Here is a 64340-nt window from a genome sequence, read left to right on the forward strand (position 1 = left end):
CGTTTAAAATTCGAGAAATAGTTCATTTGGGTCGGCTATTGAATTATAAAAATTATAAACTTTGAAAAGCAAATTTCGTTTTTGTCGATAAACAAATGAAAATACGTACATATCAGTATGCCTCCGCTCTAGTTAGGATACAGGGCCTGTCTTTATCGTTTACAAGGGTTATATATCCTTGCTATATCTTTCGACCAATTAGTATCTCGTTATTCCTTTTAAAGGTTTTAGAGAGACTCGTAGATCGGTTCATATATGATGGAGTGTTTAGGAGCAATCCTTTGCATGCACGTCATAATGCCTACCAAGCTGGGTAGTCTTGTGAGACGGTCCTGCATCATCTTTTTACAGGGTGGAGCCGATGCTAGAACGGAAGAAACACAGCCTAGGTATCTTTATGGATATTGAGGGATTTAGTTGTGCTAATTTTAATTCCATGTGTGATACTGAGAAGAGGCATGGGTTGGCTGTAGCTGACGTGGATCCGAGTCCTGCTTTCTCAGAGACAGATAGCTGCGTACTAAAACGGTTGTTGCGTTCGGGTGTCGGCATTTTGTGGTTTTCCTCAGGGTGGAGTTTTGTCCTCCTTGCTGTGGTGCCTGGTAATTGAAAGCCTTCTTTAGGTACTGTGCAAACAAGGTATACACACACCTACGCTGATATAGTTATACTGGTTGAGAAGCTCTTTCTAGGAACGGTGCACGAGGTCGCTCAGGTGAGCCTCGAGCTCGCTGAGGAATGGTGCCGTAAGCAAGCATTCGCGGTTAATCCTAAGAAAACTGCTGTGATTTTGTGTACTCGGAGAAGGGCCATCGGACCTTCAAGAGACTTACCTTCAATGATAAAACTGTATGGTTTCCAAGTCAGTGAAGTACCTAGGAGTGATCCTGGATTCTAAACTTTCATGGAAGGAACATCTGGACACCAAGGTGAAGAAGGTCACTTCAGCTTTCTAAGCGTGTAGAAGAGCTTTAGTAGTCAAATGGGGTCTGCAGACAAAAATGTTATATTGTTGGTATCAATCCATGACAAGGCCTATCCTGACGTATGCGGCCATTGTGTGGTGGCCCGGACTAGACTGGTTTTAGTTAAGGCCCAGCTTACTCGCCTTCAGCGGTTGGCATGCGTTGGCATCTCAGGAGCTATGAGGATAACGTCCACAGCGGCTCTTCAGGCTTTGCTGGATTTACCTTCTCTACATCTCAATGTAGTTCTCTACATCGCATAGTAGCCTATCGTCTTAACTGCTTTGGATACTGGTTGGGAATTAATGGGCGGATGGGCCATTGTGATGTCGAGAGACAGGTCCTTGATTATTGTCCTGTGCTTTTTATGCTACAGAACAGCATGGCCCCCCAATTTGAGTTCTTATCCTGCTTTTTGGTTCAATTGGTATGAGTACCAGGACGCCCAGGCATAAAAAAAGAACGGGCTGACTCCCTAGCACGACAGGGCTCATTTACTCTGACGGTGGGACCCGAACCTGTGACTGGAGTGCCCTTTAGTACTGGTCAGCTCAAAGAGCTTTTTCTGTGGAGGTTCCAGGACTCCTGGGTCAGTTGCGAAAATATAAGACAGGCTAGGTTCCACATAGTAGGTGCTCTCTGGTGGTCAGTATGCTTACTGGCCACTGTAGACTCAGGCGACACCTTCATCTGCTTGGATTGGCGGATAGCCCATGATGCCATCTTTGTAATGACGAGGAGGAAGCCTCCTCACATGTCCTCTGGAAGTGCCAACCAAGCCAAATAGGGAAGTTATCTTTAAAGAGACTTGTGGCCTTCTGTGGGGTCACAAGGTTACTAAAGGATTAGACGTTCAGAATAGCAGGAAGAGCCAAGACTTAGAATCCCTGCTGATTACTGCTGATATTGGAGTCCGGAACAACCCAGGCTCCAGAAATGCCGAAGACTTGATTTTCATGGGCCTATACCGTATGATAGTGGTGATACAATGGACCCGTCTTAGGAGGTCTAAGTGTCTGAAGGGCTCATAAATATGTCCTGCTCCGATCTACCGTAGCCATAACATAACTATACATATCAGTACAATTCCATCTTCATATCACATTGGATGTATAGATTATAACTGTACTGATATGTAAGTATTTTCATTTATTTATCTTATTTTACATTACTTTATTTTATTAAAAATAACTTAAACAGTTAACATCAGTGAAGCTGGTCTATGGAATCTTAATGTCTAATATAAATTTAAAGCACACATACATATTTCTATTCTATTTGATTGATTGACTGACTATTGATCAAGTCCTCTGTACTACTCAAGTAATTGTTTGTTGGGTATTTTAATACACACTTGTTTATATACATAATGTATTCTACTTGAGGGCCGAATATTGTGAGTGAAAGATTTATTTCCCTAACATTTATTAATAGGTGCTCACGCCAGCAACCTTTTCATCATTTGAAATCCATTACAATGTTCTGCATGGAAAACGATGTATCTAAAAAATAGTTTAAATTTCTAAATAAAACATATTATCTAAAAAATAATTTAAATCACCAAAATATAATATAAATATTATGCAATTAGTTGCCTTTGCTGTTATTGAAGGTAATGGTAAATGTTACAAACAATCTTCTTATGTAGTGCGGCAGTATAATATTGATGAGTTTGATATTTTGTGTTTGGTTTTTGATTATAATTTAAAAAAATGATGGTGAAACTAAGCATAACTTCCCAAAACCAGTTCAGGTTTATTTTAAAGCAAATTGTTAAATGTTTTTATTTCTTTAAAATTTAAACGTTGCAACAAAAAATAGTTGAGTTTAAATGTATTTTTTAAACACATGTTTACCTTGCACCACCGACTTTAGCTCTCTTACTACTTTTGTCACTCAAATCTTGCTAAGAACGACTAATAGTACCATCTTGAAAAATCCATGTCTCGTCTAAGAAAACAAAATGTGTATAGACCTTTTTTTTAGTTTCACATACTGCTGCAAAAGTATATGCCTTTTGAAAACAATTTTGGGTAACTCTAATAAACCACATAGTGGATTACCTTTTTATAACGAAAACCAATATAGCGTACAATTATCCATAGAAAAGTAAGACTACCATTAAAAATATCACTTTCTGCTCATTTTGCTTGTAGTATTTGTAATTTAGCTTGTTGCTCCAAGCTGATTATCTATTTAAAGATTTTTGATATGTGAAATTGGCCAAAAACTTACTTTTTTGTAAATATCGTATATAACATTTCGAATGGTCATTTGGTTAAATTTGTCTACATCAACAACTGGTTTTGCACGTTGTCTTTTTGGCATCTTTTTGCTTCGGTATTCTTAATGGTTCACCACTGTTGGATTTTGCTGCTGAAGGTTATTTACAGTGTCATGATTAATTTTCAAACAAGTTAAATCCAAATATTAAATGAAATTTACTTCGATGTGTAGATAATTTATCATTGATACGAACCACTTACTGTCAATGTAATAATAACTAAATGGCTATTATTTTGGTGGATGTACTTTATAAAGTTAAATTTAATAAATATATTATTTATTATACTGTTTGTGTATTTGGGTTTAGTATTTGTCGGGAACAGAATTAATAAAAATATGATGAAAAGATGATTAAAAAGTAATCTTAATACTATTTGTACAATCTGCCAAAAAAATTAATTTTGTATTAATTGAAGACATGAGATGATAAAGGTGCCATGTCCACTTTTTCAGATATTGAGTAATTGAAGGAAACGCGTTTTCACTTATATATTTTTTTTAATAAATTTCATAAAAATTACCAATATCTTATTAGATTAGAATCGTTTTGTACTTTTTTATATAATATTTTTTGTTTTTCTAGAATTTAAACTTTTTTAGTAATTTTAATTTTAATGGACATAGCACCTTAATCAACCAACATTTTATGCAGATGTTGGTATAAACTTGAGTAGAGAAAAGTGTTATGTCACCTATGTTGTATTTAAATTTAAAAAAAATAATAAAAAAAACTATTAAATAATCTGGAAATTAAATTTTATTTGCAGATTAACAAAAGCAAAGTAAGATACATTAAAAATTTATAAACAAAGACACAGAAACATTTAAATTTAACATGAATTACGTTTTTTCTTAGGGTTTTTCAAACATTCTTCTAAAACAATATCATAATACCATTTATACTCTGCTGGAATAAACGTAAGTTGATCTTGTAGATTTGAAATTTTTTCAGAAGTCAAACCACCGCATTTAGGTAACTTTTGTAAAACAACTTGATTACTTTGTACTATCAGTTCTCTTTTTTTTTGTAAGTCAACTTCCATAAATGGAGTAAACGGATCTAAACTAGTTTTGTAAAAGTATTTTCCGAAACAACTTACTCTTAGCCACTTCACTTTATCTCGAAAATTTATTTTTTGGTCCAGACTATTAGTGAGTCTTTTGTTTAAATGAAGTTTTGCAGGTAGAGTTTCAAAGCAATAAAAAAAATGTTCCATGTTAAGGCATACACTTTGTTTGGTACTCGCAGATCTAATAATTTCCCGATATTGGTCTGGTATATAAATATTCTGATGTTTTCTAAGAACCTTTTCTATTCTTCCAAAGTCTCTGTCAGAGTCAAGGTAACTGTGACCAACTTCGGGAAATTTATGGTGAATGATCTTAAATATTTTATTTAATATTAGGTATTGAAAAAGGTTAATAATGAAGAAGTTTTTGTATTGTCCCCCACATTGATCTGACCAAATTATTAAATGATCAATTTGGGGATTTTCTTCTTTAAGAAGCAGACAAACAGTGGACAGTTGTATAGCCACATTTGTCTTAAGTAAAAAGATTTTGGAAGACCAGCCAAGTCTTGGATACAAGGTGTTATGGAAACCATGAAAGACAGAGCCATTGATGAAGACACCTGGAGAGATAGAAAAAGATGGCGATCGAAATGCGGGAAGCGGCAGAAGCTGTAGGATCCCCGCTTATATATATATATATATATATATATATATATATATATATATATATATATATAAAGATTTTGACGTTGATAGCTTTGGCAAAGGCATCGTTTGTTGAAGATCCATTGTTATGTAACATTTTTCTTTGGAAATTTTTACTGCTTCGCGGTCAACTTTCTGCTGCGCAAAAGCAAGTTGAAAATTATTCGAGTGCTCTAAAGAGTTCTCTCCAGCATCGCATAAACTGCAAGTATCACTTTTTGGTACACCAAAAGATAAGTTAAACCTTGTTTCAAATATATGTCTGTAAAAAGAGGCCTTTACGAAATATTTAGTTTCGAGCTTTTTTGTTTGACAATCCTCTATATACAGTTGATGAAGTCGGTTAATATTTAGTAAAGGGGAAAGGTATTTTTTATGTGGGTTTTTAGTCCTAGAATAATGTGATTCTTCTGAAGGAAACTGCTTGATATGATTTTCAATGCACTTTATTACTTCATCGGATATTTTTTTTGGATTTTTGTGATGCCCTTGCTTATGTGGTGAGGGCATTACCTGGCCAGATTTTAAGTCATTTTGAGCTTTAAAGACTTTTTTTCGTCCAATTCGGTATAAAGAGCAGAAAGCATCTTTATACACTAGTGTATTTTCTTTATCACACGTTATAAAATATTTATAGCTGTAAGCTTTCGTTTTTATATTTTTACGAGGGCGGTGACGATTAACTTCCTGCATCTTAATACTTTTAAAAATTAAAATATTTTTGGAATTTGTATCTAGCTTATAAAATTTTCTTAGAATTTCTTCTCTGCTTGCAATACTAAACTTCCCAGTACAGTTTAATCTACATTTTTCTTTACACAGTAAATCTCTTTTAATTGTTTTTTCTTCCATCACTTTACCAGTCTTTTGAGAAATATATTCTTTACCTTGTTGTCTTAACCTTGCAGCTTTATTTCGTTTCCAATTATCAGGTTTCCGGACTCTTTTTTTGGTTATTTTTAAAACTGGTTTAACAATTTCTCTTCTACTTATTTCATCGGCAGTAACATAGAATTGCTGGTTATGGTCTTCTATACGTATTTCCCGAGGTATTTCCTCCTGCACTTCGTCAATCCTATCCGCGGTTTTCCTGCTGTTTATCGGAACCTTAAAAATATCTTAGTTATTTATTAAATTTATACTTATTTCTAATTTCTATTTTTATTTCTCAATCTTAACTTTTTTTAGCTTTACCTTTTTAATTTCTTGGTTATCAGAAAACATTTTACGTTTGACTCTATCAACATCCGGATATTTGTTTATGAGACTCGTCGAATAAGAAATATTTGAGTTATCAGAATCCTCTTCTGAATCTTCTTCACTGGAAGGGGAATATTCGCTGCCTGATGTAACACTTTCATCAGTACAATTATCCATATAGTCTAAAAATTTAATTTATGTACATAGGTAAGTATGTATGTAATAATAACTCAAGTAATGTATATTATATCTATATTTTTTTAAATAAAAAATTGAATTGCAGAGGTGGTAAATTGTTATTAAAAAGAGATGATTAATTAATAAAGGTAGTAAAAAATTTTTTAATATGCTTACCTGCTTTAGAGTTGACCTTCTTTTGAAGTCCACTAGTGCTTGGCTGCTCCAAAATCACCGCATTGGTATTGACCTCTAGAGAAGTACAAAATACAGTTTCTATCTACAAAAAAATTCTCTATTCGGACTTACCTTTATTTGAAACACATATTTTCTTGTTTTTTACTAATTCTAACATTCTTTTACTTCTCGAACCCATGTTGAAAGATGTGATAAACAACAAACATAACCTTAAAATGTCACATGGCACCTACCATGTAAATAAAACTTTCCCACTATCTAGTGGATAAAGGTGCCATGTCTTTAAATATGGACATAGCACCTTTATCTAATAAAAAAGGGTACTTAGTCATAGGACATAGTACCTTTATCAATTAAAATAATCCTTATTATTAACAATTTAAGAATCTTGAGTTATTCAGGGGTTGTATTACGACTTTAGGTAACCAAATATACAAATAAGTCATTTTTTGAAAAAAATGGACATAGCACCTTTATCAACTCATATCTTCAATTTTCTTCTATTGTCACATATAGCAGCAGAGTCGAACGCGGTTATGAGTTGGATGAGTGACCGCTACGGAATCACGTATCTGTGGAACACTTCGTGTTGTTTCCTTACTTTTTTTTGAATTCTTGGTATTATTTTAAGAACTTTTTCGGAAAAAAATAAGTAATACAATTAGTTTAATATTTAAAAAAAATACAAATAAACTGTTTAAAACATATTTATTTCGTTGAAATCATATAATAGAAGTATAACTTCTTACGTGCGTACTAAGTATATACTCTTTTTTTATTGAAGTGTTTATACTTTTTCACTATTGAGGAGATTAATGGTCTTAACATTAAACAGCTTAAACCTCTTTCCGACTATTACCAGTGTAAACATAAATATAGAACGGCAATAAATAAATTTAAAGAAAGTCACAACAACAAAGTTAATATTGTTAAGATTTAATATTACCTAATGTTGAGAAATATAAAACTATCGAATGAATTACATAAAAAACAATTAATATTTTTAATATATCGCACCTTTAGGAAAACAGTGACACAAGTGCAAATTTTTCACAAATTGAGTTATTAACACTACAATCTTACCAATACTATCATACTACAATCTTCTTAATACTTTGTCTAGGGACCCAAAAGTCAGAATTTCAACTCTTCCTTTTGTCACTCATGTGACTTTAATCCATTTATGGACCAAATTGAAGGAAAAAGATCTGTTTAGTGGTTATTGTATGTCACTCAATATTGTACTGAAAGACATTGGTTTTAAATGGCTAAAAGACGAGGACTGATGGAACAATCTCATATTGCTGTGAAGAGAGCAGAATCTTTGACATTATATAAAAAATATAAACATAAAGAACTGTACAAGTTTGTTTTTATAGATGAAACTTGATCTATATCTCGCTTATAGCAAGATGAGAATAAAATATGTGTAAAATCTATTAAAAACTGATGAAAAACCGTAACAAATTTATATTCACCATAATAATATAACATAATAATATACAGTGATAGTTCAGGAATGCGAAATTTATATTGCAATATTATGTGTTACAATGTGGGCCAAGGAAAACAGTCCACTTCGATATTTGGCAGTATTTATTATATTTTAAGGAAATAACGAAGCCCCACCGTTCCACTTCCCTCTCCTCTTAGTTTTAAATAGGGAATAGGGGTTGTCTGCATTTGCTTTTGTACACTTTTTCATTGTCGCTTTTAATGCTCTATTAAACCGTTATAAAAATTTTATATTCGACCTTTCCTCTTTTTGAACCCATCATCAACTTTATTGTTAGACAACGTTTCGACTTCATAAAACCATCTTCAGTGAAATTAAATGGAAAAATAATACACAGGGTGAGTCTGTTTTTTTGAAGTATGATTTTACACTAGACCTCATTTAGTGAAAAAAATTTCATATAAACAAAGGTCGTATAATGCTTTGTTTCTGAGATACGGGGTGATAACATATAAATCATTTTTTAGTTTTTCGCAAATATCTCAAAAATAGTATTTACAATTGACTTCTAATTTTACAGTTATTAAAGGGCCATTCAAACTTATCGAAAACATAAATAAACTCATAACATTATCAATCAGTGACGTGCACTGAGGTTAATAGTTGCACTATTTTAAATAGAACTCCTAGGCCACTGCATATTTGGCAACATTTCTATAAATCTCCATGAAAAGTTCCTGTTGTTTAAATATCGTATCTTTTTAGTTTTTGAGAAAAACAGCAGTTAATCATTCTTTGCAGTGTTTTTTTTAATGCTAAAATTTATTTAAAAGGTTCCAAAAAGACGAAACGTCGGATATAAAAATTTTTATAACGGTTTAATAGAGCATTAGAAGCGACAATGAAAAAGTGTTTTGTTCTTAGTCTGTTAATAACTCCAAAAATAAATAAAAACCGAATTGCAAAATTTTGGTTTTTTGCGAATTTTTTCAAAACGGCTTAAGATATCCTTGATTTTTTAGTGTCAAATTATTGCGCTTTTGATTACGCAACTTTGCCCCAGTTTACCCTTCTCCCTATGTTTTACCGTTTACGAGATCCCCATACTTTGCATCTAATTTGACTCACCCTGTACAATACAATTAACTTTTTGCATAAATATTTTAAAGTTTCTGAAATGCTTAATGTTTATTATTTATCAAAAACATTTTCTGTTTTTACCATTTTTTTAGGTAATGAGATCAAAAGAAAAAAGATTATGTAATAAAAAAGACTATTGATTTTTTTGCGATACAGAAGTTCTTAAATTTTCTCGACATATTACCAGACATCATGAAGCCGAGATTGAAGTTCAAGAAATTTTGTCATGTTCAGTTGGTAATAAAAAAAGAAAAATACTTTTTAATAAACTCAGAAGCAAGGGAAATTTTCTAAAAAGTTGTACCAATGATCGTGTTGTCCCTGTGCGAAAACCTTTATTGGGAGAACTAGAACCAGCAACAATATCATCCTTTTTACCTTGCAAATTTTGTAAAGGTTTCTATAAAAGAAAATTTCAGGTGACAGGCATAACTTTGATTTTCTAAATAGGAAAGTACATCATGTGACACCTTATTTAAAAGCTTTTGAAATACTGATTACAAGAATGTATATTATTTTAAGCCTTTCTGAGAACACAGTCGCAAAATTTCGCTCGAAATGTTTTTAAATGCGTTCATTTTTTTCGAATCCTGAGGAAACTATTAAGTATTTTTGAAAAATTTAAACGCAGAATGAAATATTACTGTATTATCTATGATCGAAAGTCCCTGAGAACTTCTATAATATTTATTTTAATAAGTCACAGAGGTGAAAAAAATTTTAGTCTGATTTTTTATTTTAAATATATCATTCAAAAGAAACTTTTTGTTTATTATAAGGGACTTTCTGCCCTCGGCAATACTGTAGTCTTTTATTCTGAGTTTAAATTTTTTTAAAATATCTACTTATTAGTTTTCTCACGATTCGAAAAAAATAAATGCGGTTAAAAATAATTCGACCGAAATTTTGCGCCTACGCTCTCAAAAAGGATTAAAGTATTATACATTTTTGTACTATTTGAATTGATTCGACGGTCCACTGTTTTAAAATAGGTTGAACAGATGTTGCCAGTTGTATGGTCCTCACTATGTGTATCGTATGTTATTCAACAGGGCATAGAATATACATGGTTAGAAAATATACGCCAAAGTCAGCGCCTCTATGCGGAAAATCTCTGAACTAAAAATTGATGTGGACCATACAAAATGAGGTCCCACTTTTTTTTGTAAAAAAACAGTTTTTGCCATCAGTACATGTCTACGAAAAAGTCTTACATTGATTGACCAAGTGAGGTCCATATACTGGACCTCACTTTGTACAGGACCTCACTTCAACCGCAGTTTCTTTTGATATGTGGCTCACTTCATACGCTGGGAGAAAATATATATATATATATATATATATATATATATATATATATATATATATATATATATATATATATATGTATATATATATATACATATATATATATATATATATATATATATATATATATATAATATAAAATAAAGTTTATAAATAAATAAATATATAATTATGCACAGATATCAAAGTGAGGTCCTGACAATACACGCACTTAGTGAGGACCGGTAGAAAACGTAGACATAATCGATTCAACTCTTCATAGTGACCTTGACAAGTAAATAGCAATTAAAAAATGAGCAATATACACAAAAAAAATTACGTGTATGTGTCCCGTATTGTTCAAGTATATTGCCACCCAAGTGAGGCCATTATATGCAGCTGTTAAAGTGAGACTGTATATATTTTTTAGTTATGCACACAAAGAGAGGACAACTTTACGTGTATATTTCCTTACAGCTCATCAAGTGAGGACCCTACAGTGTTGTCGATAAATATGAGATAAGTGGTTTCTACCGCCTTTTTCTGTATAACACAGTAAGAATTATTGTTTAGATGTTTCAGTATAACTTGTAGTTATAAGGAGGATTTCGCTTTGTTCTTGCTCGTACTGTTTGTTAATTTTATATTTTAGTACCTAAGCATCAAATCACGGTAGACTTGTCGGAGACTAGCTCAAAGAAATAGTTTTATATTTTTCAATAATTTACATTAAAGATGGATAGGAAATCAAGAATTTTGAAAATGGCATTAGTTGAGAAAAATAATAATCAAAATGGAGGATACAGTGATAGTTCAGGAATGCGAAATTTATATTGCAATATTATGTGTTACAATGTGGGCCAAGGAAAACAGTCCACTTCGATATTTGGCAGTATTTATTATATTTTAAGGAAATAACGAAACCCCACCGTTCCACTTCCCTCTCCTCTTATTTTTAAATAGGGAATAGGGGTTGTCTGCATTTGCTTTTGTACACTTTTTCATTGTCGCTTTTAATGCTCTATTAAACCGTTATAAAAAATTTTATATTCGACCTTTCGTCTTTTTGAACCCATCATCAACTTTATTGTTAGACAACGTTTCGACTTCATAAAACCATCTTCAGTGAAATTAAATGGAAAAATAATACACAGGGTGAGTCTGTTTTTTTGAAGTATGATTTTACACTAGACCTCATTTAGTGAAAAAAATTTCATATAAACAAAGGTCGTATAATGCTTTGTTTCTGAGATACGGGGTGATAACATATAAATCATTTTTTAGTTGTTCGCAAATATCTCAAAAATAGTATTTACAATTGACTTCTAATTTTACAGTTATTAAAGGGCCATTCAAACTTATCGAAAACATAAATAAACTCATAACATTATCAATCAGTGACGTGCACTGAGGTTAATAGTTGCACTATTTTAAATAGAACTCCTAGGCCACTGCATATTTGGCAACATTTCTATAAATCTCCATGAAAAGTTCCTGTTGTTTAAATATCGTATCTTTTTAGTTTTTGAGAAAAACAGCAGTTAATCATTCTTTGCAGTGTTTTTTTTAATGCTAAAATTTATCGTTTTTAATATTGGCTGTTCATAGAAGTTAATAGTAAAAATCATAATATTCTTATTGATGAATAATAACATTTTGTACAAAATTTAATATTTTTAATATTATTTTTACTATGAACTTTTACCAACAGCAAATATTAAAAAAGATAAATTTTTACATTTAAAAAAATATCTGCAAAGAACGATTAACTGCTGTTTTTCTCAAAAACTAAAAGAGATACGATATTTTTACAACAGGCATTTTTTATGAAAATTGATTGAGAATTTAATAAAATTTAGAAATGTTGCCAAATATGCAGTGGCGTAGAAGTTCTATTTAAAATTGTGCAACTAGTAACCCCAATGTACACCACTGATTGATAATAAGATGAGTTTATTTGTATTTTAGACAAGTTTGGATGCCGCTTTAATAATTGTAAAATTTACTTTGATCAGATAAAAGGCATATATCGAGCACAGTTTAATTAAATCTTGCCCAAGTACTTTCGATCCCTAGATCATCTTCAGGGGCATTTCGTCAATTGTGGCCTATCCGGCAAAAACAGGATGTCATAAACATAATATGTTTATGACATCCTGTTTTTGCCGGATAGGCCACAATTGACGAAATGCCCCTGAAGATGATCTAGGGATCGAAAGTACTTGGGCAAGATTTAATTAAACTGTGCTCGATATATGCCTTTTATCTGATCAAAGTTCATTTATTCGAGCATTCAACCTTATATTTATTAATTGTAAAATTGGTCAATTGTAGATACCATTTTTGAGATATATGCAAAAAACTAAAAAAATATTTATACTTTATGACCCTGTATCTCAGAAAAAAAGCATTATACAACCTATGTTTATATAAACTTTTTTTCACTAAATAAGGTCTACTATAAAGTCCTTATAGCCATAAAGTGTTATGGCATCGAAACGTTTTCTATCAATAAAGTTTTATATATCGTTGAATTTCTAATAAAAAGATAATATCAAATCTGCAGAAAACTGAATTTAGTACTAAGGGAAAAAATGAAGTTGATGATGGTTCCAAAAAGACGAAACGTCGAATATAAAATTTTTTATAACGGTTTAATAGAGCATTAGAAGCGACAATGAAAAAGTGTTTTGTTCTTAGTCTGTTAATAACTCCAAAAATAAATAAAAACCGAATTGCAAAATTTTGGTTTTTTGCGAATTTTTTCAAAACGGCTTAAGATATCCTTGATTTTTTAGTGTCAAATTATTGCGCTTTTGATTACGCAACTTTGCCCCAGTTTACCCTTCTCCCTATGTTTTACCGTTTACGAGATCCCCATACTTTGCATCTAATTTGACTCACCCTGTACAATACAATTAACTTTTTGCATAAATATTTTAAAGTTTCTGAAATGCTTAATGTTTATTATTTATCAAAAACATTTTCTGTTTTTACCATTTTTTTAGGTAATGAGATCAAAAGAAAAAAGATTATGTAATAAAAAAGACTATTGATTTTTTTGCGATACAGAAGTTCTTAAATTTTCTCGACATATTACCAGACATCATGAAGCCGAGATTGAAGTTCAAGAAATTTTGTCATGTTCAGTTCGTAATAAAAAAAGAAAAATACTTTTTAATAAACTCAGAAGCAAGGGAAATTTTCTAAAAAGTTGTACCAATGATCGTGTTGTCCCTGTGCGAAAACCTTTATTGGGAGAACTAGAACCAGCAACAATATCATCCTATTTACCTTGCAAATTTTGTAAAGGTTTCTATAAAAGAAAATTTCAGGTGACAGCCATAACTTTGATTTTCTAAATAGGAAAGTACATCATGTGACACCTTATTTAAAAGCTTTTGAAATACTGATTACAAGAATGTATATTATTTTAAGCCTTTCTGAGAACACAGGCGCAAAATTTCGCTCGAAATGTTTTTAAATGCGTTCATTTTTTTCGAATCCTGAGGAAACTATTAAATATTTTTGAAAAATTTAAACGCAGAATGAAATATTACTGTATTATCTATGATCGAAAGTCCCTGAGAACTTCTATAATATTTATTTTAATAAGTCACAGAGGTGAAAAAAATTTTAGTCTGATTTTTTATTTTAAATATATCATTCAAAAGAAACTTTTTGTTTATTATAAGGGACTTTCTGCCCTCGGCAATACGCTAGTCTTTTATTCTGAGTTTAAATTTTTTTAAAATATCTACTTATTAGTTTTCTCACGATTCGAAAAAAATAAATGCGGTTAAAAATAATTCGACCGAAATTTTGCGCCTACGCTCTCAAAAAGGATTAAAGTATTATACATTTTTGTACTATTTGAATTTATTCGACGGTCCACTGTTTTAAAATAGGTTGAACAGATGTTGCCAGCTGTATGGTCCTCACTATGTGTATCGTATGTTATTCAACAGGGCATAGAATATACATGGTTAGAAAATATACGCCAAAGTCAGCGCCTCTATGCGGAAAATCTCTGAACTAAAAATTGATGTGGACCATACAAAATGAGGTCCCACTTTTTTTTGTAAAAAAACAGTTTTTGCCATCAGTACATGTCTACGAAAAAGTCTTACATTGATTGACCAAGTGAGGTCCATATACTGGACCTCACTTTGTACAGGACCTCACTTCAACCGCAGTTTCTTTTGATATGTGGCTCACTTCATACGCTGGGAGAAAATATATATATATATATATATATATATATATATATATATATATATATATATATAATATAGTAGACGAAATTATACATAGCTTTGGGCATCGTGTGTTAAGACTAACCGCCCTATTATTGCCAATTCAATCCAATTAAATATATTTGGGGGATATGTAAAACATATTAAGATAATTATATTGGATACAAGGGTTACAGTGACGAGGCAGTCGTGGAAACGTGGCAACAAGCATTGGATATTGCCACTCTTGAAATTTGGGAAAAAAATGTAAAATAAGACTTAATTGAAAAATGGTGGATCCGTGAAGGTCGTATCGAAGCAGTTAATCTTGTTATAATTTACCATCCGAATAAGGATAGCGACGACAGTGATTATGGCTGTGAATTTGATGGTTGATGATAGTTTTAGGAGATTAGGAAAATAAGGCAATAAGTAAGTTTTTTTGTTTTTTTCTTAATACTAATTAAATATTCGACTAAATAAATTACACTATTTAATCACTTAAGTATTTTTACAATTTGTTTAAATCACTTAATTTAAAAACCAATTTGTTTACAATGCTAAACTGAATGATAGTAATTATATACTTCAAAATCTGAATTACAGCTGTTCTAAGGTTTATATCTCATCATCATCATCATATAAAGGGGGTCCTACGGCGATTGCCGCTTCCCGCATTTCAGCCTCCATCTTTTCCTATCTCTCCAATCTCCCTCTTCTAAGCCTCTAGATTGCATTGTTTTTGTAATTTCTCTTCTCCAGGAATTTGGTGGTCTTCCATTTTCCTTCGTTCTGGCGGAACATACATTAAGGCTTTCTTTGGCCACCGCTCCTCCTCCATTCTCATCACGTGACCATACCATTGTAATTGTCTTCCTTGTATTCTATCTGAAAGAGTATCTCTAATTTCTGTACGGTTTCGTATTTCCTCATTCCTGATTCTTTCCATTCTCGATACTCGACATGACCTTCTAAGATAATCCATTTTCAAAACGTCTACTTTATCTCGTTCATTCTTTGTCATCCTCCAACATTCGGCACCATATGTGGTAATTGGTTCTACAATTGCTCTGTATACGCGAAGTTTGGTATGCATCTTTATTTTATTAGGCCACAGTAATGAATTCAGTATTCGTATGCATTTTTTCCCTTGGGTTATTCGGTTTTGTACATCTATCTTAACTCTGCCATCTGCTGATATGATGCTTCCTAGATATTTATACTGGTTGCAGCCTTTTATGACTGCGTTTTCAAGCCTTCGATCTATGGTATTTCCTCCAATTTTTAAATATTCTGTTTTGCTTATGTTTACAGTAAGCGCCCATTTGGCATATTCCTCAAATAATTTTCGATTCATATAATTTATATCTTCCTCATCGGTTGCAACCACCACCTGATCATCTGCAAACAACAATGTATACAGAGTTTCTTGTCCCATTTCGATGCCCATAAATCTACATTTATTTCTCCAATTCCTCAATGCTTCTTGGACGTATATTTTAAAGAGTGTCGGTGACAAACAGCATCTTTGCTTTAGGCCTTTAGGACTTTAAATTCATTTGAGGATCTGGTTCCAATTTTTACACAACTAACTGCATTTTTGTACAATTTATATATCGCTCGGATATACGTCGAATCCAATCCGGACCTTTCGAGGATCTCAAACATTTTCTTTAAGGGGACACTATCATATGCTTTCTCAAGGTCTATAAATACCAAATGGGTCTCTCTACTTCTTTCGACACGCTTTTCAATTATTTGTCGTAGGATAAATATATTATCAAGGCAGGATCTCCCGGTACGAAAGCCGCTTTGTTCTTCAATATCTTGTATCTGTCTTTCAACCCTCTTTTTTAATATTCTGCCGTACAACCGGCCCACAGAGCTCGTCACACTAATACCTCTATAATTGGAACAGTCTCTTTTATTCCCTCTCTTATATATGGAGCTTATATAAGATTTATTCCAATCTTTAGGAATTTCCTGGTCTCCACACATACATTTATTGAAAAGGTCTACTATTAATTCCAAAAGTGCAGTCGGCCCATATTTAACCAGCTCTATGGGAATGTCTCCAGGCCCTACGGCTTTTCCGTTTTTAACCTCTTTTAATGTTTCCGTCAATTCAGATAATGTTATTATAGGGATTTCCTGTCTTTCGTCTTTGTTGTCTATTAATTCCCTTATCTTTTCCCATCTGTACTCTACTCTATCCTCTTTCAGCAGTTTCGTATAATATTCTTCCCATTCATTTAACTTTATGAGAGAAATGTTGTCTTCATTTTTCTCATTTTTCCTAAACTGCTTTAATGTTTTCCAAGCTTGTGCCACTTTTGTTCCACCCATAAATCTGTCCAGTTCATCACACTTAGCCTCCCAGTTTATATTTTTCGCCTTATCCACGTCTCTTTTAACTTCTCTATTCCATTTAGCGTATATTTCCCTGTCTTGAGGATCTTTGGATTGAAGCCATATGTGATATGCTTGTTTTTTCTTGAGAACTTTCTCTTCTAGTTCCGTTGACAACCAATCAGGTTTTCTTTTTTTCCGATTTTCAACTTTTCCCAGTTTTTTATTTGCCGCTTCATGAATATATTATTTAATTACCTCATACAGACTTTCAGGGTCAAAGTCCTTTGTTTCTATATTTTTTTATTTTCTGAGCTATTCTAATTTTATATAAGAACTTTGTCGAATCTTGTTTAAAGCTTTCCAGGTTATATTTTATGTTTTCTATGGTTGTTCCTATGTCTGTTACTTCATCATTTTTGTGACTTGATTGTTCTCTCTTAAATGTCATCATTACTTTTGCAATAATCATATGGTGGTCACTTCCACCTTCTGGCCCTCTAAACACCTTCACGTCCTTCGTTTTTAGTTTTGAATCTTTACGCTGAATGAAATAGTCAATTATTGATTTTAAATTCCTGGTAGGCTGCGTCCATGTAAATTTGTGTATATTCTTATGGGGGAAGAAACCATTTAATATTTTCAAAGAATGTGCCTCGCAAAAATCTATTAATCTTTGACCATTGTCGTTCAGAATGTCTTCTCCATATCTCCCTATTATTTCACTGTTGGAGCTCTTTCAAGTTTTTGCATTAAGATCACCTAAGATCCAAATTTCTTTCTTCTTATTAATTGTGGCTAGAACAGTTGTTAACTTGTTAAAGTACTCTTCCTTGCTGTCAACCCTTGTTTATATCTGTCAACAGTATTTTAAAAAATAAGAAGAATTTACTATTTTACAATTATACAATTCAGCACATTGGACCATTTAAATCGATACCTTAAACCGAATTTAAAACAGTCGTATATTCGTGGAATGGAATATTCTCCATAGTTTAACCGTAATCAATGAAAACCAGAGGAGGCTTGCCGCACCTTGTATAACAATATTGAACTTAAATATAGCTTTTCAACTTTTCAACGAAGTTTTCCATTACTAATTATAATTTTTTTTTATTGTATGCACATAATTAAATCGAATCATTGGGAATCATCGAATTATATTTTTATATTGTTATTTTAAAAAGTTCTATTGTATTGTTTATCACCTAATTTGATTTAATAAATTGTGGGTTTTTAATCTATATATAAAATATTCTCTTTACTCAAAGTAAACAAAATAATTTTTAGAGTTCGTTTAGTAACAAAGTATCTAAAAGCATCACTAAATTAAAAATGAAAATGGTATGTTCTACAATTTTTGCAGCTTTAATCGTCATTATAATGACTAACCAAGCTGGTAAGGAAAACCTCATATAACCACTTTATATCATGTTTTATTTATTTTATATTTAAATTGATCATTGAATTGTACTTAATTATCAAGTTTGAACCAGATGTGTTATTCCCGTCGTCATAAATGTTGCGGTAAGGCCCGTGATTATTTTTTATTTTTGTTAGTTTATGTATTTATTTTACTCCGTGCTCAATTGTATCTCAATTGTAATTAATGGTGTACTTGTAGTAAGAGCTTCAGCACCAGAGACCAGTTTAATTAAGGCGGTCACTCACTACGCAGCACTTGACAAGTATTTGGCAATGATAAGTGCTCTTGATACGTAAATATCCAGCACAGTGTATGAAGATGGCATAAACCTTTATATGCTATTTGTATTGCTTTCACCAGTGGGCAAACTACTCAGGTCAGAGGGAAAAATTTCACGAATTGATGAACCAGACCAAAATTGATTGGTTTTTATTTGCCAATGTAGAAAAGGTTTTACCAAAAAATGTTCCGATTCTGTCATATCTGTTTTGTTTGCAACTAATCTAGATATTCCAAAACACCGTTAAGACCATACAGAAAACAACAAGTAACGGTGCTTTTATCTATCTAAATATTTTTTGTAAAAAGGCATACCTTTTCATTTCTATTTTATTTGTCATTGTGCAGATGCAATCTACGCATCAAAATGTAAGAGAGTTTTAAGTGTGTTTCAAGGCCCCTGTCGAATAATAGGTCTCAGTTTATCCCGTTGAGAGTTTTAGTTATCCTCAGGGTCGTCCTGATTAAGATTCCAAATTTATCCCAGTTGGTCCCAGTTTATCTAATTGGGAATCTAAGTTACTTCTCACTACCTCAGTAAATTCCTTTGACTCTAACCCACATTCATAATAGTCCAAGATCCCAGAGTGATCAGACATAACTTATTTTCACACAGATGAAACCTTAGAGTCTCAGTAGCGTCTCGCGTGCTTTGAATACCTGCGTATTTATGAAACTTGCTGAGTGACACCTGGGCAGGTACCAGGTGAGAAAGGTAACTAAAAATAAGAGCTATTTAACTTAAATTTATATAACTGATTTTTATACATATTTTGTAGAATGTTATTTTAAAAATACTGTAATAAGTGTCAGACACTTGTCATGGACCAGAAATTTTGTCAGACGCTTTAAAGCTCCACTAAAATTAAATGAACTTTACTTAATTTTACATGTCTGATTTTTAAATATGTTATTATTGGAACTATAATAAAGTTATATTTAATCAGTCAGACAAATTAGAATGACCAAACATCCCTCAAACACAAGAATTAGTTAACCAGAAGTATGAGCGCGAGAGTGCTGTGCGTATGAATCTCAAAGTAAAAAATTCTGTTTTCGATCCAATTAAATATTTTTGCATCTCTATTTTAATATAATGAACTCTAGCATTAAGATAAATATTAAAGTAAATTAATGTATTGAATTGACTGCTCATCCGAGTCATCATCTTCATCATTATCAGTTATGTTGTTGCTGGCTGGTTCTTCTGCAAAAATAGTTCAAAGAATTAAAAAGCAAAAAATCACAAACATAATAAATTCTAAACCTGAAATCAAAGTATAATACCTGAAGTTTGAAGGAATTCACTAACGTTTGCTGGTAATTGGTCACCATCAAACCAATGAAAGTGATATTGGTTTTCTTCTAATCTCTACCCATTGTGTTCAAGAGTTAAAATGGTTGGTTGTTTTGTATTTGCATTCTTCCATATGCTAAAAATGTAATTAGCATGGCGAAATTGTTAGAATAACTCACTTTAGCATGGTGGTAAACTGCTAGCATCAAAATTTTTTTAAATTTTTGCGATCGAATTCTTCGTTAATATTAGATACGCATATATCGTAACATAATTATCGCAATGTCAGTATCAGAATATCTAATAACAAAATTTGCTTTAACGTCTACATTACAAATATAAAAAACAATTTTAGTATCAGCTTCTTCATGTTCAGGACACGATAAATTGTCATCAACATTCGATAAAACTTTATTATTATCAACGATGTAAGAATGACATTGTTTAGAATTAATTAACATCCGTTTATTCCTAATAAATGACACCATTTTATCAGATGCCTAGTGTTGAATAAAAAAATCAACGAGGGCCTGTTTGAAATTGATATTTTTGAATTCTTGCGAAAAATCTGACGGTCTAACTTGATCGGAGCCAGAAATGTTGAAATCAAATTGAATAGACTCATGACGAAGGCCTCTTTCGTAGCCTTTGATCTAAGGGGAGAAATATTGATCAAAAATAACAAAGAGTGTAACAGATTGTGAGTTAAAGAAGGAGAACCGAGTTATAGACGTCTCACTCACTCTGAAATGCAAGCACAGCACTCTCGCGCTCATACTTCTGGTTAACTAATTTTTGTGTTTGAGGGATATTTGGTGATTCTAATTTATCTGACTGATTAAATATACCTTTATTATAGTTCCATTAATAACATATTTAAAAATCAGATATGTAAAAGTAAGTAAAGTTCATTTAATTTTAGTGGAGCTTTAAAGCGTCTGACAAAAGTTCTGGTCCATGACAAGTGTCTGACACTTATTACAGTATTTTTAAAATAACATTCTACAAAATATGTATAAAAATCAGTTATGTAAATTTAAGTTAAATAGCTCTTATTTTTAGTTACCTTTCTCACCTGGTACCTGCCCAGGTGTCACTCAGCAAGTTTATAAATACGCAGGTATTCAAAGCACGCGAGACGCTACTGAGACTCTAAGGTTTCATCTGTGTGAAAATAAGTTATGTCTGATCGCTCTGGGATCTTACTCTATAAGAAATTTGACTCAATCGAAGGTCAACATAGAGTTGACCTGAGTAACAACTTTATCTAATTAATTGTTAGTACTTTTTCTTCTATTTTCAACCAATTTAAATGATGTTATTTTCGAGTTAAGTTCATATAATAAGTCAAGTATTCAAGTTCATACAATTTTGCATATTATTTTGGCTATTCATAAGAGGGATAGTAGTCTCGAGTTTTCACATTTGCTTAATTTTTAAGTGAGTTTTATGCCTGGAGTGTTCATATAAAAGGTTAAAGTTCGTCTTTTTGAGTTTGGTTATAGGTTTCATATACCGGAAGATCAAAATCGTATTGTATTGTATAATCGAGATGTATTTCTTCGGCATATTGTCCGTAGAGAATAAAAACAAAGAAGAGTAATTCGTGGCACTATAGACTGATTGATTATAAATCGATACAGCATGATATGATGATGAATTATTTACTGTAGTGAAATGTAGTTCAATTGTGTGAAGATTTAAAGAATTAAATTATGTACCACTGTCGTCGCATACTATTTTTTTTTTTAGGATAGTAGTAATGCCTGAGTTTGCTTAAGATTAACAACGAAGTTTTGTCGGGTATTTTGTAACACTGTCCATACTGAATGAATCAATAACTGCCAAAAGAGATTTTTATTTCAATGGAATAAATCTATGTGTATGATATCAAAAGGTTTTTGCCCAAGTAAAGGAACTAACTGTGGAAATTTGTAGGGACGTCTTTCGTGTTTATTTTTTTGGCAAATTTCGCATTGATTAATATAGTTTGAAATAATAGTTTGCATATTAGGCCAGTACAATTTATTTTTTAAATGTTTTTAGGTTTCTACAATACCGTTATGATTCTTGGTGTGGTATTTCTTTACGCATTCGATTTGTCTTTTATCTTCTTTAATGTCTTGCAGTATTTTATTGCAGAAAAAGGTTTTAACGGTTGAGTCTATATATTTTCTCTAAAGAAGTTGCGAAAAAGATTTAAATGCATAAGAAACTTGTATATCAAATTTTTAATTGGGTCTTAAGATATTTTTAAAAATTCTGGTATTTCTGTTTCCAATCTTCTGTAACATTTACATTGTATCGACGTTTTTAAAAAAAATTTCGATAAACTAAATCGAATTTTTCGGAGTGATCAATAATTATAATTTAATTTGTCGACATATGAATTGGTTTTTCTGAAATTTGAATTCCAGTTAATTTGTACTGTGGAAAGGGGGTCAGCAACTTGATTTTCCTTTTCTTTCTTTTACATCAAAGTTCATCCAGTTTTAGTCTCCAACTTGCCAATCTAGACGTAGGATCTCTAATTTTATATGTCCAGACAAGGGAATACTGGTCCATTTCGACCAAGAATCTTTGGCCATATAAATAGGGACGAAAATGTTTGCAAGAATCTATGATGGCTAAGAGTTCCTTTTCAATTATTGTGAAGTAAGCTTGTTCATCTAAATTTAGAGAATTTAGAATAGAATTTAAAGAAGAAAGCGTTTAAGAATATTGTCCATTAATTTTTCGAAAATGCTTGGGACATTTTTTAAACAAACAGGGATCCACGTAAACTCAAAATGACCATGAGGAACTCCCATGGCAAAACACAGTAATTCCATTTTTACAACAATGGAGAAAATTCGATTTTTATAAAATGTACAAGCCGTAAGAAATTATTAAATAAATTTAAACACAAACTTGACTGTGTGTTAGACAACCCCTATTCACGTTTTTAAAATATTATTGAAGGGAATAATCCGCCTTCATAGAAGAGATCGCAAGTGAAAACTAATTTTGAATAGATTTAAAAACAAATTAAAATCCATTTTCCATAACAAAACACAGTAATTGCCCTTGCTATGTTTTGTAATTAGTACATACTTAAAAAATACTCCATTTTGCAGAACAGTAGGTAAGTGCTGTTAGTGTGTTTTGAAAAAATAAATTAAAACTATATGATAAAAGAATATTTATTTTAATACAATACAGAATATAAAATAGGAACGTACCAACGTAAAAACTGTGATTAAAAATTAGTAACTAACAAAAAAAAAACAATCTCTACTTAAAACAAAACAATAATATTACTAAAATAACAAAAGGAACGAACTAGACAAATACATCGGTTTGATAACAGCCGAAAACTAAACAATAGAAACGAAATAAGAAAACGAACCAATATATTTTATTTAAATATTGGAATCTATGACATCCATTTATTCATGCTCCACAAAGTCTAAAGATGTTTCTTAGTCTGGTAGGCTTTGCCAAAAGAACTTTCTGTTTTTCGGCATTAGTGGTACTAGGTTTTTCAAAATAAGTACCTTTTGTCGCTTGAGATTCCACGAATATTTAAAGTTTTGGGCGTAAACGTGCTTGGACAGTGTTTTTTTTTTGTAAAAAATCTAATTCCTTATAATCGTCCTCAAAATCTGTTTTATATTTTATACAATTACTTCCTAGTGTAAAAAGACCTTCTATCAGATTTTTGTAATAATAAACCCTTTAAAGGATTCTCCAGTTGTTGTACTTTTTTTTATTCTAGAGTTATTCACAAGTTCAGTCAGTTCCTGAAAAACATAGATATTTCTGTTTCTTAGTATTTTTGCTCGATATTGTCATGAATTCCATCAGCAGATATGTGCGTATGGCCCTTTATATCTTAATTTCCTGTCGTCCGGAAGAACGATTGACTTCTGTTATCAAGGAAGTATATAGAGCCCAATTTTTATTCTAGGATGTACAGTTCTCTGCCCAAATGAGAGACATCTCTTTCTTTTCTGATTACTTCAAATAAAGCGAGTTACAGTACAATGACCGCTACCATCCAGTAAGTTCCACCACGTGGATTCCAACACGGAGCTACCGCTTGAACATTCTGGACTAAATTGCGACGTATTGAACAGCAAGATCAGCAATTAATAAATTATAAAAACACCATGTTAAAATCAATTTTTTCAGTCTGATTTAAAATAGTCTGATTTAAATTATTGTTGTTGTTACTAAAATCTTTGTAAGTCGAAAATAAAAGTTTTAATTGTGAAGTTCTCAGTTTTTAAAAAAGTGTTTTTCCCAAGAACATTCATAATTGGCGCAGAGTCAGTAGGATAGTGGAAGAGTCTTTATAGATCCTCGTCACTTTTAAGTGTTTGTCCACTGTTTTAAGAACCAGCCCCAGGGAAACCGTCTGCAGAGTTCACCCGAGGGAATTAGAAGTTAGAAGAAGCCTTCAGGGGCAAAGGAATGCACATCGGCATCGTCTTTATCATGTAAGCGATTTTATTATTACTTAGAATTAAGAAGATTAGATTTTGAAAGAATTCTTAATAAATCAGACCCCTCTGAGTCCTTAGATTGAATCAGAGCTAAATTAGAAGATAAATAAAACAAAGATTTGAATAGATTAACAAAGATTAAAGTAATTTAAAAATATCTCCTCTAAGTCCTTAGATTGACTTTAGAGTCAGATTTAGACAAAATTGAATAGCTTAATAAATACTATATATTAATAAGCATAGAGATTAATAGATAGAAAATAAGTAGATTAAGATTGATATATTTATATATTGATTATTGAAAATTACTATACCGATTTGACTATTGACTATATATTATATTGAAAATTTTTAAAATATGGCAGTTCCACAATTTAACGTTAAAAATTTATGCATTCTTCCAAATTTTGATGGAAATCCAAATGAATTACATGAATTTATTAAAGTTTCTACAATACTTCTAAACCATTATTATGACAGACTTAATGCAGCTAGTATACAAAACAAATTTTTGCTTCATGGTATTATCAGTAAATTAACAGGTAGAGTCAAGGAAGTTATATCTGTATATGGATGCGAAAGTTGGGACGAAATAAAAAACGCGTTAATTCAAAATTTTGGAGACCAGAGAGACGAAAATTCGCTTACAAGGGATCTAGTAAATTTAAGACAAGGCTCAACAGAATCTATTATGCATTTTTATGAAAAAATCATGGGACTTTTAAGCTGTATTAATAATTACCTAGAATTACATACGATAAATGCCGATATTAAAAGTAGCAAACAAGAATTTTTCCGTCAACAAGCTCTTACAACATTCTTAGCAGGCCTACGAGAACCAATGGGCTCTGTTATCAGAGCAATGAGACCAGGAAGTTTAGCCACGGTAATACAATACGTACAGGAAGAAAATAATGTTCGATATCTTCAAAAAAATCAAATAAGTCAACCTTCAACATCAGGAAGAAGCGAAAATTATCAAGAACGCCGACCTCAGAGACAGCAGATGCTTGCACAAATCCAGAAACCATTGTACCAACAGACAAATTTTGCACCTCCACGATGGCAGCAACCAATGAGACAATTCTATCCACAGAATCAGTTTCAGCAACCACATCGGCAACAAAACTTCGATCAATTTAGACAAAATTCAAACCCTCCAGCATTCAGGACCCAAAACCAGTCAAATGTATGGGCACCCAAACCCGGACAGTCAAAACAGTCTAGACCAACACCTATGAGTGAAATATCAGAAACCACAACCAGAGGCCGTCAAAATTTTACACCAAATTACCGAGCACAACCAAAATTCACCGTAGAAGAACTTTACAATATACAATGCCATGGAGATGAGCAAGAAGAGAATGCCAACTACAATGATTACTACGAACCTGAATACGACAATTTTCTACAAGATACATATGAAAATCAACCAACCGAATACGAAGAAAACGTAAATTTTCGAGAGGACCCACCAGAAGCAATCGGAACGTAATTTAACTTCATTCATTTCCCGATAAGAAGGAGCTACCCTACATCAAAATTTCTAAGCCTTCTTTACGACTTTTAATCGATAGAGGATCCACAAAGTCATTTCTTAATCCAGAAATACCTTCTTCATATTTTCCAAGTTACATAGTTACATAAAACATGAACCCTTTGTCGTCACATTAATTTTTCAAAACTATTCCCAAAAATATTGTGCCGAAATTCCTTCATTTTCAGAATTTAATTCTGACAGCAAAATGAAATTCTACCTGTTTAAATTTCACAAAACTTTCGATGGTCTTATTGGCCTCGACAATCTAAAACTCTTCGAAGCCCAATTAAACTTCCCTAAATCGCTTCTAGTTACAAAAGATTCTACAATCCCCATTAAATATTACGAAACAAATAAAATACAATTTTATTCCATTCATTTGGAAGCAAATTCTATTAGCCAAGTGAAAATTCCTGTCAAAGAAGAAAAAGGAACCATCATTATTCCTACCCAAAAAGTACAAGGCGTCGTAGTACGAGAAGCCCTTACTAACGCCGAGAACCACCTCGCCTGGACCGAAATTGCCAACTTCACGTCAGACCCCATTCATCTTTCTCTTATGGAACCACTCGAAAGCAAGAAAATAGACATTCAAGATTTCCATATATATTCCATGGAAACAACCTCCGGACCAGACTACAGACAAGATATCGACGACTTAATTAAAACCGAACATCTTAACGAAGAAGAAGAGGAACAAGTTCGCCACCTATGCCGAAAATTCTCCGATATATTTCACCAACCAGACACTCCTCTCAGCTTTACTAACGAAGTTAAACACCACATCAGAACCAAGGATGAAGAGCCTGTATATACGAAATCATACCGTTATCCGTATGTGTACAAGGAAGAAGTAAAGAAACAAATCTCTTCAATGTTAGAGCAAGGGATCATTCGACCAAGTCAATCTCCATGGTCCTCGCCTATTTGGGTCGTGGCCAAGAAACCAAATTCATCCGGTAAAATAAAGTGGAGAATAGTGGTAGTTTATAGAAAGGTCAACGAGAAGACAATTGACGACCGATACAGAATTCCTCACATTAGCGATATTTTGGACAAATTGGGAAGACGTCAATGTTTTACGACCCTCGACTTAGCAAGCGGATTTCACCAAATCGAGATGGCTGAAGAAGATATTCCCAAAACAGCATTTAATGTGGAAAATGGACACTATGAATATTTAAGAATGCCATTTGGACTTAAGAACGCTCCGTCCACGTTCCAACGTATGATGGACAACGAATTGAAGGGACTTCAAGGAGAAATATGCCTCGTCTATATGGACGACGTAATAGTATATTCAACATCACTACAGGAACACATAGTAAATCTCACAAAAGTATTTCAACGACTAAGAGAAGCTCGACTAAAAATCCAAGTCGACAATGCGAATTCTTAAAAAAGCAAGTTAATTTTCTAGGACACGTAGTCACACAAGAAGGCATAAAACCGAATCCAGCGAAAATTGAAGCAATAGAAAAATATCCAATACCGAAAACAGCGAAAAAAATAAGAGCATTTCTTGGACTACTGGGATATTACAGGAAGTTTATTCGAGACTTCGCAAAAATCACAAAACCTCTAACAAGATGCTTAAAAAAGGATGCAAAGATCGAACATACACCCGAATTCGTAGAATGCTTTGAAACGTGCAGGAAATTATTAATGAATGAGCCATTATTGCAATATCCAGATTTTTTCCAAACCGTTTAACCTCACAACAGATGCCAGTAACTTCGCTATCGGTGCAGTACTTTCCCAAGGACCAGTTGGCAGTGATTGCAGTGACCAATTGCCTTTGCTTCCAGGACACTAAATGAAACCGAAACCAAGTACTCCACAATAGAAAAGGAAATGTTAGCAATGGTGTGGGCAACTAAGTATTTTTGACCTTACCTATTTGGAAGAAAATTTAAAATACTCTCAGACCACCGTCCTTTGCAATATCTATTCTCCCTAAAGGAACCCAACTCCAAACTAGTGCGTTGGAGATTAAAATTAGAAGAATTTGACTAAGAAGTAATTTACAAAAAAGGCAAAGCTAATACAAATGCGGACGCACTGTCTCGAATCGAAATACACACAAAGGAAACTAAGGACATCGATTCACAAATTAAGGAAGTCTTTGATGATTTAGTAGACATGGAAGACGATGGATGGTCAATGACTAAGAATCCAGATGCAGATCGAATGATCGACGAGATTGTAGAAGAAAAAGCAACAGAATTAATTCCAGAAAATACTGTTGAAAACGAAGATCAAAACATGGACGAAGACGGAAATGAAACCATACATACAGCAGTAGAAAACCCAATTCTTAGTATACCTATTTCGGAAAAACCACTTAACTTCTACAATAACCAAATTATAATCAGAATCGTCAACTACAATCCACGACCTCCAGCAATTATACAAACTTTTCCGAATAAAAGACGTTATCATATCCAGCTGTCGAAAGATCAGTTAAAAGCTGATACCATAAAAATTTTTAAGGAACACCTCAACCCGAAAAAGAATTATGCAATTTTATTTGAAGCAGAAGAAGAAATTTTTGCAGAAATTTGCGAAATTATCAGGAAAACTTTTAAACACAACGCATATGACTTAGTAAAGTGCAATCTTTTATTGGAAGATGTTAACCTAGAAGAACAACAAAAAGAGATTATAAAAAACTATCACGAAGGAAAAACGAACCTTAGAGGAATATCTGAAACAGAAAGTCAAATAAGGAAACGATATTACTGGCCTAATATGAAGAAGGACATAGAAGATATCATAAACTTTTGCGATATATGTCAAGAAAATAAATACGACAGACTTCCTCCCAAATCAAAATTTATGGTTACACCAACTCCCACTAAACCACTGGAAATAGTTCACATTGATTTATTCCAGACTGATGGACAGAAGTTTCTAACCATAAAAGACTCATTTTCGAAGTATGGGCAAGCCTGCCCAATAAATGGAGGAAATGCAATCAATGTATTCAACGCCCTATTGATTTTTATAACACATCATGGACTCCCAACAATGATAGTAGCCGATAATGGTACGGAATTTAAAAATGGGGTAATACAAGAATTAGTAGACTCTCATAAAATCTCAATCCACTATACAACACCAGAGAATCCGCAATCCAACGGGATGATTGAGAGATTTCATTCTACGTTAATCGAACATCTTCGAATCCTAAGGAACACCAAAGCAAAGCTCTCGATAAAAGAACAAATGCTATACGCTATAATTGGGTACAATAATTCCATACATTCAGCAACGAAGTTAAGACCCATCGACATATTAAACGGACATATCGACGCAAAAGATCCCTTTGAGTTGACATACAGAAAGTAATACTGAGCAATTATATCCAAAATCATAGAGAGATAACAAAGAATTGTACAAGGAAGTAAACCAGCATATACAAGAGAATAAAAATAAAGTCATCGAAAATAGAAACAAATCGAGACAAGACCCTATTACGTATAAACCAAGCACAAAAATTTATACACGAAAAACAGTTACCAGAAATAAATTACTTCCGCGATATTCCGCAAAACATATAAAAAGGAATAACAAAGTGACTGTAAACACATCAAAAGCTACAGTTCACAAGAAAAACATAAAACATCAACCTAAATCAAAAACTAATTTTGAACCGTCCGCACAGGATCACCCTGACGATGGGAGAGGAAGAGAAGATCAAGGACCTGAAAGACAACCCAGGAATAATTCCCCCCAACCTGGGACAAGCAAAGATTCATACTAGTACACACGATTTTATACAAACTACTTCTTCAAACTACTAGCAATAAAAGAAGAATTGGACAGAATGGAAACCCAGTACGACGCAGAGACCACAGCAATTCAAAATGGACTTAGCCTACATCCTAATCTCTTTACTGATTATCATTTATTTCCTATACCTACCGCAAAATCTACTACAATCATTCCTCCTGAATCTAATAAACGAATATCTCCTCATAAACGAAAAATCCTTTCAATAGATGGAAGAACCATGTGCCGAATCGACACAAGATATCTTTGCCAATACACCCCCGTCCAAACTTGAGATGTCATTATTCAAAGATTATCAGATGCCCACTATATAGGAATATTCCCCGAATCAACCAAAATTACAACTCGATGTTCTACTACAAAATTTTGGGCCTAAAAGAAACTTATCTCATCAATCTTCCGCCCAGATGCGAACTCAAAACCCCGATCCAGAGTTACATAAATTCAAGGACAACCATCCCAGAGCAACCGCTAATGCTTCCCAAAATAAGGACCATAGATATTCAATTCAAAATTCAAACCATTAAGGATATATCACATCCCCTTAGACAAACTGCATGAACTCTCTAAGGAAGAGGAACATCTAGAGACAATTAACCCGAAATTATGGAACCATAGCCATAACCAGTTTTGGATGATTACTTTATATATTTTACTTTATATATTACTTTATTACAATAATCTGCCTCTATATATGTTACAGGTATAAAACAAACAACAAAAAAAACCCAACTCTAGCGACCAAACTCCAGAAGAGGCCAACTCAACAGTTCTGTTCGTCCCTCACAAAACTTCTTCAGGGGATGGAGTAGTTACAGTACAATGACCGCTACCATCCAGTAAGTTCCACCACTTGGATTCCAACAAGGGGCTACCGCTTGAACATTCTGGACTAAATTGCGACGTATTGAACAGCAAGATCAGCAATTAATAAATTATAAAAACACCATGTTAATATAGTCTGATTTAAATTATTGTTGTTACTAAAATCTTTGTAAGTCGAAAATAAAAGTTTTAATTATGAAGTTCAGTTTTTAAAAAAGTGTTTTTCCCAAGAACATTCATAATTAGCGTCAACAATCGACTCAGCTTTACGTCCACCTAAAGATTCGTGCCAGAGTACACAGAAGCTGTTATTTTTAGGTTATTTGCTTAAAGTAGCAAACGTAAGGTTAAATACAACAAGTCGGCTAGTAGAAATTGCACTGAGGCATAATATGCAAAATAATCACTTTTTGTAAATCCATAAGAGTATATACGTTTCGTCGAACTTGCTATTTAGGTAGTCTTTTTTATATTCTAGATTTGCCTTTTCTACTTTAGTACGGTGAGAATTTAGCTGATCTTGAATTTTATGGTCTTGTTTATTTTCCAACGTGTTCTTTAACATGCCGAACTCTTCACAGATATCCGATTTGGGTTGACAAAGTAAAATATTCATTTCCTTTAAAACTTGACGGTATGCTTCGATTTTACAAACAAAGGGCTGTTTTTTTACAAAATCATCAAACATTTTCTTATATTTCAACTCTCTCGGTAAATACCTAACATTAGGGGCATTTTCTACGATAATCTAGACTTCGGCAAATATGCAAATAAAAATGTAGAAAATATGCGCATAAATATGCACGTGTTTACCCGAAAATATGCAAATATTTTACAAAATATGCATACAAATAAATAAAAAAATCGTAAAATAGTAACAATTTTATTTAAAAAAAAAAGTGTACATAACTAAATATTTCCTACTATTCATTAAGATTTACATTTATTTTAAGTAACTACATCATTTTTAAGTATGAATAAACTTATTTAGAATTATGGTAACAATAAATGACCAAGTGGTGTTCAAAATTTTCTAACAAAAACTTGTGGCTTCTGTCTGAGTACATATATTTATATATGGAAAAACTTCGTTCAACATCAACTGATGTAACGGGAGCATTTTTCAAACTAACCAAAACATTTGGTTCTAAATTAATTGTTTCCGAAATATTTCCAGCTAGAACACTGACTACTTCAGAAAGAATATGGTAACCTTTATTTTTTTCCATAGTAGCTTCAAATTTTTTTAAAATATCTTTTCCAATATTACCTCTAACGTTCCGACAACATGACGCAAATTCTTTTATTAATGCTGTACTTTCGAACAATGACAGTTTTGGTGATTCTAACTGAGTAATTGTTTTTTGAACAAAACTAAAATTTGATTTTATAAATGAAAGTTCTTGTTGAAGCAAGTTACTCTGAAAAGTTTGTTTAGAATCCAAAAGAGATTGGGAACTATTTTAACAAAATGATCTGCATAAAAATTAGCTGCTTCTAACCATGTTCCCCATCGCGTTAAAATAGGTTGTGGTAGAAGAGGAATGTTAGGTAGCATTTCTTTATAAAGTTGAATTCTTATAGGAGATTTAAGAAATACTTTTTTGACACTGGATATCATGGTATTTACAAGAGGAAACTTTTTTCGTATTTACTCTGCAACTCTGTTTAATCCATGCGCTACACAAGTAACATGTATTAAATCTGGGAAAAATATTTTTAAATTTTGTCCTGCTTTCACCATATAAGGAGCAGCATCCGATAAAATAAGCAGTAATTTATTAAAAGGAATAGTTGTCGGAAGAAAAAAAGTTGCTAATGTTTCTTGTATAAAACGCGAAATTGTTAAAGCATTTGTTTTCTCAAGTTGCTGGCATGAAATAAGATGAGATTTTGGTAAGGTATCTTCTTTAAGAACACCAATCAATAAATGAGCAATATACTTTCCTGAGGAATCAGTGGTTTCGTCTACAGATATGTAAAAATAATTATCTGCAATTTCTTCCTTAATATTAATTAACACCGACGAGTATAGCCCGTTCACATTATTTCTTCTTAGAGACCGATCACTTGGAACATTAAGTTTGCAATGTTTTTTTAGAAACGAACTAAAAGTTACATTTGGTAATGTTGAAAGCGGTATGTTTGCAGACACTAATGCGCGACACAAGTCTTCATTAAAAGTTTCTTGCTCATCTAATTTTTTTGAAGTAGATTGGAAACATTTAGCCATTGAAGTTTGATGTTTTCCTCCTATTTTTCCTTTTTTTGCAATGTGTGAAGCAGTTCTCACATGTTGGTCTATCTGAAATTTCTTCTCACATGCTGTCTATAAATAAAAATAAAAACCTTTATTTTAACCCAACCTTTAAAATATAAAAATATACAAGGTGTTTTTGGTTAATCAAATAACTGGTTTGGAAAAAAAAACACTCGCTAAGTGTTTTAAATGCAGTATTAATCCACAAATTAGTTTTTGTTACTAACCATTAGTACATCATATAACTTATTTTAAAATTCAACAAAAGTTTTTTTTTGTTAATTCAATTACAATAAAAATAATTGTGTTTTAGAATAGCTGACTTCATAAAAAAAAGTAAAGGTGAAAAATTTTTCTAAATACACACCATTGTATTGTACCATGGACAATTTTTTTTAACTAAAAGAATTTAATTTTTTTTAATTTTAACACCCTGTATCTCGAAAAGTAAATAAGTTTGACCCCTCATTAACTATATCGTTTTGTTCAATTTTTCGAGAAGTATCTACAGTCAAACGTTGTAAGTGTCATTTGGAAACACCCTGTATGTATGAAATATTAGATATTTAAAAGAAAATATCAGATACTTACAATTTTGCCACAGACTAAACAGTAGATTTTTCCCATATCCATAGACAGCTCTTTATAAGGTTTAATCCAAGTTGAAGCACTGGTTGTTTTAGGCATTATAAAATCACAATCTTCCTTTTTGTTACGCACAACGAGTGTTTACGCTTTGAATATCAAAACAAAAATGATTTACAAATCTGAGCATCAAATTAGAAATGTTTAGGTACCTAATTCAATAAACTGGGAGATTTTGGAAAATCCCTAAATTAGGAACAAAACTATTAGCCGTTTACCTGCTGTTAAGATACAATAAATTGTAGATAGATTTGGGGATTAGATCATAAAATGCAAATGAGCGAACCCTTAGCGATTATCCAATAACTGAATGCCTCAGTGACCGAGACTTTCTAAGAATGTTGAGGGCTACTTAAATTGATCTTTGAAATTGTAAATGTTTTGTACCTGTAGAGATTACGTACTTAGATCATTTCTTGATTAAAATGACTACAAAATTTTATACAAGAATTGAAATAAATTGGTATGTTTAAAAATTTTCAAATACAGTATAAAAATCTGAACTTTTATGCACTTTATGCAAACTTTTATACAAATATGCCAAAATATGAAATAATTGCATAAAATATGCACAATATGCAAAATATGCAATATGCATATTTGCCGAAGTCTAATAATGACTCACTGATGGCTTAAATGACTCAATATTTTTTCGTTAATATTTCTCGATTGGATTACTTACAGCAGCCACCTCTACGTTCCTAGATCTGATCTCCACAAGGTCCTTTTTTAATTACTGCTACTAATTCGGTTAGTACAGATTTATTTATTTATCGTATGGTACTTGACACATTTACATTTAAATTTACATATATTTTGTATAAAATATTACATATATGTTTACAAACGAACATCTAACTTATTTACATATTCTATCAACTCTGGAGTCGCCATTAGGAAATCCTCTGACCTGCCTTGATAGGATCTTGTAGGACACTGTTCTGTAATGTGTCACATGGTTTGGGGTTGTCCGCAGTCACAGAGTGTGGATGGTCGTTTACCCCATTTGTGCACCATGTAACCGCATCTGCCGTGTTGGGTTCTGATTCGGTTCAGCATAGTCCATGTGTTGCGGGGTAAGTCAAAACCTGGTGGTCTTTGTGTGATGCAGGGTAAGCTGCTATTTTGTTGTTCCATCCATTCTCGAGTCCAAGTGGTCGTTAAGTTGAACTCATTTTCCACAGCAATCTGTGCTGTTTTTATTGGCGATCGTCTTTAGCGTGAACGGTTACCGTTGGCAGCATCTATATCTTGATGAAGTGGCAGGATCTCGTTACTTAGTATCTTGTTGTACTCACTAGTGAGAGAGTGTATGCGCCGTAGTTTGGGTGGTGGAATGTGGCTCAGTACTGGGAGCCATTGCGTAAGGGTGAATTTGATAACACCAGCAATCATTCTCATTGTATTGTTCAATTGGGCATCTACTTTGTATATGTGCGCTGTTAAGCCAGGCTGAAGAGCGGTATTCTGCGGTTGAGAAAACAAGGCCCAGGGAGGATGATCGCAAGGTGGAAGCCGATGCTCCCCATGTTGTGCCGCATAGCTTCTGGATGATGTTGTTTCTGGATTTAAGTTTTTCCGTTGATTTTGACAGATGTTCCTTGAAAGATAGGGTTCTGTCAAGAGTCACCCCAAGGTACTTTGATGTTTTATTGTAAGCGAGTGTAGTGTTTTCGAATTGGATGTTCAGTGTTCTTTTTATTTAGATAAAAGCAAGCTTTTTATTTAGATGAAAACTGGAAACCTCTGTTTTGGTACCGTTTGGTTGTAGCCTCCATTTACGGAAATACTTTCCCACTATGTGTAAGTCTGCCGTAAGGATTTCTTCCGTTTATTCAAATGACTTACACCTTGTTGCAAGGACCTATTTGTCGGCATAACCAAACTTCCTTGATCTGGTTTCTGGTATATCAGCGATGTACAGGGTAAAGAGAAGAGGAGCTAGGACAGATCCCTGAGGCAGTCTATTCTTTTGATGTCGGTTCCCATGACTACTTGAATCGTTCGGTCGACTAGCATGCTGTTGATTATTCGAGCGGTGGATTTACAGGAGATTGTACGGAGGAGCTTGTATATCATGCCTTCTCTCCAGATTGTATCGTAGGCAGCTGTTAGATCTATGAATGCGGCTGCAGTTTTAAGTTTTCTCTGGAACCCTGCCTCAATAAATGTGGTAAGTGAAAGAACCTGATCTGGGCAGCTTCTTTTCGGTCGGAAACCTGCCTGATCAACCGGTATTGATTCAAGTAGCTTTGGACTAATTCTGTTATAGATAAGTCGTTCTAGTAGCTTGAACGTTGCCGATAGTAGGGCTATTGGTCTGTAGTTCTTAGCGTTGTTATCATTTGGCTTCCCTGGTTTTAATATGGCAATAATCTTTGAACGTTTGAGTTCCTGTGGTATGATACCGATCTTCATAATATCTGTGAAAAAGTGAGATATCCATTCTCTCGCATATTTGCCGCTGTTAATTAATAATTCGGCATGAATATTGTCAAAACCTTGAGCTTTACTTGGCTTTACATCCTTGAGAGCTATAGTGACTTCCTCGCAAGTGAAAGGGCGGGAGTATTCGGTTTCTGCAGATTGGAATTTTAAAATTTTAAGCTCTCGTATTACCTTGATTCGAGAATAATGATCCGGTTCATCGTAACGGGGTTGGAGTAATTTTAGAAGACAAATATAACAATGCCGTCACAAACTTTGTGCCATTTTCGGACCAATGTCTTCTTATTCAACTATCCGGAAAGCCAGTCAATATTAACATCATTCAAACTTATCCCCTACGGCCGATAAACCCATAGAAGAGCTAGAAGCGTGGTATGCTGACGTAGAAAAACTTATAAAGATGACCAAAAAACGAGACCTAACATTTATCTTAGGTGACTTTAATGCTAAGTTAGGTAGAGGAAAAGTTTCTGGATTGATTGGAGACTTCGAACTTGGAGCAAGGAACGACAGGGGAGAGAGAATGACAGAATTCTGCCAACAACACAACATGGTAGCGACAAATACATGGTTTAAATTACACCCTCGCAGATTGTACACTTGGACTTCACCACAACACAATGAAAACAGAGTAATTTGTAACCAAATAGATTACATATTGGTCAACATAAGATATCACAATGCAGTCATCAGTGCAAAAACATATCCTGGAACTGACATCAATTCCGATCATAATCCTGTTGTTGCAAAAGTTCGCGCAAGATGGAAACTAATAAAGAAACAAAAACCTCAACACCAATTATTAGACATCCAATTATTGAAAAACGACACCATACATCAGACAGTAAATAAAGAATTAAACAAAAATTTAGGAAATATTGACCACAATAGAATTAGCGAGTACGATGACATAAACGTTCTGTGGAAAACTATTAAAGAACAAATAAACAATGTAACGGAAAAACATCTAAAAGTAACACCTAGAAATAACAAACAGGAATGGATGACAGAAGAGATTTTACAATTAATGAACAAACGAAGAGAATCCAAAGGAAAAAATGACAAGGACGGAGAATACAAAAGACTAAATAGAATAATTCGAAAAAAAAATAACCAAACAAAAGAGAAATGGCTGGAAACAAAATGCGTGGAAATAGAAGAACTACAACAAAGGCACGATTTTTTTAATTTACATAAAAAGGTAAAAGAGTTTACATCGACTACCAAGAGAACGACTTTTCACACCATGCTGAACACGGATGGCAAACTGCTAGAATCAACGGAAGACAAACTGAAAGAATGGGAAAACTATATTAAAATTCTTTTTCACGACATACGAGAAGAACCAAGATTGGAAAATAACAACGAAGGGCCAACAATTCTGAAATCTGAAATCATAAATGCAATTAATCATCTTAAAACAAATAAAAGCCCAGGTCCAGACGGAATATACCCAGAAACGTTAAAATTAATCAGCGAAGAAAATATCGAAATATTTGTCCTTTTATTCAATCGCATTTATGATACAGGTAAAATACCCCAAGATTGGCTGGAGTCAATATTCATCCCACTACCAAAAAAGCCAAACCCACAACACTGCAATGAGTTCCGTCTGATAAGCCTTATGAGTCATGCAGTAAAAGTCCTACTAAAAATCGTACATAATCGTATCTATAGAAAGTGCGAAACAATCATCGGAGACGATCAGTTTGGATTCAGAGCCGGCATGGGAACGAGAGAAGCCCTGTTCAGTTTACTAGTTCTCGCCCAAAAATGCTACGACCAACAGAAAGATATATTTATGTATATGCTTTATAGACTTCGAAAAAGCATTTGATAGAGTAAGACACGACCTACTATTAGAACGTTTGCAAGAAGTCGGTTTAAATGGAAAAGACATCAAATTCTTAAAAAACTTGTACTGGAACCAAAACGCCAGAGTTAGGATTGAAGGTTTCACATCCACAGAAGTAGAAATTAGGAGGGGAGTTAGAGAAGGATGTGTTCTGTCGCCTCTGCTGTTTAATCTTTACTCCGAGTTTCTATTTAAAGAAGCATTGGAGGATTCCAAGGATGGAGTCAAGGTGAATGGCGTAAATATCAACAGTATCAGATACGCCGATAATACAGTGTTAATTGCGGATTCCGACGTAGGTCTACAACGACTCATCGACAAGACCAACTCGACCTGTGAGCAATTTGGTATAAAAATAAACATTAAAAAAACCAAAGTGATGTCAATCCGAAAAAACCAAAACGTACCTCAACCTTGCACAATAAATGGGCACATTTTAGAACAGGTCAATAGATTTAAGTACCTGGGATGTTGGATCGATAGCAGCCTAAATCCTGATCTAGAAATAAGATCGAGATAAGAACAGGCCAGAAAATCTTTCGAAAAAATAAAAAAACTGCTTTGTGATTCTCGAATAAAACTCGAAATTCGACTACGTTTATCAAAATGCTACGTCTGGTCGACTCTTCTATATGCAGTTGAAACGTGGACCCTAAAAACATCAACCGTAAATAAATTGGAGGCCTTTGAAATATGAATCTACCGGAGAATGCTCAAAATTTCATGGACATCGCATACCTCAAACGAAGAAGTGCTGCATAGAATAGGCAAGGAAAGAGAACTTTTTAACATAGTAAAAGTTAGAAAAACATCATACCTAGGCCACATACTGAGAAATAATAAGTACCAATAGGCCCAACTTATAGTGAAAGGAAAAATCGAGGGAAAAAGAGGCCTAGGAAGGAAAAGACTATCGTGGCTCAGAAACATCCGACAATGGACAGGGCTAAATTTTGAACAGCTAATAAGAACAGCTGAAGATAGAGAAGATTTTAAAATTGTAGTAGCCAACCTCCATTGAGGAGAGGGCACTTTAAGAAGAAGAATTACCTTGATTGTGTGTGGCTTGTCTTTCGGGGCCCTAGATTTCGATATAAGATGTGACGCAATAGTGTTTGGGTTAATTGTTGTTTTGTCCCTTGTTATGGGAGCTCCGCTTCCTAGTTTTCTTAGTAGTGTTCATGCTTGCCTACTTGATGTTTGAAAATTAAGACTTTCTACAGTTTCCGTCCATTTTTGTTGTCTCGTTGCATCTAGGCTATGGAGCAGTTCATCGGCTAATTCTTGATCGCCGCTTTCAAGGAAATTTTGGTACAGTTCTTCGCTGTTATGTCTTGTCCAGTTCCGCAGAAAAGCTACCCCAAATTGCTTTCTTTAGATTCCAACGTGGGCGAGGGATAAATGTGATTATAGGAATCTGGGTTCCTGCCTCTAAGATCACTGGGCGGTGTTGGCTGTGTGGGAAGTCGTCCATTACTTTTCAAAAGACTGCTAGAGGTTGCCCGTTTTTATTAGTAGAGACAATACATAGATCAGGATTGTACTCCTTCTTCCATGCTGCTGATGTGAATGTAGATCGGTCTTTAGCGTCAAACTTTAGTGATAGGTGTTCGTCCTCCGCCCATTTTACTAGTGCATTCCCATTGCTGTTGCATTGTTTATATTTTCACATGTTATTACAGAATAGTTGGTATACCTTAAGGTATTTAAAAAAGTATGTCTGCATACCTCTATGTAAGTAAAATTTTCTAGCGGTAAAGTGTAACGCCTTGATTCACACCTCTTACGTTTTGCTGACTGGGTTCTACGTTTAACAGGAACCAGCTTTATTTGTTTGTACAACCACTTTCGTCTACTCGTGTACGCTAAATTCCACTACTACATCCAGATATTGTTCCGATCTTCTGTTATTTATTTGCACATCCTACCACAATTATCTTCACACACGGCTCTCATAGGATGTTTTTTCTTATCCCTTTCGTTTTTTTCCCTTGGTCTATTTTTATTCTTCCTTATTTGTGTTGTGCGATTCACTTCGTATATATATATATATATATATATATATATATATATATATATAATTTCGGTTTACAACGTTCTTCGACGTCTTCCGATTTCCAATCTCCATCTCATTCTATCGTTCCATAGATCGTCTTCCAGTTCTCTTTCTCTGATTTCTTTATTAACTCCTTCTCTCCAACTTCTTCTAGGCCTTCCTGGTCTTCGCCTACCTCTTGGTTGCCATTCAAGAATTTGTCTTGGTATTCTATTCTCCGGCATTCTCCTTACGTGTCCGTACCATCTGAGTTGTGTCGTTTTGATGTCATCAACAATATTATGTGTAACCCCCATGATTTCTCGGACTCTCTCGTTTGTTATTCTGTCGCGTCTGGAGATTCCCGCCGATTCACTTCGTAAATTATACTAAAACAATACAAAGTAAATAGTAAAAGTTAATTAAAAAATAAACCAGAAACTTACCAAACAAGTAGTATCTTCTTTACTTTGCAGAAGGAGATTGGGTGATTCAGCCGTAACATTATTGTTCTCTTTGTTCTCATCCTAAAAAATTTATTATTTATTTATTTATTTAGTTTAATTTGATTGTACCTATACATCATTTTAATGTCCCAAACCACATTACTCAAAACCCTAACTTAACTGACATGACTACAGAACTGGCTTTTTCTTGGTGTTAAATTTTCTTTTCTTTGCCTTCTTTTTAATTCATATGATCATGATTCATTAATTAGAAGGTAGAGTAAAACGCAGCAACTTCAAATTTATAAAAAACTCGATTTAGACAAAAAACTCGATTTAGACAAAAATGACGGTTACTGTGTTTTACAATGGGACAGCCGAACTGTGAAGGCATTTACTCGATGCAATTGGGATGTACCACGATTTGGTGAAAACCTTGAGCAAGATAGAGAACTGTGAAATATGTGGCTTTACCGAGATTGTCTAATATCTCGTCAATTTTGAGCAAAGGGTATTTATCATCTATCGTATTTTCGTTCTTTTTCTTCTTTGAGTACCGTGCCCAAGTTTTAGGCGTGGGTAGCTTCCATGACGATTTGCCGATATCGTTCTCGATCTTGCGCGGCATGTAATAATTCATCTGCTGATAAGCCAGTCCATTGACGAAGGTTCGGAGCCATGAGTATTTTTGCATTATAAATTGCATTATCCTGTATCTGCTTCTTCTCATTATATGCCCCAGATATTCGAGTTTTCTCTTTTTTATCATCTTTATTAAGTCGCCTTCACCTTGACCTACTCTGTTCAAGACTTCTCTGTTTGAAATGTGAACCCATAATATTCTGAGCATTCCACGATATAACCACATCTCGAAGGCTTCTAATTTGTTCATCATGTTAACCTTCATAATCCAGGTTTCACATCCATACAGTAATGCAAGATACACATAACATTTTAGGAACTTAATTCTCAGCTGTAAGTTTAGCTGAGAATTGCTAAGAATGATGCCCCTTGAAGATGCCCCTCTTGTAATTTATGTACGAGTTTTAATTTCTTCATCCGGATTTAGTGTCTGGTTTATCCAACATCCTAGATATTTAAAATGGTTAACTTTTGTTATCGGTTCAATATTGACAATTGGTTGTATAGCACCGAGGTCTTGTTTACTAACCACAAGTAACTTTGTCTTTGTTATATTTATGCTTAGTCCGTTATTAGAGCATTCTCTAATGACTCGATCTATCCACATTACCCTTCCAAGGCTTCGTTAAAAATTATTTCTGAGTAAACGTTAAACAAAGTTGAGGACAACACACAACTCTGCCTAACACCTCTTTGAATACAAATGTTGTCTGTTTCTTTGATTTTCTTCTCTTTTGTCTTCAGTTTACTGATCGATTACCATCTTGAATTTTTGCTCTCCTGATGCATCGTTTTTTTTCGGTACGATCCAGACAGGAGCAAAGAATGACGATATGGAAGGGTTAACATTATCATTATCTAATAATTTATTTACTTGTTTTGTAATTTCTTCTTGCGTCTTTTTTGGATGTCTAAATCCTCTTACATAAATAGGATTTTCATCTCGCGTTCTAATTTCATGTTTAATGCCAGAGTTTTAAGTAAAAGGTAACTTATTTTTATCATCATAAAAAATGGTATTGTATCTTATGCACAATTTTAAAATTTTATATTTTTCTTCTAAATTTAAATGACTAGTTCTAATAATATGAGGATCAAAGTTTCTGGGCCATTTGAAACTCTATAGTTATTTAATTTTTCTACATGATTAGGTTCAATTTGAATATGATTACGGAAAGAAATATTATCAGTGTAATTGTCAGTCGCAATGTGAATGTACTCTGGTATAACTACGTGATTAATTCTGGTTTCAGGGAATAGAATTTCACCTTGAACAATTTCTACTGGAATTTTATTTTACATTGTATGAAATGCAATTGTGACACCGAGAGTCTTAAGGGTCAACGTTTTTGTCTGATAATTTATGACAGCTTGTAAATTTTCTAAATTATGATTGCCGAGTAAAATATAAAATTCGCGATTCCACTCAACAATTCGGGCATCAATAATTATTTACGTTCATTTTTTGAGTAAAAGAGTTTTTATATTTTGAAAATATTTGCGAGTCACGTTCATTCACGTTATTGAATGAGGGGTTTTTCATAAATATAAGATGAATTAAAATACTTTACAACAGCCTGAGGAGAAATAATTGTATCAGAACCTCCTGAGTCGATTAAAACTTTCAATCCAGTTTTAGGCATGATAACGTATGGTAATTGGGGATAGTTATTAATATTATTTAAATTTATAGAAGATGTGGGTCGTCGTTAAAAAGGCCGTAATAAAAAATCGACTATTTTCGTCAATATTAGTACTTATCTATGTTAAGTTGTGAGTTCTTCTTGTAGAAACAGCCACGGATATATTGCTTGGGATTGTTTGTACACCACTCATAGGACAAGTATAATTATTTCGACTCGAAATATTTCGTCTATTTTACAGATTTATTGGGATAGGTTTTCTGAATTTGGATTATTGCCACAATTATTGGTATTGTTCTAAAGCTATTTTCTTGTGGCATTTTAAGTTAATTACTATTTAAATGGGAATAAGCCACAATTTTAAATCTTTTCGAAAAGGATTTCCGAAGTGGAAATTGAAACGTCAATAAACGTATTTTAACCTTTAATTGTGGCTTATTTTCATTTAAATAGTAATTAAAATTATTGGGCTAAGAATAATTTCTAGGAGGACCGGCTTAATTAGCCTGTGGAGGATTTATTTCTGGAAAGTTTTAATTAGATTGTGGCGAAAAATTGAATATGGGCTCTTCCATATTACGAGGGGGTACATGAAGTTATTTTAACAATTGAGCCGATTATTGGTTCCATTATTAAACCTATCTGAATTATTTTGTTTTGAATAATTTGGTTTTTGTCTAAATGTACTTGGTCGCTTATTTTGTTGACTTTTAAGAAATTCATATACTGTTGTTGGCTTTTATGGTTGTCATACAAAATGTATTTTTGGGGGCTTCTTCGAGAGAGTTAATTTAAAAATGAGACAAATATTCACAATAGGGGTCATTTATGGCAGTACAAAATGTTTAAAGAGCAATATTCTTAAAATAAGCGGTTTTGAAGTCAACCTTAACAGGATTGTCATTAAGAGAGATATGCTGTAGAAGATCATTTAAATTATTGAAAACCCCTTTGTGGATATTGGTCATAGTTTTCGTTTTGTTTTTTTACCGTTGTAGATAACTGATTCACTAAAATTTCTTCAGAATGTATATCGCCATACTTAGCGAGTAAAGCTCGCCAAATTTCAGTCCAAATAGTTTTATTGGAATAGTTTAAAAAATTTCTAGGTTTGTCCTTGATACGAGAAGCAATATTAGCATTCAAAACAAATTCTTGTGGCTGGTAAATCTCTTGGGTACCCAAAAATACGATAAGGTTATCAGCAGATTTAATAAATGAGGAAAGATTATCTCCAGTAGAAAATTCAGGCAAAGAAGCGCATAGGCTAGAAATATCAGTATTTGACATAGGCATTTTTTATTTTTTTTAAAGATTTTTTAGAATTACAAATATTATATTTATGCTCATAAAGGATAAAAGGAAAATTGACTTACAGAATGACGATCACTGATGATGTTCTCTGTATACTCTTTCTTCTCATCTCAGGTTCAGTGGATTCTCGTCGACAACTGAAGTTAACCAGGAAACGGGTGGTTTCTATACGAAGAATTCTGTTAGCAGCGCCAGAAATGTTGGGAACATTTAAACGTATATTTTTAAAAAGATTTTATTTGAGAAATCACAAAAATACAAGTTATAGAACTTTTTTTATGAAATGAAATTACAAATTAAAAAGAATGTTGAAAATAGTATTTTGCACCTATTTATTGGTTAGGTTATGCTGCTACTGCTTCTGAATCATCGGTCGGCTTGTGTCATTGGACATTGCATTTCTATATTCTTCTTCAAGTGCCATCTCCGCGGTGGCAGGTCGGCAATCATCATAGCTCTTCGGATTTTTGAGACGGTTGCTCTAAAAAGTTCATTTGATATACATCCGTACAACTCTCTCAGGTTTCGCAGCCATGACATTCTACGCGTCCCTATGCCTCTCTTTCCTTGGATCTTTCCCTGCATAATTAGTTGGAGCAAGGTGTATTTCTCTCCACGTGTAATATGTCCAAGATATTCCAATTTTCTTGTTTTAATTGTATTTAAAATTTCTGTCTCTTTATTCATCCCTCTCAGAACCTCTTTGTTTGTGACATGTTCTATCCACGTCCACGATATTTTCAGAATTCTTCTATACACCCACAGCTCGAATGATTCCAGTTTTTCATCGATGTCGCATTCAAGGTCCAAAATTCCATTCCAGAAAATAAAATCGAAAAAAACCTAGCACTTCGCCTAACTCTTAGTTCCAATTTTAAATCCCTTGTATATAGCACTCTTCTCATTTTGTTGAAATTTGCCCTAGTCTTTTCTATTCTGATTTTAATTTCCTGAATGTAATAATTTATAGAGTTGTTTCCAGATATGCATATTTGACCACTTGTTTGACGTTGGTTCCGTTTATTAGAAGATTCTCGTTATTTCTTTGAGTTTTCGATATTCTCATAAATTTTGTCTTCTTGACATTCATTGTTAGACCATACCCTTCTCCATACTTCGCTATTCTGGTCACCAGTCTTATTTCTATATACTTCCATACAATTTGAAGAAAGACTAAAAACTAAAGAATTAAATTTTAATTGTTGATAAAAACTCCATTATTGACACTAAAAGATTAAGGACATATTACTTATATCCTTAATTTATAATATTTATTTACACTTAACAAATCCAACTATTTTTCCATTCTGCTTCAGACTCTTATTGTCACCTTCACATTTTTTCTTTGTTTTATTTATTTGTTTTTATCTTCCTGTTCATCTTCAACCTTTATTTTTCAATAGTTCTGCATTTTACTCCTGATTTGTTTTTAAATATTAAATTTCACATTTCATGGACTAGCCAAATTTTCTTCAGCACCACTTTCGCCTTGGGAGGGTTCCATTAATGCATTCACCGTCTCTGTCGAAAAAAGCACTTCCGGGCAAATATTTTTTTTCTCCAATATGGCATTCATCTCCTCTAACTACTCGTAGTCTTTTCTAGGCTTTCTGACTTGAAACAGAACTTCGAGACCCTTAAGAAGTTAATGAACACTGTCCCAATTTTACGGCAAGTAGATGAAAATTAGTCATATATAATTCGCATTGACGCCGGAAATTACGCGTTAGGGGCCGTATTGCTACAAAGAGAGTTCGATGACGAGCATCCCATGAGGTTCCCAAGAGGCTCAGTTAGCAGTCTTCACACATGAGCGTGAAGCTCTTATGAAAGAATTTAATGATGCAATAACTGCTGGCTGTTATGGCATTGAACGTACTTTGAGAATATTCACTTAAAAATTTTCTTTCCAGGCATGCGCCACTTTGTTGCTGGTTATATTGATAAATGAACTTTGATCAAATAAAAGGCATATATCGAGCACAGTTTAATTTAATCTTGCCCAAGTACTTTCGATCCCTAGATCATCTTCAGGGGCATTTTGTCAATTGCGGCCTATCTGACAAGAACAAAATGTCATAAACATATAATTGTACATTACACTACACTACAAAAGGACAAACAAACACAAAAAATTATTAAAGAAAAGCTACATTGCGTGCCGAAACCGGAGACAGAATGAATTCTGTCTCTTCTATTCCCCAAAATCCAACCTATTAATGTACAGCCTCAACAGCTACCCCCTAAAAGACTCCCAACTAAGTCAGAAGTTTTTGGACCTTCCCGAAATACGAATGTTTTCAGACCAAATCGAACTCCCCAACATCGCGCCCCAAAGCCGGAACCGATGAATATTTCTACAAATTCTAGATTCCCTTCAACGTTCAACAGAAAAACAAATAATTTTAATAGAAACTATTTTCAAAATAATGGGCAAAAGCCGAATATTATAGTTGAAGATAACTTAATCGAATTAAATTTAACTTCTGATAACCCTTTACCTTACATCACTATTTCTAATCCCCCATTAAAATTATTAATTGATACTGGTAGTACGAAATCAATCTTAAAACCCAGTATTGCTGAACAATTTTATTCAGATTGCATATATTCTTCAAACGTTTCAATTTCTACGCCTCTTGGCACGAAAGATATCAAATACCAAGCAGCCATACCGGCGTTCCAAGAATTTAATCGAAACAACATACTGCACTACATATTATATGATTTTCATGAGTTTTATGATGGCTTGGTCGGTGTTAATGACCTATTATCCATGAAGTTTAACATTGACTTTAATAATAAATGTCTCGTTAGCAGAGACACAATAATCCCTATTAAATTTAGAAAACCATCAGACATAAAGTTTGAAATATCTGTTGGCCCTTATGAGAAGATTAGAAAAGAAGTCCCTGTGACCGTACCGAACGGTGAAATATTAATTGATAAGATAATTTTAGGTGATATGTATGTACCAGAAATGCTAACTGTAGCAAATAGATTCCGATTTAAATGCTCTCGAAACGGAATCGATGGACGTTAATTTAGGTGACATAAATGAAATAATAGATAATGAACTACGCAACTTTGACGACTTACCGCAACTTTCAGAAGGAGACCTTGACTCCTTACTAAATGATGGATCAACTAGTAAAATAAATATTATTTCGGACATACAAGTTCGACCCCCTCTCGAAAATCCCGAAAGAGATGACTCTGACTTAGAAACCTGTCATACCTCTTTAGAAAATCCCATTCTAGGTATACCCATAACCGAAAAAGCCCTAAATACTTATAAAAATCCAATTATATTAACAGGTGGAGAAATAAATAAAATAAAATGCAAAAATGAAAAAATATTCGATAATAATAGATTTTATGTTACTTTACCCCAAAGAAATATTGAAGAAAGTATTTTTAAATTTGTAAAAGAATATATAGATCCCAAAAAGATTTATGCGTTGTACTTTAAAGAAAATATTTTACCAGAAACATTTGTAGTAATAGTTCAGAATTATTTTAAAAATTCCGCTTTTAAATTTGTACATTCCACAAAATGTTTAACTGACATAATAGATATTCAGGAACAGAAAGAAAAATTAGAGTATTATCACATACACAAAAAAGGACATCGCGGCATGAATGAAATAAAAATGTCCCTAGGATCACGTTACTATTGGCCAAAAATGACAGAAGATATCGAACGATTTATAAATAATTGTGAAACTTGTCTTAAAAACAAATACGATAGAAATCCTCTAATTATAAAATTTAGTCTAACTCCCACTGCATCAAAACCATTTGAACATATTCATGTAGATGTCTTTAAAATTTCTAACCAATCATATTTAACGATTATAGATTCATTTTCGAGATATGCCCTAGCATATCCTTTACCTAGTGTCAATGGCACCTCCGTAGTGGAAAATTTACTTCTCTTCGTAAGCCACCACGGTTTACCTTATAAAATTACTGCCGACTGTGGAACAGAATTCAAAAATAATGACCTTAACGATTTTTGTAAACTTCACCATATAGAACTACATTTCACAACTTCTAAAAATAGTAATTCCAACTCCCCCGTAGAAAGGTTTCATTCTACACTAATAGAATGCTTTCGCTGTCTTAGAGAAGAAAATAAAGAATTAACTCCTAACCAATTGATAAAACATGCTATTCTAAGCTATAATAATTCAATTCATTCCATCACTAAGTTTACCCCATTTGAAATAATAAAAGGACACATTAATAGTCCAGATCCTTTCGACTTGGACGATAACCTTATTTTATCATACTATGTACAAAACCATAAAAAAGCAGGTAAACATTTATACGAAATAATAAAAAGTAGAAACGAAGAAACAAAAGAAAAAATAATTAATAAATTAAATGAAAATCGAAATGACCCTCCAGATTTCTCTAACCAGGACGTTGCATACGTCAAAACAAAATTGCGCGATAAAAAGGCACCAAAATTTAAAAAGGCTGAAGTAGTCCAAGATTCAGGCCGTATCTTACAAACTAATAAAGGAAATTACCATAAAAATATAATCAGAAAACCCAAAGTAAAACAAAAAATATCTTTTCAGGAAAATGAAAATCCGGACAACGTGTTTGCTCCTGATATTCCTGGCACTTCAACGGAGATGTGAAGGAGAAGATGTAAAAATTACTCCTATAACGAATCCTTTGTTACCCATACTATTAGGACCCTGTAAAATTATTTACACTAAGCATACCTTTATACACTATCTAGATTTAAGAGAAGTAACTAAACAGATAACTAGTTTAACTAACTATTTTTATAGCCTTAAGAATAGTCTAATAGTAAGTAATGCTTCTAACCCTATATCTTTTCATAACTTAGCTGAACAAATGACAAAAAGAACCAAATTCTTAATAAAAATTCTCGAAAGAAAATTTGAAAATTTACATCCACATATTCGCTCTAAAAGAGGTTTAATAGATGGAATAGGCAAAATTAATAAATGGGCTTTTGGAACTTTAGATGCTGACGATGGAGAACGATACGATAAAGCAATTAATATTTTACAATTAAATCAGAAAAATGTAATTCATGAACTTAACCTACAGTCAACTTTGTACAAAAAGCTTGTTAATCATTATAATCAATCTTTATCAACCTTGTGGCAAAATCAACAAAAATAACAAGACAATATAGAAAAATTTAAATATTCATTAGAAACCAAAATAATCACTTTGGATAATTACATAACTTATCAAAGTATTATTTACCAGATTAATCTTGATTGCCAAAATTTAATAACATTTATTGACAATATTGAAAATTCGATCGTTTTCTCTAAATTAAATACTCTTCATAATTCAATTTATCTACCCAAGAAATCTCAGAAATGATGTCATATTTATCACGTATATACAAAGAAGAACAAATCGCAAAATTTAACAATGTGCTAACATACTATCTGTTTCTCTGTACCCAAGTAACCTTTTACGAATCCAAGCTTATAGTCGCTATCCATGTTCCTATATTCAAATCAGAAAATTACGATTTTTTCCATGTTTACCCCGTAATACAAAATCATCAAACATATATTCCTTTATATCCCTACTTGGCAAAAGGAGAAAAATCACTATCGATAAAAGAAGAATGTCCCATCCTCGAAACCAGATACTACTGCCAACAGGATTACACCCAAATAGATACCTGCACCTATAAATTAATTGATGGACGTAACCCAGAGAAATGCTACGCCACTGAAGTAAATCTACAAGAACCCATTATCGAGCACGTCATGGAGAACCAGATCTTAATAATCCCATCCAGTACTGTCAAATTAATCTCAAAATGTGAGTCCAATTCGTTTTTGGAAATAAAAGAACCTTCGTTAATAGAAATCCCGCCGAAATAGAAGTTGGAACCTTAAAATTTTCAAACAATCCACGAATCCAATCTGGAAAAATCATAATATTACCAAAACTAGAAAATTTCTCGACTGAAAAGGTAAATTATCAAGTAACCAATTTGAGCAAAATCGATATGGAAGGACTATACGAAATTAACAGAATTACCAGAAATCTTTCACCGGTAGAAGAAATTGGCTTTCCAACTACACCCATTATCAGCACCGGTTCAGTCATCTTATCTATATTAATACTAATCGTTATAATTTACATCATCACTAGATACCGGAAGTATTGCAAAAATAAGAGGGTTCCTGACAAAATTCCATTGGAAGAAAGATGTCCCCAAAATTTGGAATCCAAAAATACCTCCGTTATTTTTTCCTCTTAAGGACGGAGGAGTTACATGGTACGAAAGTCCGGACCTGGCAGAATCGCAACCAACACCTGCGGCTTACTCTGCAGTTTCCCCAGAAGTTGTCGTATTGTTTCGTTGTTATTTGCATTGTAAAAATCATTATTATTCTTGGTCTTGTTCAGTTTAGATGCATTAAAATTGTAGCTTAGAAATAAAAATATTTTTTAAAAACAAATTTCATTTTTTGAAATTTAAATTTCACGTGTTTTTTTTTTGGTGTGCAGATGACTTGTTTAGCGACGTTTTTATACAGACTATTAATATTCTTCTTTTTGTTTTCAAAATCGTATAATCATTCAGGATAGTGTATATTTCACAAAATTACTAAAGGTCAGTATAATATGTAAAATATAAGACATTTCTTTTGATTAATTTAATTTAATTTAATTATCTATAACAATGTTGTGCCATAAAATTAACTTATTAATGTGAATTACCAAAAATTATATACTGTTATAATTTGTTATTTGGGTTTACTTTAAGAAAAAGGTTTTAAGGAAAAAAGTTATTCCATAGGCGGAATATACACCTGATTCCCAGGGTTGATTCTCGTCATTTTTAGCTGTTCCTTTAGAGGTCCAGATCTCTACCAGACTATTCCCGGACAACTTCAGGAAACCAGCCAGAAGGACTGCTCTCATTGATTACGGTGTGGAACACTGTCAATTTGTACTTATCCATGAAGTTTTTATCCATCAATTTTAATAATTTTTTATGATAATTTTTTAACTTTAAATCATACTATTTCTTATAAAAATAAAGACCATTTTTCATTCATCATATCATCATTTTTTTTTAAATAATATTGAATAATATTTAACACGTTCAGCTCCGTCTCTTTTTTTAAGGGAAAACAGTGGGCCACTGAGATGTATTTATGTAAACTAATTAATTTTTAAGGTACACTTTAAAAAGTCATTTATAATAAATATGGGTACAAAAAAAATTAATTTGGTCACAAAAAAAAACTCACCGCGTGAGTCGCGTTGGTGGCCACAGGGCAGAAAATGTGTCGGTTAAACTTAAAAAAAAAATAATAATCTGATTGAGAAAAGATATAATTATGAACCTAGATAACTAACATAAGTAATTATTAAATGGCAACAACATCAAGAAAACAAATTAATTATCTAATTTTCAATTTCTTCATGAAAACGTCTAAAACAATTTTCTAACACAATCCCTATTTTCAAGGCACTCCGCACAATAAAACAATGAGTCCTTTCTGTCTTTTTTAGTTTGCCAGCAGTATTTACACCATCGTCGTTTTGTAATACCAGTAATACCATTAGCTGATTTAGGGCAATGGGATGGCAAATGAAACGTCAAATTTTTCTTGACTCGAGGGATTTTTGGGTTTGGTCCCAAAAGACTATCAATCACCGACAATCGAAAGTCATACAATAACATTTCTGTATTATAATTATTATAGAAATAGTATGCGTTGATTAGCATAATTTGAAAAATATGTATGCCTATTTTTTTGTACCACCTCATAGTTTTGTGTTCGCAACTATAATAACTTAACATCTGGTCGCTTAAGTCAATACCACCTTTATTTTTGTTATATTCATCGACTAAACGGGGCTTTTCTTTATCAATTCCTTTCCTAGATATTGTTGGCACCATTTCATGACCAAATTCGGAAGAGATCATTAAAATATCTCGCTGATCTTTTCATTTACACACACATATCCCTTTATTATTGTAAGCACTCACCAGTTCATTTTGTTTTATAATTTTTGAGAAACAACTTCGTGTGGATTTTCCGCTCTTCCTGTTCTCAATGTTCCTGTAAGATAAGTGTTAACCGAAAGTAATTTTTTACACAATGGAACACTATTATAAAAATTATCCATATATAAGGAGTGACCAACATTTATTTTCGAATCCATCAAATTTAGCACTACTTTTTGCGTATGATTACGTCCTCCAACTACAGGGTCACTAGCTCCACTATAAACTAATATGCGTTGAATCATCCCGGTACATCCTGCCAAAGTATACAGTTTGACACCCTATTTTGTCGTTTGCCCTTGAGAAATTGACGAAAACTAAGTCTTCCTCTCCATAAAATCATAGATTCATCCAGGGCTAATTTTCTTTCTGGATAATAAAGATTCTCCATTTTATTATTAAAAAAATCTAATAATGGAGATATCTTGGCAAGTCTGGACTGGTTATTGTCATTATTATTTTTAAAATGTAAGGCACGCAAAATTAACATAAAACGATTTTGGCTCATGTATCGTCCAAACACTGGAATACTAAATAAATGATTTTTCTTCCAATAATCATTCATACGATTAACTTTTATGGTTCCCATGTGAAACAACAAACCAAGAAAAATTTTAAATTCGTCTACAGTTATATCCTTCCAAGCTGCAATTCTACTTTTCTCAGATTTACTTAGAGAAAGAATATCAACGGCATATAAATTGCTATTTTGAATAATCAGGTCATAGAATAATACACATGCCAATAAATTGAAGTAATCAATAGGATTGCTGCCACCCACATTAATTTTCAATCCTGGTATTGCTGTAAATGTAGCAATAAAGCACTGTAAACAAAACTGCAAAACAAAGCACTGTAGGATGTTGAACCTCTGAAGACCATTCAATAATATTTTGAGACTCATCATCACTATCATCATCTTCAGATTCTTCTTGTAAATTAGGATCGTCTGTCCGATCATCTTGATCACAATATAAATCTTCATCACTTGCGTCACTAGCGTCATGTGAATCTTATAATATGTGTAATAATTCATCATCTGAAATTGGCTGAGAAGTTTCCCACCTACCTCGTTTAGAAGTCGAAGGTTGGCAATATTCATCACTCATTTCAAAAATAATTTAACATTGAAGTATTTAGCAAAACACGTGCAATGACTAACAGTAAAACCAAAAAACATCTAACACCGAAGGCGTAGAAAATATTACTAATATTACTAAAATATTAGCAAAATAAACCGACGGGATTAGATTATGATAATACAACAAATTATTGCAAATGCATTATAATCTAAATACATCTGGTGATTCTTTCAAAGCTTACCGATGCTTTTAATTTTATTACTTTACAACCTTTTATTACAGCTAATTTTGTCGTTTTCGAGCACGTCTAGCTTGAATATTTAAAAAGTAAGCAATGAAATTGAGGGTTTCATATTTTATCATCCAATTTATCAATGGGACAGAAGATATTTATTATAATTTTTGAAAAATCCGCCTAGATAACATTCATACATTGTCATATACTCAGAATAAAGTTTAACATCAGAATTCGAAAACCAAACACAAACTCCAGTATGTGCCAGTGTTCCGAGGCGGCCAGCAGATATTTGCTGTAATTCGTGAAAAATCCGTTGAGATAACGTCCATATATTGTTATATAGTCAAAGACCGCGCGACTCGCGTTGGTGGCCTCTGAGGCTATATTCACTGAACGCGACAGTCGCGTTGTCGGACTTGAACGTGTTAAGTATTTTATTAATATAATATTTATCAACTACAGGTTAAGGTTTTAAATCCACCCTAGTAACTCTACTGTACGGTTTTTTGGGTACACATTTAATCAGAGAGTTCGATATTGGTATTTTCAATAATATATATTTAAACCTTTGGGACCTATCCCGTCAGGATAGAGTGTCCCTATTACTTTATTAGTACTTTTAATTGAAAGTGGAAGTACAGAATTACATTTCTGGTATACTCGTAAATTACCTTTGTAGGTAGAATTAGTAAATTTTCTTACTTATATTTATTATTTGTAAATTCTTTAAATATTATTAGGTCCTACCTTTCAACAAATTTAAATTCATAGATAATTAGGGATAAATTGTGTTTAATCAGGGATTTTTTTTATATATAGCTAGATTAACTGTACACGAATGGTGTTGAGTAGCATAAAGAATTAAGATAGACTGTATATATTTGGTTAGGTATTAAATTTGTTGTTAAGACTAAATATTTTAATTAATACCTGTTTTTTTTTGTTATTTCAGCAAAAAGGGTATACAGCATTACAAGATACCTTGGAAAGTATATCTTATTACTTTCCTGCCGCCCACTCACATCTTAGAGCAACTTCTACATTCTATCACTTCTATTATATATATATATATATATATATATATATATATATATATATATATATATATATATATATATGCAAAAAACACAGTTTATTAGTGATGCAGTCTGAAAATTGGCCGGGATGTTAATGAAACACTCTTTTGACTTTTTGCCTCGCTTTCGGAATGGTTTTGTTCCTTTTTCAAGACACTGTAATAAGAAAAATATGTAAATATTTATAAAATATCACAATTCTTCAATGCAACTTACTAGTCGTTGAGATTATTTGTAAAAGCATTGACACTCAACATTATTAACACACATATAAAATATAAAACAATGGACAAAATACATTCTAAAATTTTTAAAATTTAGGTACAGATAGTAAAACTTAGTTTGTCATCTTTTACTGGGCCCTAAGGTGGGCACTGGGCACCTAAGATGGGCCTCTAGTATTTCTTAAAAAGAAATATAATATTAAGTACACCTAATTACTTTTTAATCATAGGGTTTTTTCTTTTTGTTCTCTATGTGTCAGAGTTAAAACACACCATGTGTCAGTTTATATAATTTGTCAATTTAAGAAATGTTTTACACCATGTATTTTTTAATTTTTAACTCATTATATGAGTGGTGAGTAAAATTGTCACATGTTAGTGTAACATCCAAGAAATACTAATCTCAATAACGTAAGTAAAAAACAACTTTAACATCTTTTAATAAAAAAATTTTTTTCGAAGATGTTTTACTAACATTAGCACTTTATTTCAGTTTTTTCCTGATGATGAAAATAAACATTTTCGAAAGCTTGAATCTCAGTTAAAAGAGTACACTTATTTCACTGCTGCGTATCCCAATAATCCTCAAAGCTCCGATTTATCTGGCTTGGTCACCTAGAAAGAATGCAAGATAATCGAGCTGTAAAAGTAGTCCAGAGATGGAAGCCCCAAGGAAACAGAACAAGAGGAAGGCCCCGTAAAAGATGGATAGACGACGTAGAGAGGGATCTTAAAACCATGAACATCAGGCAGTGGCGAAGGAAAGTATCCGACAGTGCAGAATGGAGAACATTGTTAAGCAGGCCAAGACTCACAAAGGGTTGTAGCGCCATTAGAAGAAGAAGAAAAAGATATATATATATATATATATATATATATATATATATATATATATATATATATATATATATATATATATATATATATGTAAATACTTTTTTCTTTTTGGGTGTGGTAGTCAATAAAAAATAGAGCTTTGCTAAGGCGTAATATTTATTCTGAATCCAAGCTTTCATTGGTTTTTTGCCACCTTTATCAAGGTCTACAAAGAAAATTACTATGTTGTAACAATTTGAATGGTGCAAAAAAGGCTATAAAAAACTATAAAAAAAACTTACCCGAATGTAAGATTCGTGGCATAAACAACAACGTTAAATAACATGATAATACTGAAGTTGCAAATAAACTTAAAAATGTTACTGTTAAAAAGACACTTTAAAATTAATTAATACGTTAAAAATTAAAAACAAAATGAGGGACGACATGTTGAAACAGTCGTCGTTGCAAATTTGATTTCAGTCACATTTCACGAGCAGAAAGAGAAAGTGGGTGGACAAATATTGTTTAAATACTTTTACCTTTTTATTTTATATATATATATATATATATATATATATATATATATATATATATATATATATAAATATATATATATATATATATATATATATATATATATATATAAATATATATATATATATATATATATATATATATATATAAATATATATATATATATATATATATAAATATATATATATATATATATATATATATATATATATATATATTGTTATGATGTTTTATTTGTGAATGATGAGCAATGAGTATTTTTAATAATATAGGGTTTTTATCGCGGTTCTCAAAGAATTAGTTTGTAAGTACTTTTTTAAATTATCTTTATTATATCTATTATGAAACACACATATATATCTAACCTAGCCAATGTAAATTTAAAATAAACTATCTTTAAATTGAAATTCTTATGAAACTAATTAAATTCTATAGACAATGTAAAATTTAAACAAACTATCTTCAAAATTGAAATTGTTATGACACAAACTAAATTATATTAACAAATTTTTGTACCTTTCTGTCACTGAATGCCTAAATGAACTGTTTTCCACTGTATAGATTCTAATCACCACTCAATGTCTTCGTGCTTCGGTTATGCTTGTTTTTGTGAAATTACTTTTTCCAATTACCAGCTTCCACCAATTTAAAATATATTTCTTCTTAAGCATTTATAAACCGCCAAGCAAACCAGAAAACAGCATTTATATTTATTCTTCTTTTCAGTCTACCAATATCCAATCACCAAATATATTATATAATTTTAATTTTCGATTAATACTTCTTGCATTATCCAATCACCATTTATACATTACATAATTTTTATTCTTCAATAATATTTTCTTTATACTGTTTCTTGATCTTCATTTAACTCACTATATTGAACAATTGGACCTTCTGTCTGACTATAATTGATCTGACTTCTATTTCATGCTAACTCTAATTAACTTTCATACTAAACTGGACTCATAGTAACTGTAACTCATAACTGATTGACTAACTGAATGCACATCTTGAATCCAAATCACCGGGTATTTATATCTTTTTTTATGTTCCAGAATCATCTAGCAAGAAATCATGTTCCATTTGTTCTATTAAATACATGTCTGAATTTTCTGGAACAAACCATTTCGCAAACAAGGCCATCTCCGGTGATCTAGAGAATTCCTTACTTTTCTATTGATAATATTGATAATTTTGTTGACATTTAGGCTTTTCAGATTAGAAAATACACTTAAATCAGTAACTATATATAAATTAAACATTTTAAACTAACATTATTATAACCCCACTTTATATTCCTAATTATTAATTTCTATCTGTCACTTACTGTATAGTTGGTTGCCTAGTCACATGGCTCACTTAAATATATCTACAATATTATAATCATTAAAATACAACTTTCCACAATTATTATTACATGCTAATTTCTTAAAAATGCCCTCACATAAATAATTTTTATAAATTCTCTAGTATATAACTTCTTAAAATAACCAAATACTTGTTATATCTAATATTATCTAGTATATAACTTATAAATTATTTTCTTTAAACACCAATCATATCAATATATATATATATATATATATATATATATATATATATATATATATATATATATATATATATATATATATATATATATATATATATATATATATATATCTATATATATAAAATAAAGTTTTATTTTGAGGTTGCAGTCATTAATAGGGCAGGAAAGTGAAACTCTTTGTTCTTCAATCAAGCTTTCGCAAAATTTATTTGCTTCTTCAGGATATGCTAAAATATGGTATCAGTAAATACAATGAAATTAGAATTAAATAACATTGTATAAAACTAGTATAAAAACTTACAACATGAGGTTAATCCATCAAATTTTTAAATTGACAAAACGTTAAAACTTAACTTATTAAAATTATATAGTTATGTAAGTACAATATTTTAATTTTATTTAATTTTGTATAAATTCATTATGACATTGATTATTATATTGATGTTTGATTTACGTCAGAAAGACACTCGTTTCTGTTTATTATATTTTTTGTTGTTGATAACTAGCTCTTGATTGTTATTATAGTTACGTACAAACTGGCGCCAAATATGAATATTTAAATTTGTTGAAATTATAGTATTTATAGTCAGAAAATCTAATATTACAAAATTATAGTACTAATTTTCGTAAGACAGAATGTAATTATAGATATTGCTTAGTTTATCAATATTAGTTTTTTTTATTAACGCATTGATATTTATTTATGCATACGATTTCTAAAAATTCTCTTTTATTTATTTGGTTTTCACGTCTTAATATATTAGTTTCATTGAAATTAAATGAATGATTTTTATTAATTAACTGATATTGATAAACTAAGCAATATCTATAATTACATTCTGTCTTACGAAAATTAATACTATAATTCTCTAATATTAGATTTTCTGACTATAAATACTATAATTTCAAAAAATTTAAATATTCATATTTGGCGCATCTTGTCATATATTTTTTTGATTACCTTGTCATCTATTTTCTTAATCGACGGTCTCTGGAGGGCATGCAAATTGGCCGAATTCTCTTTTGAGTGTCTAGTAGTCACTCTCCGGCACAGTCCACTAGTCAGCCTTTAATTTAGTTATATTTTTATATTCCAATTTGGTTACATTTTTTCTATTTTTCAATTTTGTTATATTTCAAATTCATATTTTATATATTCCTATGTTTATCACACTGATCTAATCTCTTCCTTTGTGATGATTAGTAGTTAGTATATCAAGGTACATTTTATAGTTGACACTTAGTGATGGACAAAGACAACCTTCCTTAATTCATTTGTTTTTTGTTTAATTGGTGCTCTATTGTTATTTGTTACATTGGGCCTAAAAACTTTTTTTACAAAATAAAATATTATACACAATATCAAATAGGTAATTTTGAAGAAATTGTGATTAATTTGACCTCCAATAAAAGCACATATATTTGTCCATCGTTATAATTTTCTAGTGAAACCCTAAAATATTTTAAAATGAACTAAGTGCATGCTAAAAAGTTTATCTATTTAATAGTTTGTTCAATACTTTCCATTATACCTACATCTTTATTGATACAATGGGGTCTCAACAAACTAATTATGGGCAGTTTTGGAATCAAACTTATAATAATAAATATGATGTGAAGTAGGCAAAAATAGTAACAGATTTAAGGTTTTCTAGATATACCTACTACAAACAGTTTCTATAAGTTTTACAAGTTAATCACAAATCTCTGGCAGTATAAACTAATACATGTTTGTTTGACAAACACATAAATTAAAATTTGTTTCTTAATTACAGATTCTTTCCTAAATTGTAGTGAAAATGAGTACGAAGGATGTCCACCATGCTGTCCCGAAGAAGTAGCAACATGTGAAAGTAAAGTACCCCAACAATGTACTGGTCCATGTGTACTTTCTTGTTTTCCGTTTTGCCAGTGTAAGGCAGGATACTTTAGAGATACGAAAACTGGAAAATGTGTTAATGATTGTTAATCAGTTAAACTAAACGATCCGTATAAAGCATAAATAATGACAATTTTGAATTTTTATCTTTTTATTCGAAATGTTCCTTAAAAAATAATATTGAAAAGTTTAAACAGAAGAATCAAATGGCACTACAAGAGAAGAGCATAAAAAAATGAAGGAAAACTATAGAAAAATACTAAAGTAAACCAATAGCCAACTTTATAAAAAATATATTAGTGTAAAAATAAATTAGAGATCAAATTGGGTAAAGAAAATTCTTAGTTAAACCACAAAATAAATATGAAAGAAAATATGGATCTAAGTATCAAATCCACCTCAGAAGAATCGAATCTACGTAGAGAAACTGCATTCAAAGTGCCAGGGTACTAAAATGAGCTTTTATTGGAACGTACCAATTTCTGGTCAGTGCCAAAATTCAACGATATGGCTATTATGTCACAAGATATACCAACAATATTGTTGCTCAAAGAATGGCAACAGGAAAAAATCTATAGCCTGGTTTAAACCTTTAAAACCGTTAAAAGGCCAGAATTTGACTACAAAACCCAAAATATATACATATCTATTTGTTAATACTCACCTAGTCACTAATGCCCCATCGAAGAAGAATATATATAATAATAGTATCTTAATACATATAAATATATATATATATATATATATATATATATATACAGTGTAGGTAAAACTTTATGGTCGGTATGTATCTTACGTGAGATGGAGTGAGAAACACCTATTTAAAAAGAGAGGTATGTTAGGTCAGCCCATTATATCGTCGAAATAGCATTAGTGGAACTAAGAAAAGAGGAGAAGTTCAACATTGTAAAACTTATTGGTTTTATTTGACCTATTGTCTTTTTAGCATTTTAACAACATTCTAAGATAATCAAATTTGGGCGAATTGATTTAAATGGCAGCTTACTGTTTTTTATTTTAAATTTGCCACAATTTTTCTTTTCAATAAGTTTAATTTAACATTTTGATTTCCACTTCGGAAATCGTTTTATGTAAATAAAATTTATTAATGTTTCGTATTTTAAGTACGATTTTCGAATTGGAAATCTAAACATCAAAATAAGTTTATTTTAAAGTCACGTTGTGCTTTATTCGCAATAAAAATAATAAATTGAAATATCAAACCACAATAAAAAACCTTCATACGAAATTATTTGGCAACGTCTCATGTCGCGTAGTCAAAGCACCGAATCAAAGTAGAACACAGGTAACGAATGAGTAGAGGTGGGCATTATTTTTTTTCGAATCCTGAGAAAACTAATAAATATTTTTAAAAAATTTAAACGCAGAATGAAAGAATACATTTTTACCGAGGGCCGAAAGTCTCTGAAAACTTCTATAATGTTTATTTTAATAAGTTACAGGGGCGAAAAAAGAGAAAATTTAGTGTGATTTTAAATTTTAAGTATCTCATTCAAAAAAGCTTTTTGTTTATTTCGGCCTTCGGCAATAATGTCACCTTTCATTCTGCGTTTAAATTTTTCAAAAATATGTGTTAGTTTTCTCAGGATTCGAAAAAAATGAATACATTTAAAAAGCATTGTCCTGAAATTTTGCGCCTACGCTCTTAACGCAACTAAACCGATTTTCGTAAACAATAACTATGATTGTCTAACAGTAGTTTCAAGTAAGAGAATACCTACATAAACAAACATAATGGCTATTATCGTTTATGTGTATATTTATTGAAGTGAAAGAAACTAATCAAGGATATAGTTATTATAACTTGAAAAATAAACTAAACAATACAAATAGTAAATCGTACTTACATTTACATAACACGTTAATATTAAATCGCGAATCGTCTAAATTGACATTTAAAAACGTAAGTTTTTCTACTTTACTTCTTGTTAACCGTGTTCTTCTTTTATTTAAAATTATTTTGAACATGTGTTCACATTTACAATACTTTTTACTAAACCCGATATTAGTAATTGTACTACGTCGGATACTATGGATGTAAGGTTACCGTTTGCTAAAATTTTATTGCAAGATTCTTGAAGGCAGCGTACCATAACAATCACTGAACTACCCTTCAAGTATTTTTGGCCACTCATTGTACTTGTTATTTCTTAAGGCCGTAAAATTTGGGAAAATTGAAAACAAATAATCCAGTCTTCATTATTTAGATTTGGTCCAAGTCTAAGTCTGTATTAACTAATACAAAAGTGGAACGGATTGCCTCTTCTAACTCGGTCATTCTTTTTAACATGTAATAGGTGAAGTTCTACCTAGTTTCCACGTCTTTTATTGGCCGTTTGGGAACTTTGTTATGTTGTAATTTATACTTTAAAAGCCTTTCAAAAGATAAGGTACTTTCTTTTGAAATGTGTTTTTTAGAAACTGAAATTTGAAATTAGTGAAATAATTTCAATAATTTCAAAACCGATCTTTTCTGAATTATGGTTTCCAGAAAAATGGCAGCAGCCTAATAAAATCGTTTTAAATTCTAAATTTTCGGTTAAATATTGTCCTGTTAATGCGATGTAACTCAGTTACTCCATATGTCCAAAGGTCAGTAGTAATACAGATATTTTCTACTTCTTAAACAACTTGTGATCTAATAATTTGCTTAGTTTTGGTATAACATTTCTGAAGTAATGAGCCTGACGTAATGAACAAGTTTTTCTTGTTGGTGGTTTATATCCAGGAATCCACCCTGCAAACTTTTTAAAAGCTCGTTCTTCAACTATGGAAAACGGATGAAACGAGTCTTTGCATAGGTTTATTAAATCCATATATATTTGTTTCTTTTGTTCTAAAGTAATATTTTTATTAATGGAAGTATCCATCACCTTTTGACGCTTGGGTCGCGGTGACAGTATGTCAGTACTTGTAGTAGAAGTAGTCGAAACGGACAGAAATGCATCAGGAGAAGTTTCAATCATTGCAATATTAAGAAAGTGGACCTACAAATGCGCATTTTTTGAAAATAAATTATTATTTTTATACTAAGTCAATAATTTTGACTAAGAAAAATAATTCATAATTGAATATTCACAATAAATATATCCTTTGAGGAACTATCAATAAAGATTTGAAATCGAAAATGCAGATCAATCACAAATCGAAATTCATTCATTAATCAGAATACCTAGTTATAAAAAACAAAAGAAAGAGTTAAGAAGCTGGTTACTTCTATAAAAAAAAAGAAAAAGAAGATTGTACTAGTGAAAATCAACCAGTACAAGAAAAAGAAACTGATAAAGATGACTTAAGTCCATGGTGTATTTTTGATGAATTTATTAGACATGACTCATCTAAACATACACCTGTATCCAGAGATATAAAAGAAGTCGACATGTATTTGTCTGATGATATTACCCACAAAAAATTTCGAACGGTGATTGGAACTGTCCATTACAGTGGTGGAAAAATCATCGCCATGTATATCCTAACTTAACCACTATATTCATAAAATATTGTAGTATTGTAACAAAATCTGTTCATTTTGAACACATGTTCAAAATCTGGTTTAATTTTAAACAAAAGAAGAAACAACAAGAAAAGTGGAAAAACGTATGTTTTTAAATGCCAATTTAGACGATTCGCGATTTAATAATGTGTCATGTAAATGTAAGTACTATTTGTATTATTTAATTTATTTTTTAAGTTATAATAAATATATCCTTCGTTAGTTTCTTTCAATATAATAGCGAATATGTTTTTTGTGTACTAGTTTATTTGAAACTACTGATAAACAATCAACTAGTTACAGTTTACGAAAAACGGTTCCGATAAAAATATCAACGACCCACCTCTAGTTTCTTAAGACCCGTTTACACGGGTAGAGTAATGAGGCAAGTACTTGGTAGAGTAGAGTAACTCTACCCGTAAAAACGCTCAGCGCAGTAGAGTAGCAAGTAGAGTGCATAGTACGTGGTAGAGTAGAGTGACTAGCAACATGTGGCAAAGTAACTCTACTCTACTACCACCACCACCGCCAAAATATCCACTCGCCCGCGCACTCTACCCATGGAACGCGGTCAATTCTGGTAGAGTATAGTAGGTAGGAGAGTGCATAGGGACGCTGTCATTTTGTCTGGAGTTGTGTTTTGTGTAAATAGTGAAAATGAAGTTCACCGAAGATGAACTTCATTTCACTTTCCTTTTAAAACTTGTGGAGATGTATGGCGAATACCAGTGTTTATGGAATTTAGGTAGTGTACACTACAGAAATAAAAGTATGAGGCAAGCTGCGGAGGATGAAATCGTCGAAAGAATGGCAAAAGGGGGCTTTGGAGTAAACGAGCTCAAGCAAAAAATTAAGAATATAAGGTGCACTTATAATCAAGAGTGTTTAAAAATACAAAAATCAAAAAAATGGGGTTCAGGTTCAGCCGATGTATACGTTCCGAACGTCAAATGGTTCACTCCTATGGAAGCAATCATGAAAGGTGCAAAAAGAAACAAGAAAACTGAAGGCTCACGGGCAAGTTACAGGTTTTTATTACTTGTTAATAAAAAATACAATAAGAAATAAAAAATGTATTCTTATCAAGATAAAAGAGCTGAGGCCCCGTGTGCATTCCTTCTTTTAAGCCACTCTCTCATCGACTCTTTTCTTTGTTACAAACCGACCTCAGTTACAAATGCATTTGCAACAGTAGCTAAACAATTTTGAATCAATTTTATTTTTCTTGAATTCATATTGTACTAAACAAACACCTACTCCACAGTATACTAGCATAAGTACTATACTTGTAACTCTCCTCGTGTGAACGGTATCAAGTCATTTTTGGTAGAGTAGCGAGTAGAGTCGACTCTACTCGCTACTCTACTCTCCTCACAACTCTACTCGTGTAAACAAGTCTTTAGGATCGGAACCAGAGATCTCAGATCGGA

General features: G+C 32.2%; 1 long non-coding RNA gene across 1 annotated transcript; it reads left to right on the forward strand.

The window, feature by feature from the left end:
• Window positions 1-18279: 18279 nt before the first annotated feature.
• Window positions 18280-59540, forward strand: LOC140442744 (uncharacterized). The gene is made up of 2 exons (XR_011951134.1): window positions 18280-18410; window positions 59293-59540. It is a non-coding gene; the product is annotated as an uncharacterized lncRNA (long non-coding RNA).
• The last annotated feature ends 4800 nt before the right edge of the window (window positions 59541-64340 follow it).

Source organism: Diabrotica undecimpunctata, chromosome 6 (genome assembly GCF_040954645.1).
Source record: "Diabrotica undecimpunctata isolate CICGRU chromosome 6, icDiaUnde3, whole genome shotgun sequence".
Taxonomy (NCBI): domain Eukaryota; kingdom Metazoa; phylum Arthropoda; class Insecta; order Coleoptera; family Chrysomelidae; genus Diabrotica; species Diabrotica undecimpunctata.